Here is a 71,549-nt window from a genome sequence, read left to right as displayed (position 1 = left end):
GTGTACATACCCAGCATTTACTACTGAAAGTACCATGTAATAGAGTGGAAATAGGGCTGACTTTCTTTTACAGTTACAGTTTCATTGTACTTAAGGGTTAAGTACCAAGTAATATTCAAGTGAACATACCCAGCATTTACTACTGAAAGTACCATGTAATAGAGTGGAAATAGGGCTGACTTTCTTTTACAGTTACAGTTTCATTGTACTTAAGGGGTAAGTACCAAGTAATATTCAAGTGAACATATCCAGTATTTAGTAATGAAAGTACCATGTAATAGAGTGGAAATAGGGCTGACTTTCTTTTACAGTTACAGTTTCAGTGTACTTAAGGGGTAAGTACCAAGTAATATTCAAGTGAACATATCCAGTATTTAGTAATGAAAGTACCATGTAATAGAGTGGAAATAGGGCTGACTTTCTTTTACAGTTACAGTTTCAGTGTACTTAAGGGGTAGTTTCTGTGGTAAATTCATGGTAAATACCATGAAACATGCAGCGAGTGCAGACCTAAAGGTCAAGGTACTTTATTTGTACTTACCTTGTTCTTACATGTGGTAAGTACCATAAAAGACACCTTTGCACAACATGTAAATACCCAGTAGGAATATTATAAATACCCAGTATGTACCACATAGGTATGAACCAAATAGTACCATATAAATACACAGTAAGTACCATGTAAGTACAGAGTAGACACAAAAAGTACCATGTAAGTACCCAGTAAAGTCCCATAGAAAGTACCATGTAAACACACTGTAAGTACCCAGTAAATTCCATAAAAAGTACCATGTAAGTACCCTGAAAGTACCCAGTAGTTACACTATAAGTACCATGTAAATACCACTTAAGTACACTGTAAGTACTGTACTGTAAAAGAAAGCGTTACCATATTTTCTTTAAGTTAGATCAACATATCAAATTAAGTTGGTTAGCCATAACAATTTTAGTTGAATAAACTTAATTCAATTAGGTGTTACCAATTGAAGTGATTCAATTAAGTTGGATCAACTTTTTTCTTTTTACAGTGTAATTGAAATGATGGTGAAGGCGTGGCACTAACAGCAGTTCTCAGAGTTTTTGTTACTACAGCTAACTTTCCGTTTTCTGCCCCCTTCCCTGTTACAGTCGTCTGAGGAACAATGTTGAAGGGAAGTTCCTGATGGACAGCGTTCCCTTTAGTTGCTGCAGCCCCCTCTCCCCTCGGCCGTGCATCCAGCAGCAGCTCAGCAGACCCTTGGCTCACTTCAACTTCGACCAGCAGAGTCAGCACCTGAACCTGTGGAGGAAGGGCTGCCGGCAGGCACTGCTGGACCACTACACTGGTATCATGCAGTCCATCAGCCTAATTGTGCTCCTCATCTGGCTTTTTGAGGTGACTTTAACACTCTCAGCATAGTCCAGATTAAAACCACAATTAAAAAGCCTGATAGAAGCCACAGCAGCTCCCGTTGAGATTAAGGTCAGGGACTTTCTGAGATCAGAGACTCCTTGAGATGAAGAACTCAGTAGAATATCCATCTATCCATCCATCCATCATCATCATCCTTCATCCCTTTAGGTTTTACAGGGTTTCTGGTTTACTCCAGCAACTCTGTGACCCCTAAGAGGATGAAGGGTTGCTGGAGCTTATCCCAGCTGCTGTTGGGCGAAGGCAGGGCACCCCTAACCAAGTCACAAGTCCATCTTCGGATTCACTGGAATATATATATATTTTTTTTCTTAAATCGTTGTCTTCAGGAACTCACTAAATTTAGAAATTTGTCGATGTCAGGGACACACCAAAATCTGAAATTCATCAGGACCAGAAATCCGCTAAAAAAGCGATGAGATCAGAGAGACACTGCGACTTAAAAAGTTAAGACTTGATAAGGTCAGGGGCTCGTTGGGTATAAAGACTTGTGCAGCTCTGAATCTCACTCAGATCTTGACTCAAAGAACCAGTAGATAACTGAAGACAATGATTAACTAAGGTTGGGGGTTGTACTGAAGTAAAATATTTACTGAGAACAGAGTCCATGATCCAGATGTAACTGGTCTTAGGGATTCCCATATTGGGAGTCACTGAGGGCAGGACTTACTAAGTTAAGGTCATGCCAAGATCACAAAATCACCAATATTAGACTCACTAAGATCAGAATTAGTACTGTTTTAGAGATTTACTCAGGTTCGGATGTGCTGAGCCCTGATCTACTCATGATTAGGCTCAGTGCCAGACTTCATACTAACATTTTTTTATTTCATTTCAGTTGCTGGTTCTGACTGGCGTCCGGTACCTGCAGACGGCCATGGAGAATGTTATTCGCCTGGGTGACCCTGAATCAGAGTCAGAGGGTTGGATTCTGGAGAACAGTTTAGCAGAAACGGCGCGTTCCAACTTTAACATCATTAAAAACCTGGGGAAATGTTACCAGGTGGACAATGACCCAAACATCAATGTTCCAGCGGTGATGGCAGAACAGGAAATTCAGTCAGACCAAGTCCAAGTCCAAAGGATGGGCTAGCTCTGAGTTTGCGTCCTATAGACCAGTGTTTTTCAACCAGTGTGCCGCGGCACACTAGTGTGCCGTGGGAGATGGTCAAGTGTGCCGTGGAAAATTGCCCTCATTAACTGATCTAAAAACATTAACCATCTCCAGGATATCAGCTCTTTGTTCATCCAAACAGGTCCTGATAAAACACTGAGTAGTTAGGAATATGAAAGATCATAAAATACTTATTTCTTTGTGTTTAACTGATTCTATTAAAGACATTTTGATAAGAATGACGGCACCGCGATTTACCTGCAGCTATAACTGTTTTCTGAAAAGTCCCGCAGCTTTTACTGTCTCCACGACTCCACCAATCATTCTTGAAGGCTTAATCACATGTCATCAGTCTGACCAATCAGAAGTGTTTAAAGTCTAAACTTCCTTGTTCCAATTGAGCTCATAACTCAGTCAGTTCCGACAAAAACACCAGCTAAAGATCGTCTTTAGCGGTGTAGCTTTCCACAGAATCCGGTATCAGACCGTGGAACAAGTGAACAAAACCATGAAACTCAGAGACGCAAGTGTTTCTGACGTTTTCTCGCCGTATTCACACTACATCTCCCATGATGCATTGGCTTAAAGGGACAGCGCCTTAGCGTACAATGAGTCGTCCTTGTTACACGGATTGAAACCACAACGAACTTTCACAACACTAACTTAACTTTTATTACATCTTTTAGAAAAAACATCTGCAACTTCCTGCTTTTTCTGCCACAATTATCACAAAAATGCACGTCAGATTGCGGGGGGGGGGGGGGGGGGGGGGGCTGTAGATCAAAACAGACTATGAGTTTCTGCTTTTTTTGGGGGGGGGGGGGGCTGGTGTGCCGCGGGATTTTTTGTCAAGGTTCAAGTGTGCCGTGGCTCAAAAAAAGGTTGAAAAACACTGATCTAGACTAATCAAGTCCATTTGTGACAAAGGGGTTTGCTGTCCTCCGGGAGAACCGATCCAAAGATGACAACAGATTTACATTTGGATGATGGTGTAATGTACCTGTTCAATGTCAACAAACTCTGTGTACAGAAAACAAAGCAATAAATGATCAATGTCTTAACCCCAGGTTAACAAGACAATGCGGTTTATGATAGCCATAAGTAAATAAATTGATCATCAAACTTCGCCAATATCAGCTCAGTTAACTAAATAACAATGTGTTTGTTTGTTTGACTTACTTAACAAGGTAATAACCCTTGTGCTATCTTAGATGACCCCTCACCCTTCCATTGACGTGTTCACCCTACCATGACAAAGGTGGATAAAGGTGGAAAGATTTCATGTAATCCATGGACACCAGTGAAGATCACAAATCATTGAAGAAAAAAGGTTCAGAGCACTGTCTAGTGGGTCTAGATGACCCAACTCCCAATGTTAAAGTGCCTAGGATAGAACAAGGGTTACACTACTGCAGTCCATGTCAGTGCTGGTTGACAGAAATAAACTAATGTGCTCTATGTCAGACCTGTTTATAAAAGGGGGTAAAATAATCTTGTTCGTTTCAGCTCTTGACTGACATAAGTGCTGGCAATAAACTAACATGGTCCATGTCAGCTCTGGTCAAAAGTATTTATTAATCTGACCTATTTCAACCCAGATAAATGTGTGTATTATCAGGGAAAAGTCCAGCATATGGTTTATAGATCGGGTTTATGTCAGCTCTGGTCAGTAAGGGGAAAAAGGAATATTAAAGTTAATAAACATTTAGTGATGAAATAAATGATCACTGTACACCATGATACAGTGATGCCATGGTTTAACAGTAATGACTTGTTTAATTTAGAAAGTAAAAATGAATAAAATGACAAATAAATTAAATCATTCCAAATAAACTAATACCATAGCGTAGTACCTTACATAACAAACAACCCATAGAAGAAACGATCCGCATGATGAACTAACATCTCCCATGGAACCACAGAGTGAGCTGGGATTTTTTAAAGGAGTCTGGGAAATAGTTTCATTTGACAAACATCAATCACAATGAAGTCATCATCGGATAGAACTACATTATTTTATTCAAGGTACCACTGGGCAAAACACAAAAGGCAGGGTAATAAACTACCTTGGTACAGGTTGGCTGCTGTCGTGGACTGAGCAGTTTGAGGCAAGGACGGCAAAAATTATAACGAAAATATTTCAATTTCTTTTTCAAAAAACATCTAGATGGGCAAAAGTGGGCCCCCAAAATAGGTCACAGTAACAAAAATAACTGAAGCTTTAAATTTTCCAGAGGACAACAGAACAGACAAACAAACTTACTTACACTGACCTGCCTGATTGAAAACACAAGAGAACATATAGTGGCTGATCAGACCAACTATAAACACAAGGGGGGACTGAGAAAGACAAAGTACAGTAAACAAACAGAATTAATGTCCATCCTATGGTAACATTTTGTACAAATATAATGAACCAATTCAAATGAAATAGAAACTAACGTAAAGCAACACAGAAAGAGTTTCTTCTCCCCTGGGTGATGGTTCAGTCCAATTAGCTGCCTGCTGAATACAAGGCCTCTGCTGACTTGCATGCATTGTTGTGATGCATGAGAAATGATATGTGGTGTGTTGTGCAGGAGGTCACTGGCCCGCTGGGGGGCGGCGCAGGCAGCCACCACAGCGGCCATGAACAGTACAATGAAGCCACTTGCCTTGTAGCAAAATTAAGTAAACTGTGCTGAAAGGTACAACATGTAGTTATGAAGCAAACTCTCTGAAGTTACGTCTAACTATAATTAATTTGGCAATGGATTCTAGATGTATGGAGGCTGCTCTGTTTGGGCAGACAGTCCTACCCTGAAGCAAAATGGAGAACTGAAAACAAATGGATGGACGTTTTGTTTGTATTAGTAATGTATGCTGTGTTGATGTTTATTTTCACTTTGGTCTTTATAACTTTGTTAGATTAAATGCATAAGCTCTCCCTCTTAGGCTTTTTGCTTAAATCATTTCACGTTTGGAATTTAACAGCTTCCTAGTCTTCCAGTGTGAAAGTAACCTGGACCTGTTTCCTGTCAATCAAACCATGGGAGAAGCTGAGTTTATGTCACTAGTTTGATCTGTGGACAGACTTTTCTGATGTACATCAAAGGGGAACTGATGCCATGAACGGGTGTCAGTCATCACCAGCCAAAACTCTGGTTGTGCTCCAACAGCGCCCTCCTGTGGGCTCCATCACTAACAAACACTAAAACCTTTCTTTCAATCACATCTGATGTTTGTCCACAGGGCAGCAGCACTGATCAGATGTTTCACTACCAGGGAGGCTGAGACACAAAACCAACTCCCCTGCAGGTTTGAGTTTTTCTGACTAGTAGTCACACAAATGTGGACTGACATTTCTGCAGGTTCAAGCCAATCACAGCACACCCCTTTGCTCCTCCCACAGGGAGTTGGTTGTTATGGAGATACAAACATGGTTCTTAATGTCCCAAATTATTTTGCCTGTCCTTTCTTCATTCTGTTCTACTAATTGCTTTTCCTTCCCATTTTTTTCTTTCTTTATTCATTTTTGTTTTTTAGGCTTTTTTAAAAATAATTCCTTCCTCTTTTCTTTGCATACCAACCTTCATCTTTCTGATTTCATTCTGTTCTTCCTTCCTTCTATTCCTCCGCTTGTTTTTGCTCTCAATTTTTAATTCAGTTTCCTTTCTCCTCTAGTCTTTTCCTTCTCTTCCTTGTGTTTGTAGGATCATTTCTTACAATCATGTGTAATCAATCCCAATGACTGCCAATCAGATTTCTGTGACATCACAGTAAGGATCAGGTCCTGTGTGTGTGTGAGCATGTGCAGGTAAGCTTCTTGGTTGAATGAATACCATATCATGGGTCGACTCAGCCAATCAGAGACTGCTGTGTCACACAGCAGCTGTTACAGTTTTTCTCAGTCGCTTTAGTACAATTCTCAGATCAGAATTGAAGTTTGCAAAAACGTGTGTGCATTTCTCAAAACAATTTGTACAAACAGCAAAACACAATGGTTTTCTTGCAAAAGCCTGTAACTTGCTCAAAATCTTTAGTTCATCTCTCCAAACTAAGTCTTTATGTCATTGAACATGTCAGTGCCATCAGAATGTCAAGTCCTTGTGTCATTGTCTACGAACAAGACAGTCAAATGACTTAGTCATGTTGTCAATATAACTGTGTACTTTAGAGGGAGGTTCTTATGGAAACTATGGCTAAAGTTTGGATGACAATTATTGTAAAATGGAAGTTACACCTTTTTTGTTTGATTGCAAGAGACTGGACAAGATTCACATTTACACTTTTATTGTTCTTATTGTAATTTGTTGACAGACCATGTCATACCAACATAGAAAAAAACACTGCAAACAGTAACACAAAGGGAAAAAAAGATAGGACAATATTCTGTCCAACAGTACAGGCAGTGCAGTAGGAATTGGTGTGGTCTTCCTACACCTCTTGTCGTTCCTGTTTGTTAGGACACAAATTCTCATCCACATCACAGCGAATATCCTCTCCAGCAACGCAGCGAAATATGTTTGTCACATTATGACAGCTCGGTCAACCATTTTGCAGTTAATGACGATGAACTAATGACTAGGTGTTTTGAGGAGTAAGACTATTGCACAGTGAACTATATAATACATTTTGATCAACATGACATAAACAATTGATAATGTAGCAAAGAGCAGAGAATTGTACATAATCATTTGCATGGATGTACCAAAGCAATTGCAACTTGTTCAAAGAAGTGAGAAACTGCTTATATGATGTGCTTAAGTGACAACATGATGTGAAGATTGAACAAATAGTTTGGGGAATTTCATTCTGATCTGACAATTGTACTAAAGCAACTGAGAAAAACTGTAACAGCTAAAGCCAACACGTAAAAAACCAAAATGATCAAACAGACAGAATGACTCCATTCTATCACACATTATCACAACATCTTCTTTGTCTGTAACAAAAATAATATACAGTGTTGCATTTAGGGGTTTTTCTCTTATTTTTCTGCACTGTAATCCGGTCAGGGGAAGCTCTCTGTTGTTGAGGAAAACCTAAATTCTTGTGACTGCTGAGTTTTCCGCTGGTCAAAAGGCTCGGACTGTCGTAACGGAGGCAGAAATGTTGGGAAATTCTACTGGCAGCTGATCTTTTTAAAGACTTTTTTATTTTCATTTTTGATAATGAATTACAGGGTTTATAATCTTGAAACAACAAATCTATGAAAAAAATATACAATTTCCAGAGGGAATATAAATCAAATTACTTAACTGTCGTAACGTTCAATTTAATTCAACTTTATTTCTATAGCCCAATATTACAACAGTAGTCGTCTCAACGGGCTTCATACCGATAAATGTATGAGAACATAAAATCAGTCATAGAAATCAATAGGTAATGGCTGAACTAGACAGACTAAACTAAACCGGGTATTCCTGCCCTTAGACCCTCCTTCCCAGGAAGGAAAAACTAAAAAAAACAACGGATGCCGGGGAAAAAACAAGAGGAAACCTCAGGGGTGTCCACATGAAGCAGGGATCCTCCAGGACGGACAGGCGATGTCCCAGAACTCTTAGAGAAGAACTAGCTTATTTAACCCAACAACTACATGTTTAAATAGTCCAGCAGATGAGCTTCATCAAATGGAGTTGGGGTTCGGCTGGGGGGTGCAAGACGAGCCAGAGGCAGAGTCCACGGCCAAGTGTAGCAGCAGGAGCAGAGACGAGGTACACGGTCAGGAACAGGAGCATGGACGAGTCAACTGGAATCTGGAATCACTCCCACTCCCCCGGAGAGGTGGGAAAGAGGGACAATGCATGAATGGCACTGCACCAAATAGAGACATGGAGGACTAAAAAAACTAACAAAGAACCAAGAGTAGGGGAGAGGAAAATTAGTTGGGAATAGAGGACAGAACCCCAGTACATCATACTTTCACCAGCTTCTAACTTCCAGCAGCCCACTAATAATGTTATTATTGAAATTTAATTTAAACATGTTAATATTAAGTTGCATGCACTATGGTACTTATAGCAGATGGTAATAATAATATTACTAATAGAAAATCTACATTTTTAGAATATCAATATTAATACAGTATAGTATGAATCCAAGTAGGGGGAATGGGCCGCCATGGCCCGCTTTATGAAGCAATCTTCCCTCTTCTGAGAAATATAAACAATGGTTGTCATGAAAATTGTAATTATTCCCCCAAACTTCATTACAGTAGGTGAGGTAGGGGGAGCAATGAGTTAAAAATATTCTCGATTACTAACCAGTCTGATAATAAGCCTGTCCAAAGAGGAATGTTTTCAGTCTAACTTTGAATGTAGAAACTGAGTCGGCCTCTCTTCCATGAGCTGGGAGTTTATTCCATAAGACAGGGGCTTGGTGGCTAAACGCTCTACCTCCAACCGTACTTTTACTAATTCTAGGAACCACAAGCAGTCCTGCATTAAGTGAGTGAAGTGTTCTTATTGGATGGTAAGGGACTATGAGGTCCTTAATATAGGACGGGGCCATTCCATGTAAGGCCTTATAGGTTAACAGGAGGATCTTGAACTGGATTCTAGAATCAATTGGGATCCAGTGAAGTGAAACTAACACAGGAGTGATGTGATCTCTTCTGCTAGTTCCAGCTAACAATCTAGTTGCTGCATTCTGAACAAGCTGGAGACTTCTTAAGGAACTCTTAGGACACGCTGCTAACAAGGAGTTACAGTAATCCAGCCTCGACGGAACAAATGCATGGATGAGTTTTTCAGCATCACTCTTAGAAAGCATATTTCTGATCTCAGATATATTGCGCAGGTGAAAAAATGCAGTTTTTACAAGCCTGTGATATGTGAGCCTTAAATCCTGGTCAAATAAGACCCCTAGGTTTCTATTGGCCACATACAGCAAGTGACGTAATATTTGCACATGTGCAGAATGATCTTGTAAACAACATTGAGAACACTGCTGCAGAAAAAGGAGCAAATGATTTCCTGCTGAAGGTGCAAAAAAAGAGAAAAGAAACATTCACATCTTCACAGGTCTGTTCAGAATATAACACAATGTTGTCATCATTTCAATAAATCCTGGCTATAGGGTGATGTCATGAAATGGGAGGCACCCACAAGGAGTGACGGCCTCAGAGATGGAGACATCTTATTGCAGAGTAGGAAAAGAGTTCATAAAAACAACTCATATTTCATTACAAATTCGTTCTTTAGTGTGCCAAAGGTAATAAATGATAACATATTTGGATATAGTTGACTCTGAATGGCTTAAGAAAAGCATGGAATGGGCCCTTTAAGTTCTCCGTGGCTTCAGATTCTGCTGGGCTTCAGGTTTGGTTCAGGGTCACCTTGGTGCTGAGCAGTGGGTCATACAGTGTTTTTCTCTTCCTGCTAGGGATGAAGTGACGGCAGCCAGCAGCTGGTCTCCTGGTAACGGGCCGGCACTCTGATGAACAGAGTGACATTGAATGCTGCAGCCTGACAACAGGCCTTGTTTTAACACAAAAAGATTTATTTAACATGCAGAGCTTGTCTGCAGGAGCTGCAGAAACTGATCCAAAAGCCAGGGAGCAGCTCCGCTCAGGTCACATGACTGTAGATCACGTGCGCGGGCAGGCGCTTGCAAGACTTGCATGTTAAAGAGTCAGTACAGTGCAGGCCCTATACCCTGCAACTGGATGGTCTGCCGGTGGATTTCCTTTACCTGTCAGTGTAGGGGGGGGGGGGGGGGGGCATGATTGGCTGCAGCAGAGAAGAGTTCATAGAAATGTTCGTTTCCTGCTGGTCCTGGCTGAAACAATGTTTCCATGGCGATAGAAGGGGGGAGCCATGTTTATCTTTAACACATGGCTTGGAGGGGGGGGGGGGGGTGCAGGCTCTCTACATGCTGATGGGGGACTGGGGAGGGGCAGCAAGGGAGGGGGGGGTGATTTGTCTTCAGCTGTCAGCACTTGACTCTCTCTCCTCATCCTGCCGACGGTACTTTATTCATTGCACATGGAAATGCCACTGAGACGAGGCTCCGCCTATACACACACCCGTAATCCAGATCCCCTCCCCTCCCCAGGTTTATAATCCTGACACAACCCCATTTGTTATCACAACTGCTAAACCGGTGGTTGATGGAGCAGCTGTTACCATGGAGACGAGCATCAAGGCGGGCCTAACCTCCAGTAATCTCTGTTGGGGTTTAAGATGGAGGCAGAGCCAGACAGCAACACTGAGTGTGCACGTGATTAGACCTCAGTATAAGGACTGCGCATGCGACAGACAGGCTGGAAGAGCACGATCATCACAGTGCTTCAGTCTCATTCAAACAAATGAAGTGGGGTAGGCCTTTAAACCTCGGCAGATCGAGTGGGAGGGATAATGGGAGTGTTTGTGTTGTGGAATCGGCCAGTAAGAGCAGAGCGAGAGAAGCCATTGGGGTCCTAACCTAACTTAAACAAGAACAGTCTTCTTAGTACTCATGTGAGATTTGTGAGATGAGGGAGGGGCTTGTAAATCCCCAGAAAATGTGGGAGGGGCATTTTTGAAGTCCATCAGGCTGGGCGACATGGACTAGAATACCCAGGAAATTTCAGAGGCCTGCTGCTAAAATCTGTTTGACTGAAGCAGATTATGTAAACTCTGCTTGATGTGATTTCTGTTGTATGTGCAGGGAGTGGGATCAGGATGACAATAAGGGCTGTCATTATGCAATCCAGCAAATCTGGCCCAACTAGAATGATCTGGTTGAATTGGTTTATAACCTTCATCTGATATTGAATGGAACTGAACTGCATCCATGCTGGTCTGAGGGCTGTAATCCAGCAGCATGTGACGTTCTTAACAGCTTTTATAGAGCGAAACTCTGCAGTTTTGAAGGACAAATCACCTTCCTCACATTTCAGACCTTTTTTTAAATAAACCTGCTGACCAGACGGGAACCTTTGACTTCAAAGCTTTAAGACGGACCAATTCTGGACCAATCTTTATAGAGACAACTGCTGTACAGACAAGAACACAGAGTTGCAGCCCTGTGCACGTGCACGCTGTCCTCCTGCAGCTAATGAATAATTCAGAGCTGCAGGAGAAAGTGCTCTGTCACTGGAGGACTGTGACCTTCATGCTTCTGCTCATCTCATCTCCACACAGACACTTAGAAATGGATCAGAGCTGTAGTTCCGACATGATTCCACTCTTAACCCACACAATGAGAACATATTGTCTGAGCTGAGATGAACGCTGCTTCTGCTGGACTCTGGTCCTGTCCAGCTTTGAGTTTTTGAAACAATCTCAGCGCCTCATCTGCAGGCGAGGCATGCGTAGCTGAAGGAAGCTATGTAGGACGTCCCATCCTGGAAGCGGACTCCTTTCCCTCAGTCTGGCTCAATGGCACTGCAGCAGGACATCAGAAGATGGAGACGCAGTGGCACCCGGTCACGTGGCTATCTGCCCAATGGAATGAATAGACCGTAAATAGGAGCCAATGGGAGGCGGAGGGCGCATATAAAAGCGGTGAGTCCTGTAATCCGCAGCAGCAGCACCAGAACCGCTTGAGAATCTCATCGGGACGGAACCAAGGTAAGACTGCAGCCCGACTTTGTGTGTCGTTGCAAACACATCCATGTCCGTGCGCGCTTACGGGACCGGTGCTTTGCTGGGCCAAAGCGGGGAGGAGGGGAGCGGGGCTGGCGCGCGGATCCCGGCTGTGACCTTGCCGCGTGCGTCCGCAGGTGCTGCGCAGAATCCTCTGCAGCAGCGGGCATTGGTCTGCAGAAGGCAGCGTAATCCGCGCAGACGAAGCATTTCTCCAGCCCGTGCACAGGACAGGCCAAGGAACGCACGCGCACAACGTCAGAGTGGGATACGTTACTTGGGATGAATGCGCCGCATAGGGTTCCGGTCTATTTGGTCATGTCCGCGGGTCAGCACGCAGGTTGCACACGCGGACTATGTGCTGCAGTCTCTTAAGAAGCGGGGCACGCGAACATCCTAATGACGTCATGACCATAATTCATCGTTTTTGGGGGGGTATAGCAGCAGTGGATTTCTGCGTCATAGGTGTCTGACACCCCTCCCTCTCCAGGTCAGCAGGATGCCGTTCGGAAATTCCCACAACCAGGTGAAGATGCGCTTCTCTTCGGACGAAGAGTTCCCCGACCTGCGCGCTCACAATAACCACATGGCTAAGGTGCTCACGCCCGACATGTACGCGCGCCTGCGTGACAAGGAGACACCCAGCGGATTCACCTTGGACGATGTCATTCAGACTGGTGTGGACAACCCAGGTAAGAACTGTGGGGACAGCTCACCCCCAACCTGAGACAGGACAGGTGAGCTCTGAGAGTGAATGTCTGAACAGATTCAGCCTGGAGAATTTGATGAACATGAAGGGCTGGCAAAGGCTGCTCAGAACACATCTGGTTGCTTTTCTGGTTTCCTAGCCTTGCCTGAATGCAGCATCCTGCTGACAGAACACCCTCCTTCCCCACACACAAACACACCTTCATATGGAAGAGATTCTGTAGCATAATTACAAATCAAAGTGAAAACCAAGAAATGCTTTTCATTTTCTAAATGTAACTGCATCAAATGAATCAAAATTAAATGAAAAATCAATACTTCATAATGATTTTTCACTTTCTACTTAAAAATCGCTTATTCTGTGTCATAATTAAAACGAAAATGCAAAGAGGGGATTGCATTTTCATTCCAACATCCACCCTGTGAACATTGTCGCATAATTCAATTTGAATAAGCATTTCCAGCGGGGCGATGACGTCAGTCCTGTCTCAGTGTGTCCGGCTGCTAAGAGACACATGCTAGGAGCAGTGGAGCTTTGTGTTAGCGGCATAATCATAACAGAAATAAAGCACATTTAGAAGAAAGTCTCCTTCGTGCTGATTTTGCTGTTCGATGACAGATTTCACCATGCTAAACGTTTGCTAAACGTTTGCTGGTTGGAGCAACACCCACTCAGCGCGAAGCTGAGTGGGTGTTGCTACACATTTGCTACACATTTACCAGAGAACCTTTTGAAAATGAAATGTCAAATACCATTTTCATTATCATTTTAATTAGGTGAGAGAATAAGCAGTGTTGAAGAAGAAAATGAAAAAGCATTTTGGTGGATTGCTTTTTCATTTTTAATTTGGGTCAAAAAATGTAGCTTTATTTTGAAAATGAATAAGCATTTCTGGTTTTGACTTTTATTTGTAATTATGCTACAGAATCGCTTCCATACTTTCACTCAGAAGTTTGGCAAACGCAGTTCTGAATGGCTGCTGGGGTAGGCAGCTTGTGTGGAGGTCAAGCTGTTCTTGGTTTGAATGGGGGGCAGAAGTGACACCTCTCTGTCTCCTTCGGGGTTTTTGTTATGAATCTGCATTTTATAAAAAATTCTGACTCCTCATTCTGTCCCCAGGTCACCCTTTCATCATGACGGTGGGTTGCGTGGCTGGGGATGAGGAGACCTACGAGGTGTTCAAGGACCTGTTGGACCCTGTGATTGAGGACCGCCATGGGGGATACAAACCCACAGACAAGCACAAGACGGACCTGAACCCAGAAAACTTGCAGGTACGCCTGCTGATACATTAAAATGGGTGCGGTGAGAAGCGACTTACCAATTACAGGTCAGAACTGCACTTAGTGGACTCTGAAACACTGACTGAATATGAGAACTGGACTAAGAGTGGCGTCACCCATGTAAAATGGCTTACTTTCTGCTCCAGCAAAATGAAGTCAATTTAGCCGCCATTTTTAAAAAATAAGGATGCCGTCATGTTGGAACCAGAGATCTTCAATGAGCAGTAGGGGTTTAACAAAACATTTGAACAGGATTCGATTTGATTTGATATTTGTAGCTGCCTATTTAATTTACTTTTGAGTCCAATTTGATGTAACTCCCTGACCTAAAAAACAGGACATCTTTACCCAAAACTCCAACCAGTGAGACACAGAGAGAAATTCCTGCTACTGAACAGTGAAGTTTTCCAAATCAAATCAAATCAAACTTTATTTATAAAATGCATTTTGTGCAGCTTGAAGCGCTTTAACATTAAAAACAGAAAACACACAACATTACAGTAAAAACCCAACCCACCCTTCCCACTTCCCTCCGTTAAAACACATGACTCATGGCCCCCAGGTACAAAGAATAATGACTATGTAACTTTAAATAAATAAATAAATAAGCAAACAAACAAAAAAGTATGGCTTGGCTCTGCTGTGAGGAAACAGTATTTGGGAATCTCTTCATACCAGGAGCCAGTCTGGCCATTGGAACATCACCACAGCGCCCATCCACAACACTGGGGTCCACTTCAGAGCTGCAAAATTAGACCTCAGATGCCCCAGCAAGGGCAAAAACTGCAGCAACAACCCCTGACCAAGCCGGCAAGCCCTGGAGGAAAAGATCCCCACAAGAAACACTGGGGCTAAAATCATGATAAGATACTAAAATTAAAGACAGAAGATGTATATAAAAACATAAAATTGAGAATAAGATGCATAAAATGAAAATAAATACCTAAAATAGCCTATACTAAAACTAATAGAATAAATTAGCAGTTAAAATCAACTGAAAGCTAAATTGAAAAGATTCTTGAATTTCTTCCAGATCATCAAGTATAAATGAAATCTGTGTCCAAACAAACAAGTACACTAGAATGAATGTCAAATCCATTCACATGTTAGTTTCCTAAAGTTCACCACTGTTGTTTTTCCACATCCAAAGAATCCAAAGGGAACATTCTTAGAACATTCTAGACACTGGATGGTCACATGACTTTATTCACAGTCTGTCCACACTTTGGACTGGAATGATGGACTGATCCGTTTTTCCTGACATCACGTGTGTGTTCTCCGCTGAAGCACTTGGTCGTTTTTACTTTATAATAAACCTACCGGGTCTCAATCCAAATGATACTTTCCAATAGTGATTCAATTATCGTGTATCTCATTTAAAAAAAATATTTTTAATGGCATTCATTTGATTTGATTCTGTCTCAGACAGATCAATCTGGTCCGATCCTAGGAATATAAATTGATTCATCGATTTATTGTGACAGCCACAGTAAGCAGTGATTGGTCTGAGCCATCATTTCTATAGAAACTGCTCTGGCCAATAAGAAGTGAATTTGTTTAAAGTCCACACCCCTACCACTGGAAAGCGGGCTCTGGAAAATTAATCAAAGTTTTGAATGCTGGATGTGGGGGCCAGCAGGCGCTACAGACTTTTATTGAGTAATCTGATTGGTCAGTTTATAACTTGAACTACAGAAAGTATATCATGAAAAAAGAGGATTATCAAGAATAGGTTCAAAAGCATCAGAGCAAGAATGGTTATTCTGACAAAAAGAATAACAGTAATAGCTATTTATTTCTCTATAGAAGTCTTAGGGATTTTGGCTTCTTGCAACAAGCGGGTACTTCCTGTCTGGAATGTCAGATGGGAGGGGTCACTCAGTCCAGTTCTCGTATTTAGTAAGAAGTCAGACACAGTGATTACATCAGCAGAAAAAAGTCCATCCCATCTGTTCAGTGATGTGACAGTGCCTCCTCTAAATCAGTCATGTTTTCATAACCGGGCCTCCTCTACTCCCTCTGAGCACCCCCTTCAGGTGTGTCCAATGTTCAGATTTCATCTGTGGTTGTGCAAACACATGCAGATGGGAAGCTAAGGTTTTTTGAGGGAGGGAAGGCTGTCCTCAGAAACCTGGTTTAGTCTCATGACCACATTTTCTAATCTCACTCCTTCACCTTCTACCTTTCAGGGGGGTGATGACCTGGATCCCAACTACGTGCTGAGTTCTAGGGTCCGGACAGGTCGAAGCATTCGTGGCTTCTGCCTGCCCCCCCACTGTAGCCGTGGAGAACGGCGCGCCATCGAACAGTTGTCCATCCAAGGTAAACTCTAAACTTGGCTTTACAATGTGTCCATTATTCATTCACTCCTCATTCATACTTGGTGATGACAGTGGCGTGGCTGCCAGTTTGTGCCTACAGCCCCTCTGACCATCACCGGAACATTTATACACATTCCCACACCAGTGGAGACACACTGGAGACAGGGAGGGTGAAGTGTTATACCCAAGGACACAACAACAGTTGACTGTGGGGATCAGGGATCGAACTGCCAACCCTTCAATCATTGGACGACCTGTTCAACCGTCTGAGCCACTGTCACCACTGTCGCCACCAAAAGTATTTGCTCCCCCATCCAAATGACCAGAATCAGGTGTCCTTATCACTTGATCTGGCCACAGGTGTATCAAATCATCACTCAGTCATCCAGACTGTTTTCACAAACATTTGTAAAAGAATGTTCCGCTCTCAGGAGTTCAGTGAATTCCAGCGTGGAACTGTCATTGGACGCCACCTGTACAACAGATCCAGTGGTGAAATGTCCTCCCTCCTAAATCTTCCACAGTCAACTGTCAGTTCTATCAGAACAAAATGGAAGAGTTTGGGAACAACAGCAACTCAGCCACCAAGTGGTAGACCACATAAACTGATGGAAAGGAGTCAGGATGCTGAAGCATAAAGAGGTCGAGGACTTTCTGCAGTCAATTGCTACAGAACTCCAAACAGACCTTCAGATTAGTCCAAGTCCAGCATGCAGAGAGATTCATGGAACGGTTTCTATGGCCGAGCAGCTGAATCCAAACACACATCACCAAGTGGAATGCAAAGCCTTTATGCAGTGGTGGAAAGCACGCCGCCGCTGGACAATTCCATGCTCCCAACCTTGTGGGAACAGTTTGGAGCGACCCCTTCCTCATCCAACATGATTGTGCACCAGTGCACAAAGCAAGGTCCATACAGACATGGATGAATTTGACTGGTTTGGACAGAGTCCCTACCTGAACCCCATAGAACACATTTGGGATGAATTAGAGTAATGACTGAGAGCCAGGCCTTCTCCACCAACATCAGTGTGTGACCTCACCAATGACCTTTTGGTCCAAAATTCCTAGAAACACTCCCCAAACTTGTGGACAGCCTCCCCAGAAGAGTTGTAGCTGTAATAGCTGCAAAAGCTGGAGCCACATCATATTAAACTCAATGGATTAGGAATGGGACGGCACTTCAGTTCATATGTGAATCAAGGCAGGTGAACCAATACTTCTGGTAATATAGTTTACTGTATGTCAAACCACCATGCCTCTATTACAGTGGATAAAGTTCAATTCAATGAGATGATCACAGATAGTAGCCCTTGTGCTATCCTAGGCACTTTAACATTGGGAGTTGGGTCATCTAGACCCACTAGACAGTGCTCTGAACCTTTTTTCTTCAATGATTTGTGATCTTCACTGGTGTCCATGTCAGGATCCTGTTGCAGACACAAACGCAGGATGCAGGAATGCAGAAGCAAAGTTCTTTAATTCTGGACTGAACTGGATGACACTCAAGGCTTGAGGTTACAGTAGACTCGAGAGGCAAACAAAACAATCTCGTAAAGAGTGGAGGAAACACACAGATTAAATACACAGGAGGACTGATGACATAAGTGAACACAGGTGTAGCCAATAAGATGCCAGGTGGAAGGAAAAGTAACTGCAATGAAGAAAACCCAGGAAACAATGAGCTGGAAACAGGATAAACTGAACACAATTACACACCCCACCCCAAATACCCCACAGTACCCCCTCCTCAAGGGGCGCCTCTGGGCGCACGGCTAGGCTTGTCGGGGTGACGACAATGAAACGCACTAACAAGAGCCGGATCCAAGATCCTGGAGGCCGGCACTCAGGACCTCTCCTCAGGACCACAACCCTTCCAGTCCACCAGATATTGAAGACCTCTGCCCCGCCGCCTGGCATCCAGCAGGAATCGAACTGTATAGGCTGGATGACCATCTACGCATCTATGATGCGAGGGGGGGGGGGGGTGGTGGAACAGAGGTAGGCTGTAGAGAGGTGTCCACATGGGGCTTGATTTGGGAGACGTGAAAAACAGGGTGGATGTGTAGGGACCTGGGAAGCCGAAGCTTGACCGCCACTGGGTTAACAACCTTCACCACCTCGAATGGGCCAATATACCTTTGGGACAACTTCTTTGATTCGGTATGAAGCTTTATGTTAGTAGTGGACAGCATGACCGACTGACCAGGTGTATACTTCGGCGCCAGTATGCGATGACGATCAGCCAGCCGCTTATTTGCTGCAGATGAGCGGAGCAGAACAGCCCGGGCCTCCCTCCAGATGTGCCTGCATCGGCGATAGAGGTACTGGACTGAGGGTACGGCCACCTCCTTCTCCTGCTCTTGGAATAGTGGAGGCTGATAGCCCAGAGAACACTCGAAGGGGGATAAACCAGAAGCAGATGAGGTAAGAGAATTGTGTGCGTACTCTACCCAGGGCAGCAGGAAACTTCAGGAGGACTGGCGGCGGGAGCAGACGCAACGGAGGGCAGCCTCCAGGTCTTGGTTGGTCTGCTCAGCCTGGCCATTTGTTTGGGGGTGAAAGCCAGAGGACAGGCTGGCTGTAGCCCCAAAAGCTGCACAGAAGGCCTTCCAAACCTACGAAATAAACTGAGGGCCCCGATCTGACACAATGTCCACAGGAATGCCGTGCAGCCTGAACACATGGTTGAGGATTAACTTGGCGGTCTCTGCAGCAGAGGGTAGTTTGGTTAATGCCACAAAATGGACCGCCTTGGAGAAGCGGTCCACAACAGTCATGATTACTGTCTTACCAGCAGAGGGGGGTAACCCGGTTACAAAGTCCAAACAAATGTGAGACCACGGACGAGTTGGAACAGACAAGGGGGCAGTTGTCCAGCTGGTGGTCTGTGACTGGCCTTGTTTTGAAAACAGATGAGGCAACCAGAAACAAAGTCCTGTGTGTCTCGAGACATACTGGGCCACCAGAATCTGCGACGCAGGAAAGACACCATCCTCCGTACACCCGGGTGGCAGGTGAAAAGGTGTGAACCACACTGAACATGGACAACAGAAAGCCAAGGAGAGAATTGTCCCAGGACATTAGAAACAAAATTATAGACAAACATGGTAAAGGTAAAGGCTATTAAACCATCTCTAAGCAGCTTGAAGTTCCCATGACAACAGTGGCACATATTATTCAGAAGTTTAAGACCCACGGGACAGTAGCCAACCTCCCTGGACGATGGAGGAGGAAAATTGATGACAAATTGAGGAGACGGATAGTTGGAACTGTATCCAAAGAGCCCAGAACAACCTCCAAAGACATTAAAGGTGAACTCCTAGATCAAGGTACATCAGTGTCAGATCGCACCATTCGTGGTTGTTTGAGCCAGAGTGGACTTCATGGGAGACGACCAAGGAGGACCCCACTGTTGAAAGGAAATCATCAAAAAAAACTGGAATTTGCAAAAATGCATGTTGACAAGCCACAAAGCTTCTGGGAAAATGTCCTTTGGACAGATGAGACCAAACTGGAGCTTTTTGGTAAGACACATCAGCTCTATGTTGGTAGACTCAAGAATGAAGCATCCAACCAAAAGAACACTGTCCCTACTGTGAAACATGGAGGAGGCTCAGTTCTGTTTTGGGGCTGCTCTGCTGCATCTGCCACAGGGCGTCTTGAAGTTGTGAAGGTCAAATGAAATCTCCAGATGATCAAGGCATTCTGGGTAGAAATGTGCTGCCTAGTGTCAGAAAGCTTGGTCTCAGTCGCAGGTCATGGGTCTTCCAACAGGACAACGATCCAAAACACACAGCCAAAAAACCCCAAGAATGGCTGAGAGAAAAGCGTTGGACTATTCTGAAGTGGCCTTCTATGAGCCCAGATCTGAATCCCATTGAACATCAGTGGAAGGAGCTGAAACATGCCATTTGGAGAAGACACTCGTCAAACCTGAGACAACTGGAGCAGGAGACAGTGCTCTGATCCTTTGTTCTTCAATGATTTGTGATCTTCACTGGTGTCCATGGATTACATGAAATCTTTCCACCTTTATCCACCTTTGTCATGGTAGGGAGAACACGTCAATGTAAGGGTGGGGTCATCTAAGATAGCACAAGGGCTACACACAGCGCTGACACACACACACATAGTCATTCTACAACACCTATATAGTTAGTTCATTAGTTAGATAGGTAGTAGTTAGTTGTCCTGTTATTTGTTGATAAAGAATACTGCGTTGTAATTTTATTCATTTGCAACGCCGCGGGGGGGGGGGGGGGGGGGGGGGCGCTGTTAACGGCTACACCCCGCCCCCTGCTGGTTTATCAACGCGATGATCAAAAATCAAAAATCCTGCACCGTCACAGCTCTACTCTTAACCTGGTTGTTATTTATGCTTGTGCCCACAGCTCTGGACTCCCTTGAGGGGGACTTGAAGGGGAAGTACTACGCCCTAAAGAACATGACTGACGAGGAGCAGCAGCAGCTTATTGATGATCACTTCTTGTTTGACAAGCCCGTCTCTCCTCTGCTGCTGTCGTCTGGCATGGCTCGTGACTGGCCGGATGGCCGTGGCATTTGGTCAGTTTGCCCAGAGTTTAATGGCTGCAGTAGAAGTTAAACTGCCACCTCGCTAACTCCCTGCTGTCGGCCCCCAGGCACAATGACAACAAGACCTTCTTGGTGTGGGTCAATGAGGAGGACCACCTGCGGGTCATTAGCATGCAGAAAGGGGGCAACATGCGGGAGGTGTTCAATCGCTTCTGCACTGGTCTCACTAAGGTGTGCACCAGACCTTTCCTTTGCCTCCCCACTGTTTCACCTCTCCTAAAGCCTGTGTGTTCTCCCTGGTAGATCGAGGAGCTCTTCAAGGAGCAAGGACACGAGTTCATGTGGAACGAGCACCTGGGCTACGTCCTGACCTGCCCCTCCAACCTTGGGACGGGGCTGAGGGCCGGCGTGCACGTCAAGCTGCCCAACCTTAGTAAGCACGAGAAGTTCGGGGAAGTCCTGAAAAGGCTGCGGCTGCAAAAGAGAGGAACCGGTATGAGAAGAATGAGGCATTTATACGCCGCTGCCTGGCTCAGGTTAATCCATAGCTCTTCTGTATTTCTTCTCCAGGGGGGGTGGACACTGCAGCTGTGGGGGGAGTTTTTGACATCTCCAATGCAGATCGCCTGGGCTTCTCTGAGGTGGAGCTGGTCCAGATGGTGGTGGATGGGGTCAACCTGCTGGTCAGCATGGAGAAGTGCCTGGAGGCTGGTGAGGGCATTGATGACCTCATGCCTGAACAGAAGTGAACTGTCCTGCAGGAACAAAACCTCCACTTTCACTCGACCCCTCCTCACTAATCAGAAACGTCCTGATGCTGCAGGACCTTAGACCGCTGTTAGACCTCAGTCTTCCAACATGTGAAGGGTTTTCTATTTCCTGTCTGCACCTGTTGGAGTTCCAAACCATAATAAAGTCTCTGTGGCCCAAACCGAGCGCCAACGCTTCACGTGTCTGCATTTTCTTTCATCAGATGTTCAGCAGCAGTGAAGTAGTCTCAAACTTAGTCCTTTCTCACTGATGACCTCTGCAGGTTTCTGGATCAGTTCAACACATCCAAATTCAGCTGAACATTTGACCTGGACACTGGGTAGGGGGTCCCTGAGATGCATGTGAAGTGGACTCTGGCAATATCTCCACCACTGTGTAATTGTACTCCAGGCTTACGGGTAGAGAGATCTGACAGAAGAACTCTGTCACTGTTCTACATAAATAATACAAGGTAACTTACCAATTATAAAAAAATATACATTGTAAATGCTGCCTTAGAAGGCCCAAAGTCCCATTCACCCACACACTGGTGGCACCACCAGGAGTAATGTAGGATTCAGTGTTTTGGCCAAGGACACTTTGACACATGGGTCTATCCATTTGTGCCAAAATGTGTTTTTGTGTCTACTGTCTGTCTTTAGTCCAAAATAGAACCCCATAATGGGTGAGCAGGACAGGAACCAAATCTGCACATTCTGATCAGAGGTCCATTGCTTTAGCTCTGCACCACACCTGCCCCGTCACAATATTTGTTCTACAAATTTCCCACATCCTGGTATTTGTCTTCCCCTCTCAGATTATTCACAAATAAGAAGGCTATTTGTAGTAATCATATATTCAAAGTTGTATTGAAATGACAATTTTTTTGATCAGACCAATTTGAGTTGTTTAACGGTTTATGAAACGGTTTTTGATTCATCCCCTGGTTCTCACTTTTTGACACTGATGAATATGGCACAGTTAACCAGCAGGTGTCACTGTAGCATTCCTTTTTGTTCAAACAACATGTGCCTTTTATCCTGCGTAAAAACTCTCCACCAAAGCACCTGTGCAAATCAGTATAAGCTGATTCCCTGTGTTGACTCCTGACAGAATAAGCTGAAAGGTTAGAGAAAAAGAGCTTGAAAAAATCAAAACAAGCGCCGTAGAGATGCTGTCCTGGATGCCTCTCAAAACGTCCTGCCTTTCCATTGATCAAAAAAGATTTTCTGATAAGACTAGTCCTTTAGAAGTCGTGGCCTAGTCTCAGTAAAAGACTTTTACACAGAGGGAACTTTAGTTTCATTTGAATTACTATCTAAATAGTTTTTTTCTACCCAACACTCACTTGTTCAAGTATCTGCAGGCTCATAATTGTATTTGTCGTCACTTCCCTGAGTCTTCCAGTGCCCCAACATGACATGGTGCCTCTGTCAGCTCTCCTCCCCCTCCCCTCTCTGCTTGGCTCCTTATTCGACACAGCTGCGACCACTCACCTCATCACCTACCTGCCGTCAAAAGGAGATCCAGCTCCAGCATTCATCGCCAGTTCGTTGCCCCTGATAGAATCCATTACCACGAGTGGTCGCCTGAATCTTCAACTGTCTCAGATCCAAGCCTCAGCACTTCTTCCAGTCACTCCACGAGCCTCTGCCGATTCTCCAGTGACGCCAGGAGTACGGTGGCCGAGAAGGGTCACAACACAACACATTAACTTTATACACAACACACTAACTTTACACACAACACATTAACTTTACACACAACACATTAACTTTATACACAACACACTAACTTTACACACAACACACTAACTTTACACACAACACATTAACTTTACACACAACACATTAACTTTACACACAACACATTAACTTAACACACAACACATTAACTTAACACACAACACAACACAATAGCTCACAACACAACACATTAACTCACAACACAACACATTAACTCACAACACAACACAATAACTCACAACACAACACAATAACTCACAACACAACACATTAACTCACAACACAACACAATAACTCACAACACAACACATTAACTCACAACACAACACATTAACTCATGGCCCAGAGGGGTCACAACACAACACATTAACTTACCTCACAACACATTAACTCACAACGGAAGTAAAGCAGCAATTGAAGTGCTTTTATTCTGAAATTTCTACTGGGCTGAGCAGCTAACTACCTAACAGAAAGTAATGTCACAGTGAGCTGTGGAGGGAGCATGTTATTGCTACAAGAGAAGCTAGCAGCAGTGTTGCCAGAAACTTTGTTTTTACTACGGTTCTCCCTCCTCTAAACACACACAATATGAACACACACTCCTCCCTCCGCTCTGACACCCCCCTCTGTCGCTGCACGCGCGCTCCTCTCCTCTCCTTTTTTCCGCACCGTCCTGTGTGTGCGTGTGTGTTGGGGACTGCACGTGCCTGTGTGAGAGGACGGAGTGGAAAAAAGGAGAGGAGAGGAGCGCGCGTGCAGCTCCCTCCACAGCTCACTGTGACATTACTTTCTGTTAGGTAGTTAGCTGCTCAGCCCAGTAGAAATTTCAGAATAAAAGCACTTCAATTGCTGCTTTACTTCCGTTGTGAGTTAATGTGTTGTGAGGTAAGTTAATGTGTTGTGTTGTGACCCTTCTGGGCCATGAGTTAATGTGTTGTGTTGTGAGTTATTGTGTTGTGTTGTGAGTTAATGTGTTGTGTTGTGAGTTATTGTGTTGTGTTGTGAGTTATTGTGTTATGTTGTGAGTTAATGTGTTGTGTGTTAAGTTAATGTGTTGTGTGTAAAGTTAATGTGTTGTGTGTAAAGTTAATCTGTTGTGTGTAAAGTTAGTGTTTTGTGTGTAAAGTTATTGTGTTGTGTGTAAAGTTAGTGTGTTGTGTGTAAAGTTAGTGTGTTGTGTATAAAGTTAATGTGTTGTGTTGTGACCCTTCTGGGCCACCGTACACGAGCCACAGTCGTATCCTCCAGTGACGCCACGAGCCACGGACAACAAACCAGCCATGTCACGGGTCCTCTTCGGGTTTTCCTGCTACGCCTACAACCATACAGGATCAAGAAAAATAAACTTTCTTACTCACCCCAAAACTCACCTGTGTTTCCTTCGGGTTCCAGCGTCTGGGTCTGTTTTGTCTTGCTAGCTATGACACAACAGCCACTATGACTGATACTTTCATGCCGATCAACCCCTCCCTGAAGGCTCTTCTTCCTCTTTCGGCTTCTCCCATCAGGGGTCGCCACAGCGAACAAGTCGCATGGTAAACTTGGCAATGTTTTACGCCGGATGCCCTTCCTGACGCAACCTTCTCAAACCGGGCTTGGAACCGGCACGGAGGTGGAGAAGGGAATAGGGAGCAGCCCGGAGTCGAACCCTGGTTGCACGGACGGAAGGCGCCGCAAACCAGCACGAGCTAAACCGGCTCCCTCCCTCCCTGAAGGCTACAATATCAAAAATTTATAACCTCTTACTATCCACCCTTAATTCAACATCTGACCATCTACACGTGGCTTGGCCAGAAGAGCTCCAGGTGGACATAAATGATGATCAGTGGAGATCTGTCCTTGGACGATTTCACTCCTCATCAATATGTGCCCTGTATCATTCAATGTAAAGTGGTTCATAGAGTTACATATACTGTCCTCGTACTTTTAGACTGGAAATCTGCTTTTGACACTGTGGATCATAACATTTTAATTGAACGTCTTCACAAAGACTGTGGTTTTAAATTGGTTTATTTTGTATCTTAGTGGAACAACTTTTAATGTGGCTGTCAGTTTCTCAAGCTCTGAAATTGAAAAAATAACTTGTGGCATTCCCCAGGGTTCTGTACTTGGCTCAATGCTATTCATTTTATGTATGATTCCTCTTGGAAAACTTATTAATGAATTCAGCCTCATCTCATATCATTTCTGTGCACACGATATCCAGCTCTACTGTTCTTTCCCAGAAAACGATTACAACAAACTACGAAATTTGTTGAATTGATTAACGAGGAATAAATATGGCTGACCAATAATCATTAAGTTTTAAACACCCAGAAAACCGAGACGCTGATTTTTGCCCCAGAACATAAAATCCTTTCAATCAGACAACACCTTAGGCCTGTGAGCTCTTTTGTCCAGTCAAGCTTCAGAAATTGGGGTGTTGTTTGACAGGTCTATGTCCCTGGAAGGTCACTCAAAAGAGATCATAAAACAGCTGTTTTTATTATCTGAGGAGTGGGGCAAAAATAAAAAGTGTTTTGTTTCAATCTGACTCGGGAAAAATTATCCATGCTTTTATTTCTTCTCGTTTAGATTACTGCAACTCTGTTTTTACCTGTTTTAACAAACGTTCCCTAAACTGTCTTCAGCTTGTCCAAAACTCTGCAGAGAGGCTTTTAACAGGAACCAGTAAACGGACACATATCACTCCTCTGCTGTCTGCTTTACATTGGTTACCAGTCAAATTTCAAATTGATTTTAAAATTCTACTTTTGGTTTTTAGGGCCTTTTAGGACAAGCTCCAACGTACATATCTGACCTTTTAACCGAACAACCAACCAAAATCTTTTAAGCGTTTAAAAAAACCTCTTTAAGACTAGAGGAGATCTCTCTTTTGAAGCTGTTGCTCCTCATCATTGGAACTCCCTACCATGGTCGTTGCGTAAGATTGACTCAGTTGATTGTTTTAAATCTCAGGTCAAGAGATTGTTATTAAGGAGAACTTTTAGTTGATTTTATTCCTTGCTTTTCTCTGTTTGACTGTGTTTTGTTTCATTATTATTGTATTTTATTACTTTTTTGAGTTTTGATATGATTTTATGCTCCTTTTGCAAGGCACTTTGTAATTCGTTCTGGGTTTTAGTGTTATATAAATAAAGATATTCTATTTGATTCTATTCTACAATTTTGTCTCTTGTGTAATGTGACAGCTCTTTGGTCTTGGCCATGTTAAATAAAAAAAAAAGCAATAGAGTCCACGTTTACAGTGACAAGGTTGAGAGCTTCGCATGTGGGCAGTCCAAATATTGCTGGACCTGGTACATCCACAACACAAAATATGGCGTTAATCCACTCTGAATGTTTCCATTGACATGGGATGTTTATTTTCCCATAGCATCGGATCCTGTGTCCGCTGTAGGCTGAAAGTTTTGCAAGGCTTGTTTGGAGTCTGTTCATCGCCTGTCTGCCTCTGCCGTACATTTGTCTGTATGTACCCAGAGGCAGGGTGTTCCCTGACACATCTGTCGATTTTCAAGCTAAGTGTGCTTTTCTGGCCCGATAAGTTGGGTGGTTTTACATTGAGAATTGTGTAAGCCTCTTCTCTTGCCATTTTTGCATCAATGCTGTGGATGCATTTTTTTTTTGGATTTCATTTTTTTTCTTTTTCTGCAGCACTTGGCCCAGTGTCCCGTTTAGCCACATAGGTGACACGTATCATTAAAAGCAGGACGTTGTGGTGGCTTATGATCTGATCCACATCTTTGGCAAAACCTTCCCCTGCCTTTGGTGATAACATCCACTCTTTCCTTTTGCTCTGTTTTGCATACCTCAAGTTGGTGAAGTTGGAGATTTCCTGCTGTGAGAGCTTCATGTTTTCGTCCTTCAGTCAGGACTTCGGCTAGAGAACAACCTTGAGGCTTGCTGTAGAGCTCATTTCTGAAAGCTTCATGTAGCGTGCTGGCTATGATCAGCTCAATCAGGCGTTCATGGAGTTCTTCATCTGTGAATTGACATTTTAGTACAAGAGTTCTCGCTCTGGTTATAAAATCATCAATACTCTCGCCTGGTTTCTGTCTATATTGCATAAGATGCAGTCTGTGAATTCTGAAGTTGACATCCAGCTTTAATTGTCCTTCAAAACACTTCCACAGATTTGCCGGGACTTTCTTTTCATCTGCCGTTAGACCGCTAGCATTTAGCCTCTTTAGCCCCTCATCTCCGATGCCTCTGCACATTTTCCTAACTTGTATTTCTCCATCTGAGATTTCCTCATCCTCTAGGTACAGGCACATTTTTTGCTAGAATAATGAAATTGCCTCATCCAGGTCCGGGTCGGACCAGTTCATAGTAGGAAGATGTGACACCATCTCGAACCAGCAGGCTACACGTCCAGTTAGCTAGCAGCAGAACGTCACTTATCCACGGACAAGTTGCCGCTTCAGTTCGCGTCCGGCAAATTCTTCTCTCTTCTCGTTTTTTCTTTTGGTCAATCTCAGTTTTCCGCTGCCACCATGAAGTCACTTATGGAGGAACCTTGCAGCTTTATTCACTTCCAATGTATCAGCCATACATGTAGAATGAAAGCCCTGGTGAAAAGGCAATCTCTGTATCCCTCCGCGTAGGGAACTATTTTCACTGTATGACAGACATATCACAACAGACAGGTGTTCAAATATTTATTTACAGCAGTAGCATACAAATACATTATTGAAAAAAATCATGCAATGCGATTTCCAGATTCTTTTAAATGATGTCTCACATGGACATGCACTTAAGATGAAACTGTCCATGACGTCGTGTGAGAGCTTATAACATAACAGGGTGTTCAAATATATATTTACCTCACTGTATTTTAGTGGTTTCTGCTCTATTCTGGCCTTATTTGCTTGTCTGCATTCTTTGAGTTGTTAACCCCACCCCCAACCATCACAACTATCTGACCTTAAAGTAAACAATATTTGATGAATAAGAGATGGAAGGTTTGACTGTCAGTAATCTACCTCTGTTGTTACATGAAAATTGTCTGTCATGAAACAGTCTGTCATGCTGAGCTGCTTGACAAAACAAAACAAGTATGAATTAAAAAAAAGCTTTTATTAAAATCAATAAGAGCACACATGGAGCTTTAACTGTACACTAAATCAATGAGATTGATTTGTGGGCGGGTGTGTCTGCTCGGACAGCAAGTTGTACAGGTTAGAACAAAGAACTGAGACTTTGATTCGCACAGTTCATGTCTGTTGGACAGAATAAACCCCAAGTCTGTAAACCATCAGTGTGAGGATGTTCCACTGTGGGATATGATGCAAATATTGATGCCCTTTAATCATAAACACACAGTTTCAGTTTCTAAAACACAGCTCACAGAATGTCATTAGCAGAAAAAAAAAGAAGGCAGTTAGCATGTTTTTGTTTCCAATCATAGAATAAAGATGCAGATGCGTTCTCCTTCAAAGATCCTTCAGAGACAGTCTTCTTGGATCTTTGTTGTTTCACAGCCAACTCAGCATAAGTCCACTTCCAACTTGTAGACCCTTAAAGCTGAAGCTCTACACCTTACATGGTGAAAGACAAGTTGCTGTCACCAGATCCCTCCACAGAGCGGCGGATGGAGGACATGTACATGTCGGAGGTGACCCTGGAGAAGCGGCGCTGGGTCATGTACTTTTTACTGAGGCAGAACAGGTCTCTAAAGATCCTCCTGAAATGGTTCCTGAACTTAACTCCAACAAAAGCATAAAGAACCGGGTTCAGGCAGCAGTGCAGGTAGGCAACAGCTTGCAGAGCATTCTGGGTCACTTTCAAAGTATCTGCAACTTGGCACTTCACCACGTCGAACATGTTGATGGTGTGGTACAGCAGAGAGATGTTATAGGGAAGGTGGCAAATGACAAACACCACCACCACAGCCAACACCACCCGCACCGCTTTGTGTCGCTGGAAGTTTTTAGCTTTCATTAGTGTGACGATGATGGAGGTGTAGCAGAAGATCATGATTAACAGTGGCAGGAAGAAGCCGACTCCCAGCTGGATGCTTGGGATCATCACTTTAAAATAGGGAGCCAAATTTCTGTCGTCATGTTTGAAGTCGCACACGTAATGATGGTCATCGGGCTCATTCTCCTCTTCGTTTGGAAGAAAGAAAGTGCTGTTTTCGAACGGCTCGTATCGCTGGTAGAAGTAAAAGGTTGGGATGGACACAAGGACAGCGAACACCCAGATGAGGGCGCAGATCAGGCGGCTGTAGGACAACGAGCGCAGCCTGAAGCTCCGGCGGGCCTGCACGATGGCAAGGTAACGGTCTATGCTGATGCAGCCCAGCAGCAGCATGCCGCTGTACAGATTGACACTGTAGGAGCCGCGCAGCAGCTTGCAGGAAAGCCAGCCCATGGACCAGGATGTTATCTCATTGTAGATGATCAGCGGCAGTGAAAGCACAAAAAGCAGGTCAGCAATGGCAACATTGAGCAGGTAGAGGTCAGTCATGGACTTGGCCCTTTTGTACAGAGCGTAGGTGATGATGACCAGACTATTCCCCACCAGGCCTAGAGCACAGATGATGGAGTGAACAAACGGCAAAACCTTTCTGTCCATGCTGCTGTTCAGACTGTATACACATGGCTCTTCGTAATCAAAAGTGAAGTTGCCGGCAAGGTCTTCCTCTAAGTAATCCATCTTCTTAATCTGTAACAAGATGAAAGAAGGTCAAGATTTAATAATATAATTAATATATATAAAATATTAAAATATATACACATAATAATAGAATAAATATACTGCAGGAGGAAAAAAGAAAAATATTCCTCCACTATTGATCATTGGTCTCCGAGGAGAGTGAGGCAGACTTCCTGGGATACCACATAGAGGAGAGCTGGAGCACTGAGCTGTTGAAAAAAGTCCAGTAGAGCCTGAACTTCCTGAGTTGCTCAGAAAAAAACATCTGCTGGTGACCATCTAATGTGCCACCATAGAAGGCATATTGACATACTGTAAATGCATTAATTCAGCAGCTGTACAATGGTTCAGAGGTAGGACCTCCAACAGGTCATCAACACCGCCCCAAAAGATTCTTGGCTGCCCTCCCCCACCCTGGAGACCCTCCACAGCTCACGCTGCCTCAACGGAGCACAGAACCTCATCAGAGGCACTTCTCACCCCAGACCCCCCCCCCTGTTTTGACTTCAGACAGATGGTGCGGGTTAAACAACGCAAGAAAAAATAACTGGTAGTTTTTAACGAAATGCAATACAAAAACAGAGCATAACATAGAAATAATGTCAAAAAGTTAAAATCTGCAGCTGTTGCAACTTTTTATTCATTTATTTATATTATAGAATGATTGTGTGCATTAGATATTTTTTGGTATATTTATTTTCATTTAAGGTTTTATTAGTGTTTTTGTTTTCAAAACTGAATGATGTACTAATCAGAAAGCAACTTTTTAATTTTCATTGTAACAGGGAGAATATTATCCATCTAAAATGTACAGTATGCCTAATGATCAGTGTAATACGGATGATACTGAAAATCAAAGAAGGAACACAATTATTCTTCAATAATTATTCTTTATTTGTGGAGAAACAAAAAAGAATCTGGGAAAGGTTGTTTCACTTAGATCTTTGATGCTCATAATGTCAAATATCCATGTGTGCCACTTTGTTTGGCCACTGAACATTACACCAATATTTCATCTCCTTTGAAGGCCTCAGAAACTCTAAATTTACCAAACACATTTGCCTGTTTTAGAGTTAAATGAACTGGTGTGACAAAGACATATTGTGAAGTATCAGTGAGGATAATGGAAGTTACATGCACTTACAATGCACAGGTGATGCTGACATAAAGGGCTCTTAGATCTCTAAAGGCTCAAGCTCTTGCTGGACTGCGGACACGGTGAGATCTAGTTTTTAGAAATATACGAGTACTGGCTCCTTACTAACTTTCTCTCCAAGAAAATCATTAAAGCTGGACTGAAGTTTGCCAAAGGGAACCTTGGCAGAGACCGTGATTGTGTCCAAATTCCCTCACTTCTTACAAATTAGTGCACTGTACAAGGCATTTGCCATTTTGTGGCAAAATACCTATCCCCGGTCGAGAACCATGGCCTCAGATTTGGTGGTGCTGACCCTCATCTCAGCCGCTTCATACTCGGCTGCAAACCGCCTCAATGGACGCTGGAGGTCCCGGCTCGATGAAGCCAACAGGACAACATCATCTGCAAAGAGCAGAGAGGAAATTCTGTGGTCCTCAGACCAGACCCCCTCCTGCCCCTGGCTGGGCCTACTGTCCATGAAAACTATGAACAGAACCGGTGATAAAGGGCACCCCTACCAGAGTCCAACATGCACCGGGAACAAGTCTGACTTACTGCTGCCTATACGAACCAAGCTCTAGCTCCGGTCATACAAAGACTTGACAACAAGAGCTTGGGTCACTACCGATAGCGAGTGATACTGTTATGACAGCAGCCACCCTGCCTTCGCAACTGTTGCTCGTCAATGCTAATTCCCTCCGAGCATCAGAGAAGACATCAACGAATATTTCTCTGCTTGCCCGGAGTGTGCTAAAGTCAAAGCGTCTACATCTCCTCCTTCTCAATTGCTACAGCCATTGTTGGTCCCTAGGAGGCCCCGGTCTCACATCTCCCTGGATTTTTTAATAATAATAAATAATAATAATGGATTGGATTTATCTGTGCTTTTCAAGACACCCAAAGCGCTTACATTATGTCCATTATTCATTCACTCCTCATTCATACTTGGTGATGGTAAGCTATGGTTGTAGCCACAGCTGCCCTGGGGCAGACTGACAGAGGCGTGGCTGCCATTTCGCGCCTACGGCCCCTCTGACCATCACCGGGATCATTCATGCGCATTCACACACAGTGGAGCCACACTGGAGGCAAGGAGGGTGAAGTGTCTTGCCCAAGGACACAACGACATTTTGGCTGGTGGGAGCGGGGATCGAACCGCCAACCCTTCGTTCATTGGACGACCCGCTCAACCACCTGAGCCACTGTCGCCCCTCTAATTTTTCACAGGGCTTCCACCATCAGACGGAATGATGGTAATTCTGACTGTGGTGGACCGGATCTCTAAGATGGAGCCTTTAATTGCTCTTTCCAGACACAGCTAAGGAGAACACTGAGGATCTTTTCAACAATGTCATCTGTATCCATGACATTCACAGAGGTATTGTCTCAGACCAGGGTCCCAAATTTATGGCCAAGTTCTGGGCGGAGTCCTGTCATTTACTCTGTGTCTCTGTGAGTCTATCCTCTGGTTTTCATCCACAGTCTAATGGCCAATCCGAACGACTCAACCTGCAGGTGGAGAGCAGTCTCCGCCTCCTCTCTGCACACACCCCACCATCCATGTATCCAAGTGAAGCCAGTTAAAACCAGTTCCCTTGTTCTTCCTGCCGATGCCCCACCAGCGGTCCGGTACACGGTTGGATGCCTGCTGTGTTCTTACTGCCATGGACGTGGATTGGAAGGACAATGGGCCTGAAGAACGTTCCTGGATTCCTGCTCGGTTCATCCTCAACCCTGATTTGATCTCCTAGTTCCATAGAGACCATCCTGACCCACCCGCAAGACCATCAGGTGCCGGTTGTTAAGCAAGGGGCACTGTCATGACAGCAGCCACCCGCCCTCGCTGCTCATCAGTGTTGATTCCCTCCACCTGGTCCCTCTCTATATACAGTAGTGGACAAAATTGTTGGTACCCCTCAGTTAATGATGGTACCCATAACTTAATATTTTGTTGAACAACCTTTTGAGGCAATCACTGCAACAAAACGGTTTCTGTATTTGTCAATGAGCCTTCTGCACCTGTCCACAGGTATTTTGGCCCACTCCTCATGAGCAAACTGCTCCAGTTGTCTCAGGTTTGACGGGTGTCTTCTCCAAATGGCATGTTTCAGCTCCTTCCACAGATGTTCAATGGGATTCAGATCTGGGCTCATAGAAGGCCACTTCAGAATAGTCCAACGCTTTTCTCTGAGCCATTCTTGGGGTTTTTTGGCTGTGTGTTTTGGATCTTTGTCCTGTTGGAAGACCCATGACCTGTGACTGGGACCAAGCTTTCTGACACTAGGCAGCACATTTCTACCCAGAATGCCTTGATCATCTGGAGCTTTAATTAGATCTTACTCAACTTCAAGACACCTTGTGCCAGATGCAGCAAAGCAGCTCCAAAACAGAACTGAGCCTCCTCCATGTTTCACAGTAGGGACAGTGTTCTTTTGGTTGGATGCTTCATTCTTGAGGCTACCAACATAGAGCTGATGTGCCTTACCAAAAAGCTCCAGTTTTGTCTCATCTGTCCAAAGGACATTTTCCCAGAAGCTTTCTGGCTTGTCAACATGCATTTTTGCAAATTCCAGTCTGGCTTTTTGATGATTTCCTTTCAACAGTGGTGTCCTCCTTGGTTGTCTCCCATGAAGTCCACTCTGGCTCAAACAACCAAGAATGGTGCGATCTGACACTGATGTACCTTGATCTAGGAGTTCACCTTTAATGTCTTTGGAGACAAAATTTTAATTTATTGTTACTTTTGAAAGTTTTAATTCATTTCAGTGAGCATTGTGGACTTTCTTTAACTGAGGGGTACCAAAAATTGTGTCCACCAAAATTCCTGTTACACAAAACCTTAGCTTGTCTTTTACTCCATATACACTCCTGCACCTCCTAATTCTACCACCAAGTACACACATACCTGTCTCCCTGATCTCATCAGCTGTAGTTATCCAGTCATCTGGGAGTACCTCCTGAATACCCAGAGTCTGTTTCCACTGCTTCTTCTTCTTTTTTCAGCTTCCACCAGATTGTCCTCTTCTCTGCCTTTGCCCTTTCTTCATCTTCTTCATCACCAGAGTCATCCTACACACCACCATCCTATGCTGTCTGTTGACAATCTATACCACTTCTTTGTAGTCATTGATCTCCTTCAGGTCACACCAGATGTAGTCTATCTGTGTGCTTCTACCTCCATACTTATGGTTCACCCAATATTCCTGCCTCTTCTCAAAGAACATATTCACTACAACCATTTCCATCTGTCTTTCAAAACTTGCATTTCTATCTTCAGACTCATCACTCTATCTGACACTCTTTTTACCTTTTCAACACTCCTAACAAACTCCTCCTTTAGGTTAACTCCTCCCCCTTTTCTCTTCCCATCTCCACCATGACAGAACAACTTGAATGCTGCTCCTAAACTTCTGGCCTTGCTACCTTTCCACCTGGTCTCCTGCACACACAGTATGTCTACCTTCCTCCTCTGCATCATGTCAACTAACTCTCTACCTTTTTTCTGTCATAGTTCCAACATTCAATGTCTCTACTCTCAGTCCAACTCTCATGACTTTCCTCTTCTCTCTCTTCCTACCAATGCCGCATTCTTCATCTCCTTCAACCAACAGCAGTCCAATTTCCCCCAGTACCCTGTTGTTGAACAGCACAGATGGTGGTCGTTGTTAACCCGGGCCTCGATCAATCCGGTATGGATATCATAAATCTGATTCACATATTTGGTTTGGCAAAGATTTTACATTGGATGCCCTTCCTGACACAACTCTCTGTATTTATCCCTTGTGCTATCTTAGATGACCCCCCCCCCTTCCATTGACGTGTTCTCCCTACCATGACAAAGGTGGATAAAGGTGGAAAGATTTCATGTACATGGACACCAGTGAAGATCACAAATCATTGAAGAACAAAGGTTCAGAGCACTGTCTAGTGGGTCTAGATGACCCAACTCCCAATGTTAAAGTGCCTAAGATAGCACAAGGGTTATCCGGGCATGGGATCGGCACAAAGACCTTGGATTGGCTCATTGATGTCTTGCAGACTTAAATTTCTCAATAAAAGAAAAATTGTTCCAGATTTAGCTTATTTTCCTGGTGTCACTCATCTTCTTTACGCTGTGTTTCACTGTTGATGTTGAGTGTATAGTGAGAGAAAAGGTAAAATCAATGAAATAAAAAAGTTACAAACAAAACCCTGGAAGAACTGACACATTGACAACTCCTGCTCTGAATTCAGAACTGCTGCGAATGGTTGGCAATTCATGAACAATGAAATGAAGCGTCATTTAGAAAGTCATGTGATCAAATGCAATGTGAAGCGAGTCCTCGATTCGTCACCAGTAACACTGTTGCTTTAAAATAGTCGAAACAAAGTTGAGCCGCCTGCTCGAGCAGAACATCTCTACTGTTAGGCACTTTTGTAATGTTTATCTTTGGGTCTCTGACCCTAACCCAGGGGTGTCAAACTCATTTTCACTGAGGGCCACATCAGAATAGCGGCTGTCCTCAAAGGGCCAGATGTAACTTATACATGTAACTAAATGTAATGAAAAACTATTGTAACTACTCCTTAATGTTAAATAACTCATTGCTTATTTATAATAACTTTTTAACCCTTATGCTATCCTAGGCACTTTAACGTTGGGAGTTGGGTCATCTAGACCCACTAGACAGTGCTCTGAACCTTTTTTCTTCAATGATTTGTGATCTTCACTGGTGTCCATGGATTACATGAAATCTTTCCACCTTTATCCACCTTTGTCATGGTAGGGAGAACACGTCAATGGAAGGGGGGGGTCATCTAAGATAGCACAAGGGTTAAAGTGACAATGACTTTTGCATAGAAAACATATGTTTGTTTGTCACTCTAGCATAAATCCTTTTAAATTTTGTCCGCTTATAAAAATCCACGATCAAACTGTCCAAGTGAATAAAGAAAAATAACATAAAACAGAGCTAGAAAGAACATGTATTATAGTGTTACATTTTACAAAAAAAGGCTGCACACAGCCTTGCATCCAACTGATGGTTTGATGACAACTTTGTATGAAAAACAGAGACTTTGTATGTATGACGTCATAGAAAAGAAATGTCCTGATTTGTTTTGGTTATCTGAAGACAAAATTTTACGTTGGCTTTTTGAAAATGAAATCTTTTGTTTGGCAAATTTTGTGTCAAAGGCATGGACAATAAGAATGGACACTATGTATTCTGTTAGACTCTGATTAGGGGGGTTATTGGATTTTTTTTGTGATGGGGATGTATCTTTATGTATTGTGTATTTTGTTTTTCAGTGTCATATAAGCCCGTGTGGGCTGGGCACATTAGTGCATGACACTTGAATAAATCAAATCAATCAATCAATCAATCAATCAATCAATCAATCAATCAATCAATCAACAATTTCTCTGCATACACACATGAGACCTGCAAACATTGAATAATCACAACAGCAGCTACACATAAACAATATGTAATCAACTAAAAAGAAATTTTATTTTAAGAAATTAAAAACTTTTATGCTCTCGCGGGCCACATAAAGTGTCATGGCGGGCAACATTTGGCCCCCGTGCCTTGAGTTTGACACGTGTGCCCTAACCATAAAGAATAAAAAAAAACTGGAAAAATCCATTTGAGATTTTTATGTGAAGCAAAAACTTAAATAATGTGATTTCAATGACTGTGGGGAGGCACACTTGTGAACTATATAACAAAATACATTTATTGTCAGTGTCCACATGTACAATGAGATTAAAAACTGTCACCATACCCTGCAAAAAATAAAGTATATACATAATCGAAACATAAATAATATATCCAGCATGGACTTCACTTTTGCCTCCATGCAGCATCTCTGTGATCCTCCACAGAATAGAGGATGTATGGATATTTAGAACGACCACATGAAATCTTGATTGGTCCTCTAGGGCAGAGTTGCTTAACCTTTTTGACACTGGGGCCCAATTTTCCCCGTACAACGTGATTCAAGGCCCATTCAAATAACATGTTAATGTAAATTGATCTACATCTCATTCGATTTGTGTTTAATGATTACATCAAGTCATTTTATGGTTTATTAAAGTACAATCTTGTGGGAAAAAATGCTACAATATGATCATCTCAAAGACATTTATTTTCACCCTGAACAGTTGTCATGCTTAGCACAAATTAGAATTCCAAAAACATTTATAAGGGATTTTGATAAATAAAATTGTGTGGTAATAAAGCAAGCACACCTAAATATAATTTTGAAATTAAATAAACTGTAAATGACACTTAAATTAAGTTCTAATTAAAATATTACCTTACGAAATGCTTACAAAAGTGGAAACATGTCCAGTCTCTCTTCATGGGCCCTCTTACTCCACAAAGAAAGTTTTCTCTGGAAAGCTTGAACTTTGTCTGCAACAAAAATATGTTGCTATTTCTCCCTTGAAGTGAGATGTTCAGCTGGTTCGGAAGTGAAAAAATGTCAGAGAGGTAGGCAAGTTTAGCTATGAATGTGGCGTTGGTGTAATGATGTGCAAGAGGAGATTTCTTATCAGTGAGAAAGGAGAAAACTTCCTTCCTAAGCTCAAAGATCCGTGTGAGAACAAGCCCTCTTGAGAGCCATCTCACCTCACTATGGTAGAGCAGCTGGACATGATCTGCTTCCATGCCCTCACAAAGTTGAGCAAAACATCTGGAGTTCACAGCATTACTTTTAATGAAGTTGATGGTTTTCACAGTGACATCCATCGCCTCATGGAACTCCGGTGACATTTTTTTTGCTGCAAGGTTTTCACGGTGGAGAAAACAATGGGTCCATTTAGCTTCTGGCGCAAGATCAAGTATCTGCTTGATGACACCGCGATGCCTGCCAGTCATTGACGCTGCGCCATCACTGCACACTCCAACACAGTTCTGCCAGTCAAGGCCATTCTCAGTGAAGTAGTTATCCATGCAGCGGAAACATTCCTCAGCTGTAGCCCGAGTTGGAAGTTCTCCACAAAACAGAATGTCTTCTTGCAAAGAGCTATCCCACCGGTAGCGAACAAAAACCAACAGCGGCGCAGCATTTGTGACGTCAGTCGAGTCGTCCAGCTGCAAAGAGAAAAAGGGGCTCTTTCTTATTCTCCCCAGAAGCTGCTGCTCAATGTCTGAGGCCATGTCAGCAATACGGTGACTCACAATGTCATTCGACAGCGGGATGGTCTTGAGCTTCTTTGCTGCAGCCTCACCAATCATCTCACGGCACAAGTCCACAGCGGCAGGCAGAACCAGTTCTTCCGCTATGGTGAACGCTTTCTTACTCTGCGCCACACGTCTGGCTACGAGGTAGCTGGCCTTTAACGCACACTTAGCGTCGCCAGTCAGTGACACGATAGACCTCCTCTGCATCTGAAGCCCATCATCCTTTCTTTTGAAATAATCCACTGGCTTTCCAATGAGCTTCGGATGTTTGGTTTCCAGATGGTGCTTTAATTTTGACGGTTTTAGTGCTTCATTGGATAATGTTAGCCCACACTCAACACACTGGGCTCTGGGCTCTGCCTCACTGCCTCCGTTCACAAAGACGAACTTTATAAAATCAGGGTTGTATTTTCGTATAAATTTCGCCTTTGAAGAGGGACTGGCATAACTTTGTACTTCATTTTTTCGTTTTAAAAACTTCTCCATGTTTTCTGCAACTGTTTTCTTTACTCTTGTAATCAGGATCTCCCGTTTATTCTATAAAAAGTAGCATCAGAGAACAATTACCACACTAGAATGTCAACGGCACTGTGCTGCGAGTCAGAGGACAGAAAATAAAAATCTTCGACAGTTTTAACACAAATAAAATGGACATTGTGCCATCAGTCTGCGGTAAGACTCCAAGACAAGTTGGAGTCCAAGAAAGAACATAGTCTTGCAGCTGTCCAAAGCAGTGACGTGCGGTGAGGTTGATGACTGGTGAGGCACTGACTCCTCTGGAGTCAGATTTACAATGAAAGAGCTAAATATTTAACCATTAATCCAACAACAGCTAACATCTTATAAAATACACAAAATCATATTTGTCCTACAGAGAATACTTCTTTTATAGATGTATAGAACACTCTCCTTGGTTAAAAATTAGTCATATGCACTTTAAGAATAAAGATGTGTTCAGCACGCATTTGACCCTCAGTAACGATTTCTGGTATTTTTCCAACTTCAAATTCTGGAGCTTTAATAAGTTATCAAATATTGTCTGTGAAAATTATCATAAAAATAAAATAAATTATTTTACTTACATTTTTATCCACTTTTACTCCCATGTTATTTTTTTAAAAAGCAAACATTTAAAAACATATTTGTCCTCACTTTTTGCGTCTGTCTGCCGATCCTTCTTCACAAAAACTCTGTGATCTGGTGAAAAATTCTTCCTTATTTTCCTTTATTTTATGAGTTTCTCATCCTCTGTCTGTTTCTACGGAACTAGTGTAGCTACAAAGCAGCTGTCAGCTCACGTCTGCCCCCTGCTGGTGAGGCTTGCCTCACCTGAAGCCGTTTCTGCAGGCCTATAGCAGTGCGTCCACGGCACGTCTCTGTATTGAGTCTGGCCGTCAGACATGAGGCACAGCGCTCCCGAGCCTCACCCGGAGATTCACATATTCAGCTCCGTCTGTGATCGCGGAACGCTCAAATTCGGCGATTTTAACCTCAGAAACCTTGGAAAATGTGTTAAGTTGAATGAAAATGTATATATAACACAGATCAGTGGAAAATAATATTTACTTAATTTACCTTTTTCTATTTCATCACGATTATAACAGGTGAGGCTCCCCCTTGCCTCACCTGACCGCACGTCACTGGTCCAAAGGCTCTTTCTTAAACTGTGTCTTAGGCCCGATCTTACCGCTAGTCCAGCAACTGACAGAACGAGAGGGACGCAGACCGCCTGCAGTTTTGATTTAATTCAGGGTTGTTATAATATGTTTAAGTTACTCTTTCATTAAGTTTTGACCGAAATAGATCGTTATAAAGTTAACGTTATTAACAGAGAGAACATTAGTACGTCTTACCATCAATCGGATCTCCTAGCGTTTGCCCGGACAACTGCAGCAGCGCGAGACAGTGACAGACAGGTGGCGGCCCTCGCGGCCCACAGGTTCAGAACAGATGTTTTTCGCGGCCCACTAGTTGGCGCTCGCGGACCGAGATTGGGCCGCGGCCCCATGGTTAAGAATCACTGCTCTAGGGATATATCAGAACCTCATCATCCACCCAAAGGGTTATACCAGAACCTCATCATCCACCCAAAGGGTTATACCAGAACCTCATCATCCACCCAAAGGGTTATACCAGAACCTCATCATCCACCCAAAGGGTTATACCAGAACCTCATCATCCACCCAAAGGGTTATACCAGAACCTCATCATCCACCCAAAGGGTTATACCAGAACCTCATCATCCACCCAAAGGGTTATATCAGAACCTCATCATCCACCCAAAGGGTTATACCAGAACCTCATCATCCACCCAAAGGGTTATACCAGAACCTCATCATCCACCCAAAGGGTTATACCAGAACCTCATCATCCACCCAAAGGGTTATACCAGAACCTCATCATCCACCCAAAGGGTTATACCAGAACCTCATCATCCACCCAAAGGGTTATATCAGAACCTCATCATCCACCCAAAGGGTTATATCAGAACCTCATCATCCACCCAAAGGGTTATACCAGAACCTCATCATCGACCCAAAGGGTTATACCAGAACCTCATCATCCACCCAAAAGGTTATACCAGAACCTCATCATCCACCCAAAGGGTTATACCAGCACCTCATCATCCACCCAAAGGGTTATATCAGAACCTCATCATCCACCCAAAGGGTTATATCAGAACCTCATCATCCACCTAAAGGGTTATAACAGAACCTCATCATCCACCCAAAGGGTTATATCAGAACCTCATCATCCACCCAAAGGGTTATATCAGAACCTCATCATCCACCGAAAAGGTTATATCAGAACCTCATCATCCACCCAAAGGGTTATATCAGAACCTCATCATCCACCCAAAGGGTTATATCAGAACCTCATCATCCACCTAAAGGGTTATAACAGAACCTCATCATCCACCCAAAGGGTTATATCAGAACCTCATCATCCACCCAAAGGTTTATACCAGAACCTCATCATCCACCTAAAGGGTTATATCAGAACCTCATCATCTACCTAAAGGGTTATACCAGAACCTCATCATCCACCTAAAGGGTTATATCAGAACCTCATCATCCACCCAAAGGTTTATACCAGAACCTCATCATCCACCTAAAGGGTTATATCAGAACCTCATCATCTACCTAAAGGGTTATACCAGAACCTCATCATCCACCTAAAGGGTTATATCAGAACCTCATCATCCACCCAAAGGTTTATACCAGAACCTCATCATCCACCCAAAGGGTTATACCAGAACCTCATCATCCACCTAAAGGGTTATATCAGAACCTCATCATCCACCCAAAGGGTTATATCAGAACCTCATCATCCACCTAAAGGGTTATATCAGAACCTCATCATCTACCTAAAGGGTTATACCAGAACCTCATCATCCACCCAAAGGGTTATATCAGAACCTCATCATCCACCCAAAGGGTTATACCAGAACCTCATCATCCACCCAAAGGGTTATATCAGAACCTCATCATCCACCCAAAGGGTTATATCAGAACCTCATCATCCACATTTCCTCCAAAAGAAGAGCAGCTGCCCCACTGTCTCTATGAAAGTCAAACATCTTCAGGTTTCTGTCACTGACCCACTTTAGTCTGTCTCTGTCTGACTGTCTCAGTTGATCTTATCTTCATCCTCCAACTCCCTGACATTAGATAGTTAGATGAAGTGAAAGAGGCAAGGCGGCGGGGGGTTTGGTGGTGAGGTTCGGCTTACGAATGTGCTCCAGTTGTGGTCCATCAGAAGCCTGGTGCTGCGCTGTTGTGTGCTCTCAGGTGTTTGAACATGGGGAGGAAGTTTGCAGAAAAGAGGTCAGGTAAATCGCCGTGACCTTACTGTACATGTGGGCGCTCGCTCTGCGGCTCTGCCTCGCATTCTCAGTTGCGCTCTTTCATTTTGCCGCCTTCTGGGTTTTTCAGGGTTGGAGGTTCTGTCTCAGCAGTTCAGGACTTCATTCAACTTTTCTGCTTTCTCTTTTTTTAGAAAAAACTCAAAAACTCAAAAAGTGAATCACAGAGGAAGTCTGAAAATAATCCTGCATGAATTATTTAATCTCAGACTTGACAAACTTCCAAATATTTAAATCTCCACATCAGACATAGAATTAAATAATCTCTAAATAATAAATTAAACCAAGCAATTTGTTGATTATAAACTGTGTGGTTTGTAGCTTACCGCTTGTTGGTACTCCCCTGCTTCACCTATTGTGGTAAAATGTGGGTGAATGATTATCAACTTCACTGTATTCTCAATACATTTTACAAAAGAAAAGTCTGCAACATACTGGATTTTTAGTGCACAAAAATAAACTTTCTTTCCTAATCCAAACTAATAAATCTCCATAATTTACTTAAATATTAAATAGGACAAATTCCTGTCAAAGCTTGACATAAACTTTTACTAACCAATATTCAAAAGAAATGACTTTGACCTTTGAGAGTTTAAACTCATATGAACATGTTCATATCTGTCTGAGAAAAGGGAAGAAAGTGTTTAGTGAAGAATTTTACAGCCTTAAAACATCTGTAATCCTAATTAGTTTCACATATAACAGGTTCTTTACGGAATGTGTCCTCTACGATGGGAGGATATATGCTGATCACATCATGATAAATGATACAAAGAATGATTTCAGTTTCCGTTAAAATGATGAAGCAAAAGTTTGTTCCAAAGAAACAAAAATCCCTAAACGAAATAGTTCAATTCCTCATCATGTCTCGTCTCGTCCTTCTTAGGTTCTCTTTCTCTTCTGCTTCATCCCAGTCTCTAAATGATCAAATTCAAAAATCAGGTTGAAGAAATCCATCAAATCACTCGTCTTTTCTGTTGTGGTTCATTGTGGAAACTGTGGATTAATGAGGCCTAATTCAACATCTGTATTGTTGTACTAATATGAGGTTTGTGGTCAATATTTTTTGGATTGCTCAGAAAAATGTTCCTAATGTTTTCTAAGGTTCACTCTGGACCTGCGGTTTTGTTTTTTTCTTAATTGTTGGAGTTAGAAAAAAATACTGCTTGTTGGTGTAAAAGCAAAAGTTGGAAGTCTGTTTCCTAAAAAAATAAAACCCTCATGAACTCATGTTTTAAATTGCATTTTGATCTTTTGCTGCGCCAAAATGTCAAACATTTAAAGGGAAATAACTCAAAATTAGATTTTTTACAGGACTTATTAGGTTAGATTTAAAATAGATTTATTAATTACAAGTCATAATTACCTGCTTAAAATATTATTTGCATGCCAGCATTAGTCATAATTAATCACTCACACAACATGCATGACTTGACATTATTATTATTTTATTGTTGTTGTTTTCTGTTCTTTATGAGGAATGTCCAAACATTACAAGATACAGCTGCACGTGAATTCTCTGGATGACCTCCATGGGTGCTGTGACCCCCAGCACCCGTTCAGGTCAACCCTTCATGGTTGCATGTGACCTTTAACCCTTGTGCTATCCTAGGCACTTTAACGTTGGGAGTTGGGTCATCTAGACCCACTAGACAGTGCTCTGAACCTTTTTTCTTCAATGATTTGTGATCTTCACTGGTGTCCATGGATTACATGAAATCTTTCCACCTTTATCCACCTTTGTCATGGTAGGGAGAACACGTCAATGTAAGGGGGGGGTCATCTAAGATAGCACAAGGGTTAAACCATTTTAAGTGAGATATTTCTAGTTGGATTTTGCTTCACATTTTGAAAATGAAATGTCAAATACCATTTTCTTTATTATTTTAATGACAAGACAGAATGAGCAGTTGAAGAAGAAAAAGCTGTTTGGCGGATCGATTTTTCGCAACAACGCAGCTTTATTTTGAAAATGAAAAAGCATTTCTGGTATTGACTTTTATTTTGAATTATGAGACACAAATGTTTCCATATTCAACAACTTTCCCCACCAAGCCTCTTTCGATAAGAGGTGGCGGACAAACGCAAGTAAACGTAGAAAAAGGAAAGAATCCTACCCTGCTGTGTGAACTCCAGCGGATGAATGCTCAACACATGCACAGCGTGAATGTAGCTTTAAAGAAAACAATACATCAGACCTTTAGGTAACAACAGGTAAAACTGGATCAAACCTGAAAGCAGGAATTAGATTCAACCTGGAACTTTCAAAATGGAGACAATTGGAATGGAGAACCTTTTAACCACTTCTATCCTGCGTGAAAACGATGAGGAGGAATTCTGATTAAAGGGTGGAGGAAATACGTAAACCCACTGAACAGGTAAAACCAAAAGCAATCCTTTTAGAAAGTCAACTAGATTACATAACTAGTCAAGTAGATGAATAGAACATTTGCATTTCCTATGATAATGTGAGAAGAATCTGGTGTAGCGAGTTTCCAAAGGCAGTTGAAGCAAAAATGTCCTGGAACTTACTGAAGCTGTTTGCTGACAAGGCAACAAGAAGTTAAAGTTTGAAGCTGAAAACTTTTGAGTCAATTGATGAATTAGCTAAAAAAATAACTCTTTGATGCTTCACAGTCATCAATTTTTGAACATCATTACCAAAAAGTATGAAGAGTAGAGGTGATTTGTGGGGAGGAGTAACGTAAAGCTAGGCCTGACTGCTATATTTCCGGTTAGTTTGTGGTAATGATACATCTGCTTTATTGCAAAAATACGTCTCCAGATTCCACTGAAGGTTAAAGAACGAGTGAGGAAGCTGCCAAAGTGTTCATCGTTGTTCCTGTGAGGCTGCAGGTCGTTGACTAGAAGCAGAGACGGTGCAGACACACGACTTCACCCACCTTCACCCCCAACCGGATGCTGTTTCTGATCATCAGTTTTCTGGTTTGGATTTAGCACTATCCATGTTATTTGGCTGAGTGGCAACCTTCACTCCCTTGAAATAAAAAGTTCATATCTTCAAATATGAAATATGTAAAAATAAAAATCCCTTCATTGACCAAAATCATTCAACCCTGTGAAAGAATCCCAACCTTTTTGGCTACTATCTGTGCTGGAATCGGGTCTCTAAGGTCAGAATTCTTCTCACAATTGCAAGTTGGAGATCAAATTTGGAAAGAAAAATATGATTTTGGGTAAAATGACTGAGTATGGGAGAGTTGAGTAAATTGTGTCATGTGTGGGGCTCTAGAGGGAAAAATATTTATGAAGCAATATTCTGTCAAACTAGAAACACATTTCCACGTTTAGCTAAAATAAACAAACATAAATAAATAGATAAGTATCCCGGACTCTGTGACAAACAGTGTTGGAGCTGTGACAGTTTAGAAAGAAAACTCTGCATGAAGGAGTTCAGACGAGCCAAAGATCCTACGGAACTTTAAAGAGATACTGGGAGCCATCTGAAGCTAGACGCATGCTTCAGAGCCTTTCTAAATGTCAGGACTTGTCAGAAAATGTCATAACGTCAAGCTCAGAACTCAGTTGGTGCTCACAGCAAGAGGCCAAGGAGGAACCTATGGGGTGGATGTCAGAACGCAATCAGCTGGATACAGGACACCGCTGGTGACCTTTGAGACAGGAAGTGTGGGCTTACAGTCGTGAGCCGTCTGGAGCAGAAGTTCAGATCAGAAACACAAAACTCTGGAGGAAGTTGACTCTTTATTTCTGCTTTAATTGTTCATGATGGAGAAGATCTGAACTCATTTGTGTTCATTTATCACCAAGTCAACATAAACAGACGTGCCTCTCAGCCTGCCCCCCCTCCCCCCCGAAGATTTCATGTGACATTAAGATAAAGGCTGTCGGGTACACTAGGTTTACTCATATAAAGAGCTGGGCCTTAATGTCATAAGGCCCCCTCCCTACCGAAAAGCAGCCACACTTCTACAGGTGGAAGGTGTTTTCCTCCAGCTTTGCAGAAATGGAGGATCTTCATGCATGATCTTGTTTTCATGGGGCGTTTCCGCTGCGGTTTGCAGACTTTTCTTAGTGAAAGATGTTTATCAGATCTTCTCTTCCTTTTTCTGATGTTCCCATTCAGACACTGAGGAAGAGCAGCTCGTCTTCAGTTTCTGTCCCCTGTGGTTTGTGAAAATGACATTCTGTGTCATTTTCTGTTGTTGGAGCCAAAGAGGATGGGGGCTCCTTCAACAGCCGTCTGTGAAACCTGCAGCATGAGTGCAGATTCCCCTCAATAATGAATAACCGAGCATTTCAATCAGAGCTTAGGTCCTCCTTTTGATAAACGGAATAACTTTCTCACAGACGCAAATGCATGGGATCGGACCCCGTCTGCTGCCTTCAGGAGGGATTTCTGCATGACCACAACATTTCAGAACAGCTGTCACAGGTGTCTGGGAAGCACGGTGGCCCTCGAGGCCTGAATTCAACCAAACACACCTGATCCAGGTAATCAGCAGCAGATAAGGCGGAGTTTTCATGATTCTTGATCCAGGACAGCTCTTCTTGATTCTTTCAACTCTTTCATGCAATTTTCCATTTCTCCCCATCAACAATCGTGCCTCAAATGCACCTTTAGTAGCTTTGTCATTTATGCACAGATTGTCATACATGTACAACTGCTCCAAACCAGTTTTCCCTTGTGGGATGAATAAAGAACATCAATCTAATCTAATTGAAAAGATTTGGTGAAGTGGACCCTGAGCTCAGTGTGAGCCGCTCCCTCCTGGATCAAACCTGGAAGGCTCCTCCACTGAGGCGAAAACTGTTGCAAAACTGGACTCCTGAGAAGCATCAAGTGAGGAAGAAGGAACTTCTGTCCTTTAGCTTTCTCCTCTCAAGCAAACGGTTGTAGAATCAGAACCTGAAGCTGCTTTTTAAGTCAACTTGTTTGAAAAGGAGAAGCAGACTCCTGTGAGCTGAGAAGCTCAGCATCATCAGACAAACTCCAGAGAAAAACTTTCAGTCAGAGATTTAATCAGCAGGTAAGAAACAGGACAGAGAAAGAACCGAGCTGGACGGACCTGTGCGGCAGCGGCCGGACTCTCGATGTGCAGGACTCGGTGGGGTGGTCTGGATGAGCAGGAGCTGCTGGTGCTGAGGTGCTCTGATCAGTCTGACAGCAGTTCAGAGGCGAACAAATGAAACTCAACTCTGCCTTCCTCTTTCAGCTGCAGTGTGCACGCTCACGTGCACACTGCAGCTTCTCTACATCACAGATGGAGAGCATCTCTTTCTGCAGGGATTGAGCAGCCTCAGAACCAGAACCACCACAAAAGAGCAGCTTCAGGAAGGTGAAAGCTGGAGAGCAGAAGTCTCATGTGAGATCAGATCAGTCCCACCAGGTCAGCATGAACATACATGTGCAGTGTGGAAAGGGAGGCATGAGGAGAGGACAGCAGCTTTTCAGATCTGTAGAAGTGGATATGACTGATTGACCGCTGCAGATCCTGGTCAGGAGACGCTCCCTCGTCAGGCCAGCAGCACAGGCCTTTACTGCAAAGGCAGAGGCCACACCGACACCCTCACGACACGTCCTCCATGAAATCAGCGGCGTCAGCCTGGCTGAGCTGCGACACGCTCACGTCCAGCGTAGTTTCTTCAAGCTGCAACAACACAGCATTTTAAAGCAGCTCAGGGCGGAGCCCCCCCCCCAGAAGATCCCAGCCTCACCTTGTCGCTGCTGTCAGGGCCCTCAATGGAAACTTCCTGAATCTCCTCATCGATGCTTTGCTCACTCTTGGAGAGCTCGGAGCGATGGCTGCAACAGAGGAAGAGTGCGGTTCATGGCGATGAAGGTGTTCCAGCAGGAGCCCCCTCAGCCCTGCCCTCATACCTGTGGAAGTCATCGTCATACTCGAAGTCCTCGTCTGTGGAGAAAAGACCAGCGCGTTAGTCGTCTTCAGCAGCTGATGTCTCTTCCTCCTGTCGTGATGTCCACTATACCTGTTCTGTCACTGGGGGCCCTGAAGCTCCCGTCCCTGGAGTCTGAGGCTCCTGCAGGACAGACCACACTTTACAAACAGGCCTGCTGCACATGCAACAATGATGCAAACCCCACCCACCCTTTCTGCTGCCAGCCCCTCCTCTTCCTCCTGGCCTTAGAGCCCCAGACAGCGACTCTGCATGACTCCCCCTGGTCTCAGCGGGGCCCGTCCACCTGCAGCACCAACACAGCATCTTGACTGAAGGATGGCTGAGCGTGGAAATAACCTCCAGAGAGAACGTGGAAGCAGGTGGGGGCTGGGGGGCTGCTTTCCACCACGCTTTAGTGCTGATTCCTACTATTAGTCAACACTATGACAGTAGTGATACAAACAACACACCTAATAAAGAAGAAAGTCTCTTTATCTTTGTCAGCAGAAGTAAAAAGCAAAAACATCTGATTTTTTCTTAATAAAACATTCATATACAACCTTAGCTCAGTTGGTAAGGTGGGAAGCTACCATGCAGGAAACCAGGGTTCGATTCCCGGAGGGGAATGAGCAATGGTACTGGGGGTAACTACCATATCAATGGCGAGCAGTTAACATCACCCAGTGAGGGTCCTTAGGCAAGACCCTTAACGCTACTGCCTCCCGGGCACGGTTTCGGCTGCAGCTCACCGCTTCCCAAGGGGATGGGTCAAATGCGGAGAAAGAATTTCCCTTCGTGGGATGAAATACAGTGCAAAAAAAACCCAAATGGTTTTGGTCCGTTTTGTTCTACACAAACTCAGGTCAAAGAAAGAGAAAGAGAAAGTATACGATGTCTTTATTCTTCTGATGCACAGAGACAGAAAACAGCCTCTGCAGCTGCCCCCCCCCCCCCAACCCAGACGAGCTTCAACTGGGCTTCAAAGAGCAGCGCAGCACTGAGCCAGCATTTTTTAGGCGCCTCACATGACTCAGAAAACTGTCTGTTTTCCTGCTGTAGTGCCGTTTCAGCATGATGGTTTGATACTCACTGCTGTGACTGGGTCTTTTCTGGAAAGTCCTTCTCTCCAGCTGAAGATGTTGGACTTCAGAGACAGAGTGGGAAACCAACAAAGATTTAGGTCAATGTTCTCACCAAAACCTGAAGTCCTCACGCACTGTGGAATCTGAACCCTGCAGGGACGTACCGGGTCTGAGCCCGAGTTCTGGGTCTGCTGTGTCAAACCTGCTTCTCTTCGGGGCCTGCTTCTAATCATTGGTCAAAGTTTTGATGGCATGAATCTACTAATACTACCTTTATGTCCAAATATAATATCTGGAGGATCTTCTAATGAACCCATCAGCATTCAGGTTTAGTATCTGGATCTCCCAGATTTAAAACAAGAAGCCTCTCCACTTCAAACAAAAGCAAAGCTTCTCACCAGCCATACGTCTTCTGAGGCTTCGGAAGAGGATCGTCGAAGAACGAGTCCTCTTCTTCAAGATTTACCACTGCATTCAAGTCCAGGTCTAAGTGCTCCTGCTTCTGGTTGGGGGAGGTTGTTAGCTGCTGAAGATCTTCATTGTCTGCAGGGAACACCGGCACGCCGTCCTGAGACGAAAACTCAGCGTCAGGTCAACCGTCCAGCTGCTACCAACTTATGCAGCCAAGGCCGGAGGAGGAATTAGGGTTAATATATGGTAACATTGGTGAAAAATAGGTAACTTGTGGAAAAAAAACATAACTCCTGAGGGAAAATCTACAGTCTCTGAGGAAAAAAGACGCAACTATGGTGGGGACAACATGTGTGAACTTCTTAACTTATTGGAAAAAAAAACAGGTACCTTCCTTTGGAATAAAATGAACTGTGAAAAAGAAGATTCTTTTATGTAACAAAAGAAACCTTTTTGAGAAAAGACAAAAGTTGTAATGTAACTTCTGTGTGAAAATAGTGACTTATGTAAAAAGTAACCTCTGTGAGAAAAAGGTGAATGATTATGTAGAGACCTGTGCAAAAGCAGCACAGAGTATATAGTTCAGAAGAAACAGTCTTAGCAAAAGTGCATCACGTTGAAACCACGGGTTCTATCTATCTGGATCAGGTGTGTTTGCACTTGTTGAGGGTGATCAGGTGTGTGTGCTGTGGAGTCAGCAGAGGTGAACTACTGTCATTTCACTGAAACATGAGTATATCTTCAGTTTACTAGGAGTGCAGAGATAACATGCTCTATTACTCTGAATGGATATGAGCCAACAATGACAGAACAGCTAAGAATCCATCCTCACAAACAGTATACCCTGATCTCCATGTTACAAACATACGCAGCTCAGGCTCAAGCGTTCTGCTGGCAGCAGCTTTTCCTCATGATCATCATCATGTCTAACAGCTGATCCTCAGACAGCGTTTGCAAAGTGATTCGGAGGAGCACTTGCACTTCAGGAAGACCTGCTGAGGCGTACTGATGAACAGTGAAGCCATCAGAGAAAGGATGCTCACCGCATGACTACAGCGAGGGAGGAGACGCTTGAACAACAGCAGGAAGAACTGGAAGTCCATCTCTGCATACAAACAAAGTCTTTATCGTTGCACAGCAGGGCTTTATTTGTTGAGAACTTCATGATGAAGATGATGGTGATACTTGCCCTGGTCTGCTGCCTGAAGCTCATTGGCGAAGAACTTCTCCAAGTCGTGCCTGCAATGCAGTGTCTGAAATTAAGCTTCTGGACTTTCCTGACCTGCTGGAGTATTTTATGATTACAATATAATGACCCCACCATTTAAATAACAAGAACTGACAAGTTTTCAGTTGGTTTATACCTAGATTATCACCAAAAACTAAAAAACACACAGAAATGACTAACACACCTTTTATATTATAGTTGCTGCTGTATTAGGAAAAAATGTTAAAAAAGAATGTGCACTTTGGAGAAAATACCATTTACATTTTGATTCTACTTTATTGTACAAGATTGGGAGATGTTACACACGAACAGTTCAAAAGAATAATCACGTTAAAATAGAATATGGTCTTTTGTTCAGAGTAAAGGAACTCTAGTTCACAGGTTCACTGACGTTTATTGGACAGCAATTGGGAATCCCTCTAGGACCTTGAAGGCACTTTATATGGTTCCTTTTGCTCAAAAAGCTTGAAGTTGTGACTGTATTTTTTAAGTTGGGATATTAGAAAATAAAAATAAAGGGACAGTTAAATAAAAAGAGCAGCACTTCAAATTTTGGATGACCAGTTTGGAGCAGCGCATGTCTGACCTCGAGGACAGGTCTCCACAGAGTGCGCAGAGTATGGAGTCGGTGGAGAAAGCTCTCAAGAAAGCACTGGAAAGGCTGAACAACTACGAGAACCAAAGCCGCCACCAAAATGTTAGAATCATTGGGCTTAAAGACAGCGCTGAGGGGAATGATTCAGTTACATTCTTCCAGGAATGGATCCCTAAAGTTTTGGGAAGTGGATCAAGATTGAGATAGCCCTCCATCCTTTGAGCAGGCGAGATGGTAAAGGCAGCACACAAACCGTCCTGGTGAGGCTACACAACTATACCAACAAATAGAAGTTTCTGGAAGAAAAACAGGTAAACTGCAAATGATAGAGAAATATCCCACGGCTTCACCGTCACTTTGTGTGCTTGGTGACATGAGTGCCATCGATATAGAAGGAGGATTATTATCTATCATTTTCATAACTCTTTGTATTGCTAAAAAAACAATTTTACTAAAATGGAAAAACAAGAAAAATATAAATAGAAGTCAATACAGACTGCTTGGAAAAAATGTCAGCCCAAAGTTCAACAAGTAACTGAAAGAATTCAGTCTCTCTGGTCTCCCGTAGCTAACTCCATGACTGGGGGTGGTGGTGCCTGGGCCTCATTGCTCCTTGTCTGTCTGCTGTGGTTAGGGGTGGGGGTTGGGGCCTTCCGGTGCCCGGTGGGGGGCAGTGGGGACTCCATTAGTTGGGGGGTCGGGTCCGGTGCCTGGGTGGGGCGGGCTGGTGTGCTGTGCGGTCTTCCGGGCTCTGGTGTTGGGGGGTGTGTGGTTGGGGGGGTTGAGTGGTGGTCTGGCTTGGCTTGGGGGGGTGGTATTTTTGCCTGTACTGGGGGGGGCTGCCTAGGGGAGGGTCCACTATCGGTACGGGACCTTGGTGGTTTGACGGGTTGGGTCTCCACCCCCCCCGCAGATAGAGGGTTGGCCAAATTCCCTTCAAATGTGGAAACTTTGATTTCTAAGATTATCACCTTAAGATTAAGATGTTATCTAAGTGGAAAAGTTTATGTTTTCAAGACATTGGAAAAGTGGGATAGTTTGAAAATGATTAAGTCATACGAATTAAATCATGATGGGGCGGCCATGGTGCAGTGGTAGAGTGGTTGACCTCTGATCAGAATATTACATGTTTGGTTCCTGCCATGCACACCTATGTGTCTTTGGGAAAGACACTGAACCACATTGCTCCTGGTGGTTATAGGTTTGGCGCCAGTGTTCGATTGCGGTGTGTGTGCGCATCGGTGAATGGTACTATAACTATAAAGGGCTTTGGGCCTTCAAGGAAGGTAGTAAAGCGCTACACAAGTATCCGGTATTTACCATTTGCCATGTCGGCATCCCTGTATCAAGGAAGTGGAGATATTAAACACATATGATTGGTTAGACTAATGATGAATTGGCTAAGACAGTTTAATTGTTGAAAACGAGAGCTTTAGGACAACTTTTGAGAGTTTATTAAAAAAACATTGGCTTCCCTCTCTCTGCAGGTGGTTTCTTACCCAAGCTCATGTCCTCTACCACATGCCTGTGAGCTTGAAGGTCCTGCACAAATTCTTTGTTGTTACTAGCACTCCAGTTTTGTCAAACAAGATAGAGGTTTTTCCAAGTAACTGCTGAAGACACTTCTCCAGTTTGGGGTATACCCTTCGAGGGTGGTTTTCCCCAATCTTACCAAGTTTCCTATAAGCGTCCATGTTGCGGAGAAACAGGTGATTGGTCGGTAGTTGGATAGGACTGCACTCTTTAAGGGATCCTTCTGGATTAAAACCGTTTGCTCATTCATTAGCCATTCGAGGTGAGTCCCATCTCTTAGAATTTGTGGTTCCAGGTGCTCATGGAGTGCAGTGAGTTTCTTCAGCCAGTAGGCATGTATCATGTCAGGGCCTGGTGCTGACCAGTTCTTTATACCTTTGGGTCTTTCTTGGATGTCTGTCACTGTAAAGGTTGCTGGATTCTGTTCAGGGAGGTTGCTATGTTCTTTTCTCAGAGAGACCAGCCATTGGGCATTGCTGTTATGTGCTGCCTCTTTCTCCCACATACTTTTCCAGTACTGTTCAGTTTCCAGCCTTGGTGGATCTGTTCTGCTGTTATTACCCTGCCACTAAGCGAACACTTTCACAGGTTGTTTATTATTGGCTCTTGTGTACCTCTTAAGGCGGCTGGTCATGGCCAGGAGTCTCTGTTTTGCATTTTCCAGTGCTTCAAGTATGGGCATCTGGCTGTGTTCCTTGGGCACTTGCTTTTTCATCGTTCCTCCCTGTGCTTCAGTCAGTTGACTAATTATATCTCCAAGCTGCCTTTATTTTTGCATTCAACTGTTGCTTTCATGCTAGGTTTGTTTTCTCCTATGTTTACCCTTGTAGCCAAGCATCTCCAGGATCACTGCTGCTGTAGTGTATCCCTGAAAAGAGTCAGAGCTCTGTTCTTCCCCTCTGGTCACTGGCGGGAGTGTCTCCAGAATTCTAAAATACTACATCTCCCAGCAACCCCAGCATGCAATTTCTGGATGCTGCACACCTGACTCTCATTTGCCAATCAATCACATGACACTTAAATGCTTTACTGAGCCTCACTCAGTGCAAAGTATTTTTTGTGCCACTCTAGCTGAATTACCGACCTGATCATTTGATTTGCTAACCCTGTTTTGTCTCGACTCCGTTTGCCTGCCCCAACTCTCGTCTGGATCCTGACTATTCTCGTTGTTTCTCTGATGCTCCCATGCTTGTTGTTAACCTCTGCCTGCCTAACCCTGATTTAATTTTATGTACTTTTAGATGAGCTAATAAACCTGCTGCAACTGGAACCAGCCGTCTGCCTGTTCAGAGGCTGGTTCAGAGGGTGGAGGGTTGCCGGTTCAATATGAGATCCACGGGAGGTCTTCAACAAACCGCGTGCCACACAGCTCCCTCCACACCAGTCCTACGACTGAGCCATCAACCTCCTTCCCGAAGCTATGCCCACCAGAAGATGGGTGTTCCTGCTTTCCTAGCCTGAGTCGGAAACTATCATACACCCGAGAGAAGTTGGCAAAGGGCTTCATCCACATACCCAGCCTCAGCGGGCTTCTTCTTTGTTAAGAATAAAGATGGCGGTCTGATGTAACTGATGTGGGGATGTAACTATTCATCATTCATTTTCTATTCCGTTTTGTCCCTTTCAGGGTCACGGGGCTGCCGGAGCCTATCCCGGCCACTTGTGAACGATGGGGTGTAACTAGTAACTATAATTACTTTTTTAAAGTAAAAAACCCAACACTAGAGCCAGATGCAGAAAACCAGTACTGGAACATAACAAAGGCTCCTAAATGCTTCACAGTAGGGACAGTGTTCTTATCCTGATATTCTTTATTTTTCCGTCTGTGAACAAAGAGCTGATGTGCAAAATGTTAAATTTTTGTTTTATCTGTCTATAGGACATTCTTCCAGTAATGTCCAATAGACATGTAATTTGGCAAATTCAAGTCTGGCATATTTATGATCCATTTTCAACAAAGGTGTCCTCCTTGGTCGTCTCCCATTAAGTGCACTTAAGCTGAAGCAACAACAGATGGCGGGATCTGACAATGATGTAACTTGAGACTGAAGTTCCCTTTTGGTGTCTTTTGTAGTTTTCTGGACTCCTGTTACCATTTGCGAGCAATACGAGAAGCACCCCCCCCACCCGGCAAATTCTGTTAATCCACATCCATGTAGCGTTTGGCTGATGAAGCAGCGACACATGACAATATTTAACAGGATCCAGACAGAACTGGAGGTTAAACCTGTTGGACTTGGTGTTGTTAGACACTGATGCTATGATGCTTTGTTATGAGTAGTTCTATGTGTCACCAGTATGCAAACACTGACTGGTTTAATGTCAGACAATATTTTACCTACCCAGACTTTTAAAAGTGGCAAATAAATATAACAAAATAAATTAACAGGACCATTAATTAAAAAACAGCATTTTATAAATATGATAACAGACATGAATTCACTTTGTATGCAGCTTAATTAGCAGTGTCTTTGTAACATTACAAAGAGATGTTGTGCTGACCCCCCCCCCCATTGATCAGAATTCAATACAGGAGATACTTAGAAAATAATCTTTTTAAAAAGTTGTTATTGCTGCATCGTGTTTTAATTATGTAGTGACTTCCTCTTTTTGCATTGAATATATTATCATTTTAGATAGAAAACTGTACTGAATGAAGATCTACCTGGTAAGGATTTTATTCTTGGCAAGCACTAAAAATGGTGAACCCTCCCAGATGGAGATTACCGGTATGTGTGTCATTTCCTTGATGGAAAATTGACATCTCGACAAGAAGTAAAAGTAGACATTTTCAACAAATGTTGGATCTCTACACCTAAAGTTTTGTTTTACCAAAAAAGAAAAAAAAAGAAAAGGAATTTGTTTGCCTCTTTGTTTTTGTTGTTCAGTGTAAATAAAATGACAGGAAAACACAATAAAAATAAAGCTAAAGAACAAAACAAAACATATTTTATAAAATAACGGCTACGGTTTTTCTTTGTAAAATAATGTAATAATTAGGCCAGTAACAAATCTGCTTGGCCAGTAGATTTTTTAATCTACCGTCTACTCTGCAAAGGATGCTCAAGCGAGCGGTAGCTCACAAAACATCTGCTGCATTGACACAAACATGATCACAGCTTCTATTTATGTCAGAGGCAATTTCCAAAAGAGATGTTAAAAAAAGTTTTTGTTAAATGTATTCTGTCATTTGCAATCTTTGTTAAAGAAAGTATAAGGAAGGAGAGAAAATCGATAAAAATCAGAAATCAAATATGGTATGAAAAATATGGGAGCTTTTATTTTATGGCCATATATCCCAGCCCTGCTTTCCAGATGGTTCTGTGACTTGTGGTTCTTGAGATCTCAAAACTACTGGGAGCAGCGTCGATCACTGCGCTGTTGAGGCATTAACTGCATTGTTTTCAGTGGAAAAAAGAGCTTTGGAGTGTTATAGCAGTGATAAAATACAACTCAGCTTTTAAGCTATGTATTTTTGAATCCTGACATTTGTACTGGCATATCTTATATTGTATATTTTTAACAAGCTGCAGGACAGACTTTGGACAAGCGGTTTGTGGGCAGCGTCTTTTCTTATGAAGCTCTTTTGGACCCAAGGGGATGACAACAAACCTCACATAAGTAGAAAAAGATACTTACTGATTCAAACTCGGGAGCAGATCTGTGAAAATGCTCTTCAAATCTCGCCTTTGCAGCAGGCCACTCTGATTCTGCACACAGGAACAATTCTGAAGGTCTGTCAACAGCTCACAGGCTGAAGGAAATCGCTGCACTCACCTTGTAAAGGTCAAAGGTCTTCTGAACATTTTGGAGTTGGTTCTGGGAGAGTTCCTGCTAGAAGAAAAGCGGCAGTGACTAAAACGGACAGAGCTTTCCACAGCTTACATTTTCAAACGCTATTGTTTAAAAAAGGAATATTAGTACATTATTGTCATATGTTATATATGTCATATTGTTATATGTCATTATCCTACTTTTCAGTTCCTGCTTAGAATATGGATATTTAATTTGTCCATCTGGTAAAGAGCTTTAGTAAAGGGCTGGAACATTTGAGTGCAGACCAAGAACAGTTCTGGTTCTGATTGTAGTTGGCAGCTGCCTTACCTGTTGGGGGGGGCGTGGTGCAGTTCTGAGGAGCTCCAGCAGCAACGGAGAGCTCTTGTCCACCTCAGAGTCCCGAAGACCCAGCTCTCTGCAGACCACCTCCCTGCTGTCCACACCGTTTGGCTACAGCAAAACACACAGGCAGGCATCGTATGTGCATGCACACACACACACACACACACACGTCTACAACTTACTTTATGTGTTTACATTCAACCCGTGGTTTCATAACTGTATGGCTAATTTGTGTTATCCTCTCCCCAGTTAAACCTGTGTCTGTGTGCTTCTTTTCTCAATGAAAGCTGCAGGGGTGTGGCATACATTTTTATTTTACCTGCACAGTTATGCAAAAAGGGTCACATGCACAGTTTTCAGATGATCAAACAATCTGAACATTTAACTGTGAAATGTTCTTCTGCAGAAGACCCGAATGTTTCACTGCAACACTGCTTAGCTTTGTGTCACAGTCATCCAAACATAAAAATGGAGATGCTGCAGTTGCAGAACACACTCAGAAACTCACAGAGTTGATCTCTGGCAGGAACACCGCCAGGCTGAAATCCAAGCTGAAGACCTGCAGGAAGTCCACGATGAAAGCCACTGCCAGGCGACCTACAAAGACACGAGGCCGCATTGAGAAAGGGGCTCAGACATTCTCCACATGGAAACATAAGATGAGATTTGACTACAAAAAAAGGAGCATTAAAACAGGTCACGACATGATGTTTGCAAGCACCAGGTCACCCACAAACACCACACGAGTCATGCACAGGTCTGCTCTAAAAACATCTCATCATCGCGCCACTTTTCAGTTAACATGGGAGAAAAAAGTTTAAAAATACAGATCTTTCTATTTTTGTTGAGAAAAATGATGTGAGACGCAATGTCAGCCTCGTCTGTCTAGCGGCAAAACCACTGGTACTGATAAACTGGTTCCATGAAATAATCAACACTTCACTTTCAACAACATTCAAGGGTAGCAATTGGTTTGCGAATTTCCTCTGTAACCTCCATATCACATCTCTTACTTGCTGAGTTTGTGGTGACGGTCGGTTGATCTGTAGAAGAGGTTTTATTTACAAAATTCACATAAATGTTTGTGGTCTTGGGCTCTAAACACAACAGCCCTGGCGAAAGACGCCGATGGCGAACTTTTTACAAATGAAGAAAACTGCCTTAAGCGCTGGAAAGACCACTTTAGCCGCCTCCTGCAGCACAGCATTGACTCAACCGCCTACATCAGCCCAGAGGCTCCAAACAGTGCTGCCCTCAGTGGTGTTTGTAGGGTTCAGATCTTATTACACCCCAAGAAGTCAGAGCTGCTCTAAGACATCTTAAGAACGGGAAAGCTCCCGGTTTTTGTGCCATAACCACTGAGATGTTTAAGTCAGGTGTAGACGGCATGATCGAGTGGCTAACCCACATCTTTAATAAGGTGTGGAGTCAGAGAGGTTACCAAAGGACTGGACTAGAGGGGTCATTCTGCCCCTCTGGAAAGGCAAGGGTTATCTTATCTGCAACAACCACAGAGGCATAACACTTCTCTGCATTCCTGGCAAGCTCTTCACCAGGATCTTGCTCAACCGTGCTCTCCCAGCCATCAGAAGCAGCCGACGTCCCCAGCAGGCTGGCTTTATGCCCAACCACTCCACAACAGACCACATCTCTGCCGTCCCTTTACTCATAGAGAAGACCTATGAATTCCCTAAAGATCGCCATCTCTACATTGAGATCTAAAGGCTGCATTTGACACCGTCTGCCATACCTCACTGTGGAATATCCTAAAGACCCTTGGGGCACCACCCAAGATTGTTTCTCCGTTTAGTCTGCTCTACAGCAACGCAGAAAGCTGTGTCTGTGTAAATGGCAAAGACAGATTGGTTTCCCATCTCCAGTAGCGTTCGCCAGGGCTGTGTGGCAGCTCCTGATCTTTTTAACTGCATCATAGATCAGCTGATGTCCCGGGTTTGTGAACAAGTCCCTGAAGTGTCTCCTGGCAAATACCATTTGACTGACCTGGAGTATGCCGACGACACCATCCTGCTCAGCACATCCCTTAGTCAGCTAAAAAAACGGTCCAGGAATTTACAGTGAAGAAGCAAAGTATGGTCTCCAGGTGAACTGGACAAAAAACAAATTCATGCAAGTTGGTCAAATGCATAAATTATTCGATTCGTTAAATACTTCAAGCTGCCATAAGATTGTTTTAGCACATTTAAGGTTTACCATTTACTGTGATTTTTGCCGACTTTTGCAGTATGGATATTGCACAGCTTGAGATCGCGATAACGATACATTTGCGATTTATTGTGCAGACCTAGCCCAGACCCATGCCTCTCATAGAGCCTGTGAAGAGCTTTGCATACCTGGGATCCATAGTGACAGCTATCAGTGACCTAAAACCAGATATCACCCGCAGAAGGGCACTGGCAGCATCAGCTCTGCATTCTCTAAACAAAAAATCACTGTGGCGTCATCAAAACATAACGCGCAAGACAAAGCTCCAGATCTACAACTTAGCTGTACTCTCCATCCTGCTTTATGGTTCGGAGACGTGGGCTTTAAATAAAAGCTTAGCCACAAGAATAGATGGCTTCGACAGCCGGGCTCTCAGGACCATTGAGAACATCAAGTGGCCCAAACGCGTCTCTAACCTACCAGCCCCAAGCCTCCTGCCTTGTTGCGCAATGCCGCAGCAGGTGGTTCGGCCACGTCTTCAGTTTACCCTCTTACCATCCGACGCAAGCCATTTTGCTGTTTAATCCAGGGGCTGCGGGCTGGAAATGACCTCAAGGCAAACCCCGTCCTTGGTGGACAGACGTCATTGTAGGAGATGTTAAACCTCATGGGGTTGATATGAAGGATACTGAAGGATACTTCTTGCAGAAGACCGGAAAATATGGAAAACCCTTGTTTTTTTGGTCGGCTCTATGCCGACACCAGAGGAGGGATGAGTCTTTAAATATTTTTCCATAATGTTCAATCTGGTTTTTCATTCACTTTAAGATGATCCTGATTTGACTCTAAAGACCAGAGCTGGACCCGGTGAGTAGCTGCTAGGGGGAGAGAGGAGACAACGGGCAGCAGCAGAGAGGCATGGCCATTCCCCGCCCCTCTTTCACATCAGTAACCTACTCTCTCTCTGCCTCAGTGTGATGAATGATTAGCCAGTTTTTTTTTAATCAGATCAGGTTTTTGATCGTGTGCTCCTCTGATTATGACAGATTATTTGGGCTACCAGAGGCTCGACATTATTAAACGACGGCACTGAGGACAACAAACTTTTTTCCCCCTCCTAAACTGTTGTACCTTTCACAATAATCAAAGTGGGTTTATGTGACCCTGCTCTATCCAACTTTTTCATGATGAGTTCATACTGATTCCATTCCTCTTGTTGGCTTAGAGCAGCCAGCACTCAGAGCCCACAGCATCAAAACTCACCGTCTCTGCTGTTCAGACACTTCTTTAGGCTTTCATTGACGAGCGGGACTTTGTTCTGAAGACGAAAAGGAAAAGCAGGTGAGAGAGGAGCCAAGAGTGGAGAGTCCACTCAGGACCAAGGCCCACCTCCAGTCTATCTTGGTCCTCCATGGCCAGAAACACTGCAGCCCTCATCTCCGCCTGCAGGAGCAAAGACAAGCAGCAGCATGAGAGCCGCCCTTCATCTCCAATCCATCAACATTCCTTTTGACAGTTCTTTAAATTCAAAGTGCAGCTTCAGTTCTAACCAAATGTTTGAAACAAAGTCAGTACAGCAGAAGGAGGAGGGGCAATAAAGTCATTCAGTATCTATCTATCCATCCATTTAATTTTTAACCTGACACACGGTAACATTTATGACAGATTTTTTGATGGTGAGGTGGCCAGGTCCTGCAGTAGCAAAGCATCCCAAAACTATGACACTTCCACCTCTGTGCTGCACAGTTGTTATAAGGATCTTTTCTTTGAATGCTGTACTTGGTTGAAGCTGAGCAGGTCTTCTCTTCATCACTTAGTCTCATCTGTCCAAAGAACATTTTTCCAGCAGGCATGGACTATGTCTGCATTCTCTCACTTCTCCCTAACCCTAAATGATTACAAAGTGCAGGACCATCCAGTATCTAGATTTTGATGCAATTCAGAGTCACTTTTTTCTTTTTTAAAACAACACCTATAACATCAGTTTGCAGAAGTAAAAACCTAATAGATTTGAATATTTAACAAAGACAACGTATGAATCCATACGTTAAATTTACATAACCTTTTTCAAATGACAAACTGTGCAAACACAACGCATTGTGGTCTGTGACAAGAACAGGCCGACGGCTGGATCCAAGTGCAGCAGCTTTATTAGCTCAGCTAAAAGTCCACAAAGCTAAATCAGGGTCAAGCAGGCAGGAGTTGATAACAGGCATAAGATCATCAGTGGAGAGACAGGGTGGTCAAAATCTAGGCGAGGGTCGGGGCAGGCGGCAGGCAAACAGAGTCAGGGTCAGAAGACATAAGATCAAGTCCAGATATAACGCACAGTAATGAAGGCAGGAACTATACTTTGCACTGAGCTTCACTCAGTGCGGAGCTTAAGTTTGCTGTGGTTGATTGAATGAATAAGAGTCAGGTGTGCAGCATCCAGGAAGACTCCTGACAGTGGTCTATTTTTGCCATCCTTGTTAACATAGATGAACACTAGTTCTTTGCAGAAATTTGTGGGAAATTTCCAGAGCAGTGGATTTTGGAATTTTAGGCTTTGTCCAAATTCCTTCAATACGCACTATATAGTGTGTTCACCATTCTGATGTGCTGTCCAAATCTACTATTCCAAAATCAAGTGCCTAAGAAATTTCCCAGAAATCTCTGAACAAAACCAGTGTCCATTCGATGCTCACTAGATTGGCAAATAAAGACCACAATACATTGCGCTTGAACAATTTTTGCGAAAAAATTGCATTTAAATGTATTTTTTTAATAAACCATCAACGTTTTCATTTTCAGAACTCAGTGGATTCATAAATGATCGTCGCAAAACACTCCTATCAATGAGATTTTTACTTCGCTGTTTGAAAAAAAAAGAAGAAGAAGTAATTAGATAAGTTAAGACTTTATCCCACGATGGGGAAATTATTTTGTCTGCAGCAGCAAAAAAAGACTTAATAAATAGCAAAAGTAAAATTCAAGCAGAAGTAAAGTGACCTTCAGGTTTAACAGTAAATGATTATGAAAATCTTTTATATTAACATAGCGAGCATCATGGTGTCCAAACTGCTTTTAAATTTCAGGGCACTAGATGGCCTTGTATGGAGAGAAATTAGACTCAGTCGGATTTGTGCGTGCGTAATTCTTGATTTGTGCGTAAATTAGGATTTGTGTGTATGCATATTCTTCTTGCTTTGTGCATGCGTAAATTAGGATTTGTGCATAAAGCCAACGTAACGTTCAGCCCGGCAGAGAGCGCTGACGAACCAGACAACCGTTCTGTTTGGATTTGATCCGCGCACCTTCATCTTGTTCAGGACTCCACTATTCTCCAAGTTCTGGATCACCAGGTCCCGCAATTCCGTGTCATCTTCCGCAGCAGACATGTTCACCTGAAGCTATGCTAACAGAAAACCGCAGGTGTGTGTGTGTGTCTCTTCTTCCTCCTTTTCTTCTTCTTCTCCTTCTGCGTTAAACTAAGAGCGCCCCCTGTCGCCCTGGAGGAGCTGGAGCCTCCAGACACCGTCAAGTTGATCTCTCATTTAGGGGGTAATGAGTTCATGCTAAAATGTGATTTTTGACTACAGAAATCTTTCTGTTAAACTTGTACTTATCATCAGGAAACTCATATTTAAACACAACTCTCCCATATGTAACTGTTGGTAGATTTTATGGGATAACAAATCAATATTTTACAAAAATTGGATTGATAACGGTATTTGGTCATTATCACACATCATGAATTATAATGGAAACATTATTTAATTTAAAAGTGTTTCCTGTAAGTTTAAATTAAATTATAGAAAAACAATATAACAATGTGATCAAAGCAATCCCTCAGACTTTGGTCCAAATGTCCTCCAGTCTGGTTCATGATGTTCAAGTTCAGCTTCCATCTCTGTTGTTTGATGGTCAATCGCTTTATTCAAAACTTTCAAACTCATTAAACAGTCTTTGTTAGAGAACTGTTTCATCATTTCACATAAGAGGAAATGTGCAAGTTTAGATCTAAATTTATTAAATATCAGATTTTTGCAAAATACAAAGAAATCCATTTAATAACCATGAACTACGCTTTGGTTTTCCAGAAAATAACTGTTATTTTTATGAGATCAATATAGAAACACTTGATCATCTGTTTTTGAATGTATACTGTATATGTTATGTTATAACAGTTTTGGGGAGTTTTTTTGTTGGTGCTGTTCAAAGTCTCCTTTTCCTATTCTTATTCAGCTACAAAAACACATCGTATTATTTGGAGTAAATTCTGGTGATAAATTATTTAATTTGGCATTTAAAACACTATTAATATCTGGTAATTTTTTCATTAATAAAAGCAGATTCTTAGCAATAAAACTATTATTTAATACATTTCATAAAGAGATATTATATTTTCAATCACTGACATTTATGATAAACAAAAATGCAAGAAAACTATCCATTTTCATGATAGATAACATGCTGTATAACAATCCATAATTTAATATTATATTATGACATTTGTACTAGGCTCAATTCTAATTTTATTTTATTATGTTGTATTTTATTATTGTCTACATTTGTATTTCTTTCTGTTCTATCCATGTGAAAATTTATGTGATCTTTTGAAGTTCTAATAAAAAATATAAATGAAAATTCCTTGAAGTAGAACCATATTGTTTTCAAAGCAGAGGAAATACTTTCATCTTTGACCATTTTGTCGTCGTGCTTTATCTCTGACATAAATGTAAATTATTGATAGTGATGTTTGGTAAACTAGGAGGAAAGGAAACCTTTCTTTCATGTGTCTTGACATGGATAAATGTCATTCATGAAGTGTGTCTCTTTAGTTTTAGGTTGGATTGAAAGTTAAAGATATAATGTTCTCAATTCTCTACTGAAGTTATATTACATTTCTAAAGTAGGTCATTCCTGTTAATTTTGCCTAGCAAGAGATTTTCTGTGAGAGTTTGTCCAATGAAACTATTGGTACATTTTTTGTCTGTGGATGAGTTTATTATGGATAAATAAAGAGTCTAATCATAGAATATTATTTTATTACAAGTTAAGTAAATGTATATTTTTTGGGTAATGCTTCATGTAGTCCGACAAACTCAGTTAAAGGTGTGTGAAAATTGTATTTGATACAAAACTGATGAAACGTCTGCCTGCGAGTCCTTTAAATGGACAATAGCTGTTTATAACAAAACATTTCTGTTTAGAACAAATATATTGTTGCACATTATACTGAGATGAGGTGAGTAATTGTAACATACAACAATTTACAGTATAGTACTCCTGTTTGTGGAACTTTAATAATTTGATGGTAATTTATTGATATTATATTCAAGCAGGAGAAGAAGCTTGAATCCAGTCATTTGTTAAAAACTGTAGTTAGGAACACAAAAGCAGAACCAATAAGAGTTCCTGATCTGGATTTCAACCACTGAATCTTTAGGTTCCATTTTGGGATTTCAAAGAACCGAGGCAGACCCAGGTGCTGGAACCCGGAAGGAAAACAGGAGAGTGTAAGGTAAGTTAGATGATTTATTTTTGCAGGACGTGGATTTGAAGGCGAGGATGACGGCCAAGGACAGCAGGTGAGTAGTAGAATAAGAAACGGGAATCCTGGCTTGAAGTCGTGGCGTGTCTGGAGGTTTTCTGCAGAGGCTGAGCTGGGAGGTAGGCATGAAAGGGGATCGTGGCGTGATCGAGGAGGACTGATAACTCTGGAGGCAAATCCCAGCTTAACACTCCTGGTGAGTTTGTTTCCTGAAAACAAGGCGTAGGAAATATTAACTTGAGGCAAAAACTTTAAGAGCGAGAACATGAGTGACCAGACTAAGCACCATGGAGGAGCAACGAACAGGCGATGAATGCTCCATATCTTTTGATTTCTTTTCTTCCTTCCTTCACTATGAAGGGGCCAAAAAAGGTCGACGCCACAGTAGGAAAATGGAGGGGCTGTTGGACGTTTGTAGTCTTTGAGTACTACATTTCTACATTTCACACATTGATAGATGTGTGACGAAAAAACATTTCCACATCCTACAATCCAGGTTCCATTTGCACGTAATTCATTTGTGGTAATGCCTCTACCTTGGTGCTGTACATGTTCATGGTAGTTTTTCACAATCAGCTCTACACTACGAAGTCAAACACCCTACAATCCTTCCCAAAAATTTGCATGTCAGCCTTACTTGCTAAAGTCTTCCTCCTACTGTGAGAACATTTTGCTTGTCTAGAAAGGCATTTATCTGTCTTAATCTGTTGTTCTTGGGTATAGTCCTTTCTCTTTGTGTTCCTATTTTCCGTATTTCTTCTGTAAAGGCTTCTCCTCGTGGTTGCTTAATAATGAAGATTTCTGTTGCCTTTCTCTCTTCAAGATCAGAAGCTTCATTTGTTCTTTGTTGAAGACCTTTGAACTCTTTGAGAAATCTTCTAAGTCGAGCAAAACCCTTAACAGCTCTTGACCAATCTGAAAACGTCTTTATTGGTTCAAGCAAAATGTTTGCCTCCTTTGATTGAGTGGTGGGAGTGTGACCTTTACGAAGCTCTGGATCTGCCTCGAGTATTTCTCCCACCGTTTCTGTTGGAATAATGTATATAGGTTATCGGTTATCTCATATTTGCTTATTTTATGCATCACCTAGCTATACATATATATATATATATATATATATATATATATATATATATATATATATATATATATATATACATATATATATATATATATATATATATATATATATATATATATATATATATATATATATATATATATATATAGGGGATTTAATCATGTTTGCAGAAGTGTCTGTGTGTGTCCAAATCTGTTTCACAGGAAGGTGGAGGTGACACCCTTGGGAGAAAATGTTTATCTTTGCGTCTTTTTAGCATTCTCCTGAGAACCTGTGTTAACTGTGTCTAAAATGAATCGAAGGACGCTCTGTGTTAGTTTATCTGTGAAAAACGGATTTGCAGGTCCAGAGATGATTTGAGAAGACTGTGAAAGGACGGACATGTTGTAATAAATGCTTTCTGATAGCGCTGCAGCTGTGTTTTTATCTGTTTCCCCTCCTTAGAGCTCAGCGCATGTGTAACTTAGGGACAACCCAAATCAACTTATTAAAAGAGGAGGCAGCAGAATTTGGGCCAGAGTGGAGAGAGATTGTTTACTGGGTAGATCTCTGTCTGCTCTCCTCCTAAAGGTACCTTTGTCTGTTGGTCTTTCTTTCCTTTTTGAATTGTTATGATGTTGCAGGTTGTTTTAACCCAACAGTTTCCTTTCTTACTGGAAGGTTTTGCTGCCAAAGAAAGGCGGGACCTTGTAACCAGTTTGACTCTTTGTTGCATTTAAGCCTCTTGAAGCTTGATTGGCTGGATTGTTTTCAGAAACAACATGTTGCCATTGGCTGGGACTTGTGCTTTGTCTTATTCGCTGAATGTGATTCGCTACAAATGAGTGGAATCTTTTGGCTTCATTGTTTATGTAGGCAGAAAAAACTTGTGAGTCTGTCCAATAAAAGTCTTGAAGATTCTCTATTTCAAGCTCTCTGTTAATCATGTCTGCATTGCAAACTGAGGTTACGGCTGAGGACAGTTCAAGCCTTGTAATGGTTGTTGCTTTACCCATGACGAGTGAGCATGTGATCTTTTCTTCTTTACTTATTGCTCCGAGATACGAACAAGCACAATAACCATTGAAACTTGCATCTGCAAAACTGTGTAGTTAATATTTGATTTGACATGGTTTATTTCAAGCAATCAAATAGGAATAATACACAAAAGCAATACAATCATCAGTTATACATTCGTACAATAACTAATCAAACTTTGGATAATTAGACATATTAATAAATATTGCTTGAAAGGGAGTGGAAGGAAGCGAACTTAATCCCACCCCTGTTCTACCATAACCATTTTATTACATGATTTATCATTATCCGGTTCCTAACTTTTATCAGACAGAATTAAAAATCTTGCAATATCAATAAAGCACATGACAAAGATGAATTACTTAAATTATTTTGAAAAAAAAAAGTTTAGAAATCAACATGGCAATAAAGTATCCAAAATATATGAAGATTATGTTACTTATAAAAGTCATTGATATGATTAAAAAACAATACTATATCAGTAAAATAGACATAACACTGTTTCAGGAATTTTCATAGCAAAATTTAATAAAGTATCAAAAGTTAAAAATATGTGCAAAATTATGCTACATTAGGAAAAATCATGAATAAATTTATCAATTTTTTTGGAGCAAGTGAAGTAATATCATTAAAAGTCAATCAATTTAACCATTTCCGATAATTGATTTATCATTATTTTTATTATTTTTTTTTGTATTTTTTTCATTTTTTAAATTTTTTTCATTAAATTTTTTTTTATGATAAAGTAATGCTGTGAAGTAAAATAAGAAGGGTCCATATTTTGTCAAATGACCAAGGTTGGCCTTTCTCCTTCTGCTGATTAACAGCCGTTCTTCTTGGTTAAATCTTACAATGTCAATGTTCTTTGAGTAGCTTCGTGGGATCTTAAGAGCCGCAAGTTTTGGTAGATCTCGAAGCCATGATTCCCACTAAGGTTGGATGTAATCCAGGAGTTCGTCGTTCCAGTTACTTTTCTCTTTGCACAGTGTCTGGAGTATCTGCTTTCCAATCAGTACAAATGGTGCGATGAACCCAAGGGGGTCATAGACTGAAGCAACAGTTGAGAGAACCCCTCTTTTTGTTGATGGGTTTTCTTTGACTAAGACTCTGAATTGAAACTCATCCACTTCAATGCACCATTGTACTCCGAGTGCGCGTTTAATTTGACTTTCTCCTAGGGTTATGTCTTGAGCCTTAGCTTGAACTTGTTCTGCTTCTGGTATTGCTGCAAGCACTTCTTTGCTGTTTGACACAAACTTGTGAGGGCGGAGATTACCTGTCTTGCAGAGATTTCTTGATTCTTCAACCAACTTAATGGCTTCAGCAGTTGATGTGACGCTAACGAGTCAATCATTGACCTAAAATCCTCTTTGAATGCATTGGATGGTCTCTTTGCTGAACTTCTCTCGGCCTTGTGCTGTGAGCTGTTTCAGTCCAAAATTGCAAGATCCTGGAGACGAAGCTGCTCTAAAAAGGATTAACTCTCATCCTGTACACTGATGGCTTGGAGCATAGATTGCCTTCGTCCCACCAGAGAAATCTCAGATAGTCTTGATGTTCCTTGACTACATGGAATTGATGGAACATTCTCTCCATGTCACACATTATGGCTATAGGACCATTCCTGAATCAGCACAACACTCCGACTAGGGCGTTGGTGAGATCTGGTCCAGTCTGGAGGTGATCATTGAGAGATGTGTCTTGATGAAGAGCTGAACTATCAAAGACTAGACAAATTTTACCAGGTTTGTGGGGGTGGTACACCCCATGGTGTGGTATGTACCATGCTACTTCTTTGTTGAGCTCTTGTTCTGGGATCTTTTGTCATGATATGGATGACGTGGCAGACCCAGATGCTGGAACCCGGAAGAAAACTCAGGCGTAGTAGATTGAAAAAAGATTTATTTTTCCAGAACGGAAAAGTAATAGTGTCTTTAGAGTTCATAGTTAGGATGGTAAGCGGAGTCAGCAGTCTTGCCGTTGCTAGTATGGCCCTGAGGCAGGACACGAAGCGAGGTGGAGGTCTTTCATGGCTCGCGTGGCTGGAGAGAGCGAAGCAGGAATAGTGGCGTGGCTGGAGTTAGCGTGGCAGGAGTCAAGACGTGAGGTGAGTCGGACTGGGCAGCTCATAGAGAGGAGGATTCCAGGTGGACACTCGTGGTAAAGTACCTGAGAGTGAAGCGACAAGACGAGGTAAGTATCAAGACAAACTTGAAGACTACACTTAACTTGGCGACCAGACTAAGCACCATTAGGAGCAACGAACTGGCGATGAATGCTGGAGCTGGATCTCCTTATGAAGACTGGAGTAGATGAGGTGAGTGTCCACAGCTGGTTCCAATCAGAGAGCAGAGCAGAGCAGAGAGGGGAGGGGGAGGAGAGACTGCCAGAGGCACCATGACACCTTTTCAGCATCTCCACGAGATACTATATCAGCCATAAACTTGGCATAATCCTTGTCGTATTGATTATCTTTTTAAAGACGACATTCCAATGAAGAAAGTTTTTGTTCTGCAAATTGTTTGTTATTAGGGAGATTTAGATAGTCTGTTTTGAATGGAAGTGGAAGTTTGCAATGGCCATCTTCCTCCTGTTTTACCTTTCTTCACCTTGGACATGAAAAGAATGTCTTTCTGGGACACTGGATTGTCATCTGTTGCATGCTCAATGAAATCTGCTTCCAGAGTCTTTATCACATCCAGAAGGCTGACTTCTTTCACTTAGGTTCTGCATACAAAGTGTACTTCTTGCTTAAGTTTGACTGTTTGATGTACTTTAGGCGTTACTTCACGCACAACAACTCTATGACTGGTGCCAATAACATCACTTTGGCTATGTATTTGATATGAACAACCTCCAATGCTCCAGCCAAGATCTGTCAGTTGTGCATACGGTTGGTTATCTGTACCAGACAAGTCATTAAACATCCGAAACAAAGCTTCTCTGTTTGTACAAACTTAACACAATCTTGTACAGTTTGCTTTATAGATTTGTGACACTTGTTGAGAGAGTGACCAGACCTTTTCCAAAATATGCATGTTGTGGTACTTAGGTTTGTTGTTAGAGTTTTGGCTTGAATGACTTGCATTTTCTGTGTTTGGGGTTTTCTGATTCCAAAGCTTTGAGTGCTTGTATTGAGGTTATGGGGTCGCAGGCCAAGTCTGCTTCAGCTGACATGAATTCTACAAACATCTGGAATGTTGGAAAATCGCCACTGATTTGTCTTATTTCTTTAGCTTTGCGGTTCCATCTTGACACAAGCCAATCTGGTAGTTTTAACAGTATCCTTCCATACAATGGTTAAGAACTTCCAGATTCTTGATATATGGCATTGCCACTTCACAACTTTTAAGGAAGTCCGCAAATTCTCGTAATTCACTTTCATCCTTGGAGTTTATTTTTGGCCAACTTTGGAGCTTGTCTCGAAAAAGTTTTTCTATGGTGAATGGATCTCCAAATCGCTTTTCCAAGAAATGTCGAGCTGAGTCGTGCCTATACGGAGAAATCCTTCGACTGCCTTTTTTGCAGGTCCACCAACATACTTTCTGCGGTAGCACAGCCTTTCATTTTTGGGGATATTTTTTCTTTCAATTAATGTTTCAAACGACAACTGCCAGTCTTCAAACTTTAGAGGGTCTCCAGTAAACACTGCAGGTTCTGGAGTTGGAAGCTGATTGGCACATGCTAAGATGCTTACTAAATCAGAGTTATGCTTAAGTTGTGTGGCAGCTGCGGGGACTGGCATTTCTGTAGGAACAAATGGCGGACTTGATTCTTGAATGATTTGACTTTGACTACTGTGTTAGCAAGTGGAACAAATGCAGGGCTTGTTGCACTTAGAAGTTGTGCTGTGTTTGAAGCTTGAAAGAGTGTAAGCGGTGTGACGGGAATTTCCTTACGTTCAACTACCTACTACGTTGCTGCTTGTGGAACTGTAACTTTCATAGCTGTTTTCAGCCTTATTACAGATTTTCACTCTGGCTTTGGCAGCATTAAGCTTTTTAATCTCTTCCAAACGTTCTATTTTCCTGCGTTGTTCCTCCATTGCTTGTTGTCTCATTAAAGTTTCAACTTTAAGTTTTTGTAATTTGGTCGCTTACCTTTCTTGTGCCTCCTTGACAGTTAAGATTTCTTGAGATGCTGCTGCATCGGCTGCTGCTTCAACCTTTTTGATTGACTGTGCGCATGACAGCAGACTTTTTTATCAAATCCTGCGAGTTCTCAGGAACTCTCGCATTATTAGCGTTATACACAACTTCATATAACAGTGCAATACAACTTATTACTTATATCCTGGAGATGGTAAATGTTTTTAGATCAGTGAAAATGGGTAATTTCCAATGGCACACCTGACCATATCCCATGGTACAGTGTGCTCAAAATCAATTCACCATGTTATGTAACTCAGTTGTAAATAAAGTTCTTTGTAAGAGTTACTTCCTGTTTTGTTCTAAGGTGTTTGATACAACTGAACTTGATGAAGTGATTTTAAAAGTTCTTCTGAATTATTTACTAAAACTCTAAACGTGTATCTTAATTATTTAAGTCTACAGTCCACATTCATGCACATTATTTTGCATTCTATATTTAATTCTACAATACACATTCTTTTCTTATTTCATTTTTACATAGTTTCACTTATGTATATTATGTAT

General features: G+C 42.6%; 4 protein-coding genes across 7 annotated transcripts in view; 2 read left to right on the top strand and 2 right to left on the bottom strand.

Moving 5' to 3' along the window:
* The window catches only part of LOC105357406 (photoreceptor outer segment membrane glycoprotein 2-like), an 11,643-nt gene extending 9,045 nt beyond the window's left edge, over positions 1 to 2,598 (top strand). The window contains exons 2-3 of the mRNA XM_023953269.1: positions 1,129 to 1,375; positions 2,250 to 2,598. Coding sequence (XP_023809037.1) covers positions 1,129 to 1,375; positions 2,250 to 2,504 — 502 coding nt within the window. The 3' untranslated portion in view covers positions 2,505 to 2,598. The remainder of the gene's footprint in view (positions 1 to 1,128; positions 1,376 to 2,249) is intronic.
* A 9,336-nt stretch (positions 2,599 to 11,934) lies between these two features.
* On the top strand, positions 11,935 to 21,872 carry LOC101167262 (creatine kinase B-type). Its single transcript, XM_023952701.1, has 8 exons — positions 11,935 to 12,061; positions 12,567 to 12,768; positions 13,905 to 14,059; positions 16,258 to 16,390; positions 20,784 to 20,955; positions 21,033 to 21,156; positions 21,229 to 21,418; positions 21,496 to 21,872. The coding sequence occupies exons 2-8, from the start codon at positions 12,576 to 12,578 to the stop codon at positions 21,672 to 21,674; spliced, it is 1,146 nt and encodes a 381-aa protein (XP_023808469.1). The 5' UTR covers positions 11,935 to 12,061; positions 12,567 to 12,575; the 3' UTR covers positions 21,675 to 21,872.
* Positions 21,873 to 28,064: 6,192 nt separating this feature from the next.
* ccr6 (C-C motif chemokine receptor 6) lies at positions 28,065 to 40,418 on the bottom strand. Of its 2 annotated transcripts, none has more exons than XM_023952702.1 (2): positions 40,238 to 40,418; positions 28,065 to 30,086 (listed from the first exon to the last, which is right to left on the bottom strand). In XM_023952702.1, the coding sequence occupies exons 1-2, from the start codon at positions 40,238 to 40,240 to the stop codon at positions 28,959 to 28,961; spliced, it is 1,131 nt and encodes a 376-aa protein (XP_023808470.1). In that variant the 5' UTR covers positions 40,241 to 40,418; the 3' UTR covers positions 28,065 to 28,958. The 2 variants fall into 2 exon arrangements, with proteins under 2 accessions (XP_023808470.1, XP_011491404.1); XM_011493102.3 differs by lacking the exon at positions 40,238 to 40,418 and adding an exon at positions 39,537 to 39,979.
* Positions 40,419 to 47,229: 6,811 nt separating this feature from the next.
* Positions 47,230 to 62,717, bottom strand: fgfr1op (FGFR1 oncogene partner). 3 transcript variants are annotated; one of them, XM_020714623.2, is made up of 16 exons: positions 62,557 to 62,717; positions 60,650 to 60,703; positions 60,524 to 60,578; positions 57,606 to 57,694; positions 57,083 to 57,205; positions 56,756 to 56,809; positions 56,618 to 56,688; positions 50,812 to 50,861; positions 50,666 to 50,727; positions 49,610 to 49,779; positions 49,220 to 49,273; positions 48,339 to 48,433; positions 48,220 to 48,270; positions 48,110 to 48,143; positions 47,947 to 48,034; positions 47,230 to 47,879 (listed from the first exon to the last, which is right to left on the bottom strand). In XM_020714623.2, the coding sequence occupies exons 1-16, from the start codon at positions 62,638 to 62,640 to the stop codon at positions 47,799 to 47,801; spliced, it is 1,215 nt and encodes a 404-aa protein (XP_020570282.1). In that variant the 5' UTR covers positions 62,641 to 62,717; the 3' UTR covers positions 47,230 to 47,798. The 3 variants fall into 3 exon arrangements, with proteins under 3 accessions (XP_020570282.1, XP_011490412.1, XP_011490413.1); XM_011492110.3 differs by having other exon boundaries at positions 56,756 to 56,812; positions 62,557 to 62,710; XM_011492111.3 differs by lacking the exon at positions 49,220 to 49,273 and having other exon boundaries at positions 56,756 to 56,812; positions 62,557 to 62,710.
* Positions 62,718 to 71,549: the final 8,832 nt, after the last annotated feature.

The sequence above is a fragment of the Oryzias latipes genome, chromosome 24 (assembly GCF_002234675.1).
Source record: "Oryzias latipes chromosome 24, ASM223467v1".
NCBI classification, from domain to species: Eukaryota; Metazoa; Chordata; class Actinopteri; order Beloniformes; family Adrianichthyidae; genus Oryzias; species Oryzias latipes.
This window is presented reverse-complemented; position numbering and strand designations above follow the sequence as displayed.

What these genes read in the sequence shown, in the direction of transcription:
- LOC101167262 (XM_023952701.1), top strand. Translation starts at nt 12,576, where the DNA reads ATGCCGTTCGGAAATTCCCACAACCAGGTGAAGATGCGCTTCTCTTCG. An exon ending in TCTGCACTGGTCTCACTAAG is followed by an intron (nt 21,157 to 21,228) that starts GTGTGCACCAGA and finishes TCTCCCTGGTAG; the next exon opens with ATCGAGGAGCTCTTCAAGGA. An exon ending in GCTGCAAAAGAGAGGAACCG is followed by an intron (nt 21,419 to 21,495) that starts GTATGAGAAGAA and finishes TTTCTTCTCCAG; the next exon opens with GGGGGGTGGACACTGCAGCT.
- fgfr1op (XM_011492110.3), bottom strand. Translation starts at nt 62,640, where the DNA reads ATGTCTGCTGCGGAAGATGACACGGAATTGCGGGACCTGGTGATCCAG. An exon ending in CTGCTCCCGAGTTTGAATCA is followed by an intron (nt 50,862 to 56,617) that starts GTAAGTATCTTT and finishes ACTGCATTGCAG; the next exon opens with GCACGACTTGGAGAAGTTCT. An exon ending in GCTTCAGGCAGCAGACCAGG is followed by an intron (nt 50,728 to 50,811) that starts GCAAGTATCACC and finishes GTTTGTATGCAG; the next exon opens with AGATGGACTTCCAGTTCTTC.